Below are 72089 nucleotides of genomic sequence, written 5' to 3'. Positions count from 1 at the left end.
CCCGTGGCAGGATTCGAACCTGCGACCGTAGCAGTCGCGCGGTTCCGGACTGAGCGCCTAGAACCGCTAGACCACCGCGGCCGGCTGATGTCACTCGTTTATGATTAAATTCATATTGCTACCAAACTGTGGACATGTTGACTGCTGCCCTTTATCCACTGCCTCAAAGAGTCTACCAAATTTCCTATGGGATTAAGGGGGGCTGATTTAGCGGACTAGTAGACTTTCGGCAGGGGACCCGCGTGTTTGAAAAGGTAGGAACTTATGGACGCATCCTGGTGAACCTGGCTATCCTGGAAGACGGAAGTGTCCACAGAGTACTGATCATGAAGATGTAGAAGGAAGGGCAACACTTGGTCACCGAGAGTGCTGAAGCAAACATCCGGATTCACGCGAATCTTCAGGTTCTCCTGGCATATTAGTTGATCGAACTGTCTACGGGTGCACTGCCAGATCATAGTGACCAGCGTGCACAACATTCGGAAGCTCAATTCGTCATTGCACGAGATGAAGGCTGTGGTATCGCAGCCCGTCAGCATCACACAGGCGGCAATCGTTCCGTGTACTATAGGTTCAACTGTTGTCCGACGGCGGTAGTGATAGCGACCGGCGCCGTCCATCCGCTGGCAGTACAACTGCCACCCCCCCCCCCCCCCCCCCCAATCCCTCTCAGCTGAGCGACACTGGCGATACGGATTACGTGGACAAGAGACCGCCAGACTGCAGCTCTAGCCCAATTCTCTCCGAATTCTAGCGAAGTTGTCGAGTACCTCCAGTTATCAGCAGTTGAGGATCGTCATATTTCAGTTGCAACTTTTTCTACGAAAGTAGTGCATCAGATCTGGCCTCCAGACTCATATTTATTTCTGCACTGTGAACTGATAAAGTCTTAATTTATCTCGTCCTTGCCTTGGATTTCGATGAGGACCTCTGTGCCAAAATTGAGTACAATACAATATTTTTCTCAGTGATAGTATTGTCTTATTCTTTTGATTTCTGCCTCATAACCCGCGCACCGTCAGGACGGTACTAGAGTACGTTTGGCGACGATGTTTTACTTGCAAGTCTCATCGCCGAAATATTGTGTCTGCTAGACACTATGAACGGGGAGAAGATGTACCATAAAATGCAGAAATTTGAGAAGCAGCGCTACCGCAGAGGCCGTTGTGCTATTGCGTTTCTGATACGTCGTGCCGAGCATGTTGTGCTGAACTTCGCTAAGGCAACACATCACATCGACTAGGCAGCAGCAAGGCGAATGACAAAGTGAGTCATCCTTGCCCTGTACGTTAGAGCATACGCTTTACCCGCTGTAGCTTGGAGAAACCTTTCTACGAACAATTTAAACTAAATTTACAACTGTCCAATCGTTTTCATTTCTAGTCCTGGGAATATATTTATGATGTTACCTGGGTGGCAGCTGATTCAACACATAGGAAGACGAAAGGCCATCAAACATAAAAATTTGTACGTCTCGCGCAGAAAGCGTCAATGTAGACCGCCTGCAAGACTATCATCAATCTGATGACGCAACTAAACGGCGATGCAGTTTCAATTCTGATCGCGGACATCTTCAGCTTGGTTGACCATATTGCGGCGCGAGCATCGCGTGAAGTAGCTAAAGAAGTATACATCGCAAAACTTGTCTTTCTCTGACGAGAACTAAGCCTATGAAGTCAGACATCACCAGAAGAGAGAGGGCGGCCATTCGGGAACCGAGTGTGTGGCCTGACATTGTTCTTACCTGATGACAAAGGCAACGCAACGGTTGTCCTGACCCACTTGGACTCCTCTGAGAAGATGTACAGACTGATAGATGATGACTGCCACTGGAAGATCAACGATGACCCTACCAAGAAGGACGAGAACGTGATCACGTTACTTCTCAAAGTCTCTATTTTACCTGAAGAGGTATTAAGAAACTGTTTCCACAGTGATACGAAATGCGAAGACTTTTTGACCCCCTACGGTCCACAAAGAGGGAGTGGTGTTGAGACCTATTGCCAGCAACACCGGCGTTCCGACATATTTGCCGGCAAAACACCTAAAAGACTTATGTTGGCAAATGCCCGCATTGCGTCCGCTATTCTGTGAATTTTGGGAAAAACTTCAACAATTTCAGGTTGATGGACGCAACACCACGGTGATAAACCATTCGCGTTTTCCGTTATGCTGACGACAAGTTCGGCATCCTGCCCCATGGAAGACGCCCCCCCCCCCCCCCCCCCCAGTATCCTCGCACATCTGAAGTCCGTACATCTCACTATCAGATTCATTCACTATGGAGACGGAGATAGACGGAAGATTACCACTACTTGGGTCATAGTTAAGAGAAGAGCTGGTGGCACCATGGGCCACACTGTATATCTACATCTACTTCTATGCTACTGCTCGGAGATTTAGACATAAATGCCTAGCAGAGGTTTCATCAAACTATCTTCAGTCTATTTCTCTACCGTTTCTTTCCCGAACAGCGCGAGGGAAGAAAAGAACACTTTAATATTTCCCTGAGACCTCTGATTTCTCTTATTTTATTACAATCATTATTTTTCCCTGCGTATTTGACCGCCAACAAAATATTTTCGCATTCGGAGCAGAAAATTGGTGATTGAAATTTCATAAAAGTTCTCGCTGCAACGAAAAACGCCTTTGTTTAAATAACTACCACCCCAACTCTCGTATCATATCCGTGACAATCTCTGTCCTCTTCCGCGATAACACAAAACGAACTTCCCTTCTTTGAACTTTTTCGATGTCGTCCGTCAGTCCTGTCTGGTAAAGATATTATACCGCTATACCACTATTCTAGCAGAGGACGGACAAGCGTAGTGTACTCAATCTCTTTAGTTGGTCTGTTGCATCTTCTAAGAGTTCTGTCAATAAAATGCACTCTCTTATTCGCATTCCCCACAAAATTTTCTATTTGATCGTTCCAGTTTAACTTGCTCGTAATTGCAATCTCTAGACATTTAGTTCCATTGACAACCTTTATATTTATGTGATTTATCGTGTAAACGAAATTTGATGAATTCCTTTAGGTACTCATGTATTTCACCCCACGCTTTTCATTATTTACATCAACTGTCTCTTTCCGCACCATACAGATATCGTTTTGTAATTGATCTCGATCTTCTGATGATTGTACTAGACGTTAAACGACAGCACCATCGGCAGAGAATCTAAGAGGGCTGCTCAGATTGTCTCCCTAAGACATTTGTGTAGATTGAGTACAGACGAGAACCCGTAACTATTGCTTGGGGAACGCCAGGTATCACCCAACTGAGTTGATACTCCACAGGCACGCAATTTGATTAGAAGTCACATGTGAAGAACGGTGTCAAAAGCCTTCTGGAAATCTAAAATTATGGAATCAATTTGAGATACCCTGTCGATTTCACTCATTACCTCAAGTGACTAATTAGCTAGTTATGTTTCACAAGAACGATGTTTCCTGTATCCGTGCTGAAAATATGTCAATAGATGTTTTCTTTGATAAATGTTGGAGCACATATGTTCCAAAATCTACTGAAAATCGACGTTAGTGATATGGGTCTGTGGTGCAGAGGATTACTTCTATTTCCTTTCTTGAGTACTGGTGTGACCTGTGCAAGTTACCCGTCTTTAGGTTCTGATCTTTCGTCGAACGAGCGGTTGTAAATTATTGCTCATTGTGGAGCTACTACATCAGCACACTCAAGGAGGAACCTAACTGGTACACAATCTGAAACAGAAGCCTTGGCTTTTTAAGTGAGCTGAGCTGCTTCGCTACTCTGAGGATATCTAATTCGTAAGTTTCTCACGTTTGCAGCTGTTCTTGGTTCGTATTCTGGAATTATGCTTCGTCTTCTTTGCTGAAGGAATTTCGGAGAACCTTGACTGGTAACTTCGCTTTTGTATCACATAACCATTGCTATCGCGCAGTGATGGTAGCGATTTTATCTTGTTGTTGGTGTAATTCGAACACGACTAGAATCTCTTTGGATTTTCTGCTAGATTTCGAGACAGTTTCGTTGTGGAATTTTTTAAAAGTATTTCTCATTACAGTCCGCGCCAAATCTCGAGCTTCAGTAAAACTTCGCCAATAGTCGAGATTTTGAGATCTTTTGAATATGGAATGCTTTCTTCGTTACTTCCACAACAGTCTCCTGACCTGCTTTGTGCACCACGGGGGATCAGTTCCGTGTCTTATTAATTTACATCGTATAAATTTCTCCGTTGCTGTCGATGCTATTTGTCTGAATTTAAGCTACATCTGGTTTACAATTTCATAGTAAGTTCGGAAAGACTGGAGATGGTCTGTTATTAAGGTGTCAAGGGAATTTTCAATTTGATTTTTAAACAGATATGTTTTGCACTAATTCTGATGCATTTGGATGTTACGGTGTTCAGTCTCAGTACGACGACCTTGTGGTCCGTCATGATACTCCCTATTTACTCAGGATTATTTGTTGCTAAGAGATAAAGTATATTTCCGCAACCATTTACACTTCGAGTGGACTGCTGAGCTAATGGTTCAAAATAATTCTTGGGCAATGTTTTATCCCTACCACCGACTTAAACGTGTATTTTAGCCAACATATGGAGCGTAGATTGAAGTCACCACCAAATGTAATTGTATTAATGGTATACGTTTTTGACATGATACTCAAGTTTTTCTTTGAGTGTTTCAGCAACTGTATGTTCTGAGTCGAGGGGTCGGTAGAAGGAGCCAGTTATTAATGTATCCAGAATGATATTTTCTCTCTACAGCGGGTGTGCGCTGATAGGAAACTTGCTGACGAATTAAAACTGTGTGAGGGACCGAGACTCGAACTCGGGATCTTTGTCTTTCACAGGAAAGTGTTCTACCATATGAGCTACCCAAGGACGACGCACACCCCGTCCTCACAGCTTTACTTCTGCCAGTACCTTGTCTCCTACTTTCCAAACTTTGCAGAAGCTCTCCTGCGAACCTTGCAGAACTACCACTCTTGAAAGAAAGGATATTACGGAGACATGGCTTAGCCACAGCCTTGGGGATGTTTCCAGAATGAGATTTTCACTCAGCCGGTCACGAGTTCGAGTCTCGGTCCAGCACACAGTTTAAATCTGCCAGGAAGTTTCATATCAGCGCACACTCCGCTGCAGAGTGAAAATACTAAGTGCTGCATCTAACGGGATGAGTACACAAGTAACGAAAATTGGCAAAAAGTAGTATGTAACAAATGCGGGAATCGGTAACTGGAACTGTCTTATATGGATTAATTACCTATTCCAACCATTCCACGGTACGTTATTTAGATCGTTTTAACAACAAGTATGTGCTCTGAAGTGTTACAAGATTGCGACATATGGTATTACTATCTACACTCCTGGAAATTGAAATAAGAACACCGTGAATTCATTGTCCCAGGAAGGGGAAACTTTATTGACACATTCCTGGGGTCAGATACATCACATGATCACACTGACAGAACCACAGGCACATAGACACAGGCAACAGAGCATGCACAATGTCGGCACTAGTACAGTGTATATCCACCTTTCGCAGCAATGCAGGCTGCTATTCTCCCATGGAGACGATCGTAGAGACGCTGGATGTAGTCCTGTGGAACGGCTTGCCATACCATTTCCACCTGGCGCCTCAGTTGGACCAGCGTTCGTGCTGGACGTGTAGACCGCGTGAGACGACGCTTCATCCAGTCCCAAACATGCTCAATGGGGGACAGATCCGGAGCTCTTGCTGGCCAGGGTAGTTGACTTACACCTTCTAGAGCACGTTGGGTGGCACAGGATACATGCGGACGTGCATTGTCCTGTTGGAAAAGCAAGTTCCCTTGCCGGTCTAGGAATGGTAGAACGATGGGTTCGATGACGGTTTGGATGTACCGTGCACTATTCAGTGTCCCCTCGACGATCACCAGTGGTGTACGGCCAGTGTCGGAGATCGCTCCCCACACCATGATGCCGGGTGTTGGCCCTGTGTGCCTCGGTCGTATGCAGTCCTGATTGTGGCGCTCACCTGCACGGCGCCAAACACGCATACGACCATCATTGGCACCAAGGCAGAAGCGACTCTCATCGCTGAAGACGACACGTCTCCATTCGTCCCTCCATTCACGCCTGTCGCGACACCACTGGAGGCGGGCTGCACGATGTTGGGGCGTGAGCGGAAGACGGCCTAACGGTGTGCGGGACCGTAGCCCAGCTTCATGGAGACGGTTGCGAATGGTCCTCGCCGATACTCCAGGAGCAACAGTGTCCCTAATTTGCTGGGAAGTGGCGGTGCGGTCCCCTACGGCACTGCGTAGGATCCTACGGTCTTGGCGTGCATACGTGCGTCGCTACGGTCCGGTCCCAGGTCGACGGGCACGTGCACCTTCCGCCGAACACTGGCGACAACATCGATGTACTGTGGAGACCTCACGCCCCACGTGTTGAGCAATTCGGCGGTACGTCCACCCGGCCTCCCGCATGCCCACTATACGCCCTCGCTCAAAGTCCGTCAACTGCACATACGGTTCACGTCCACGCTGTCGCGGCATGCTACCAGTGTTAAAGACTGCGATGGAGCTCCGTATGCCACGGCAAACTGGCTGACACTGACGGCGGCGGTGCACAAATGCTGCGCAGCTAGCGCCATTCGACGGCCAACACCGCGGTTCCTGGTGTGTCCGCTGTGCCGTGCGTGTGATCATTGCTTGTACAGCCCTCTCGCAGTGTCCGGAGCAAGTATGGTGGGTCTGACACACCGGTGTCAATGTGTTCTTTTTTCCATTTCCAGGAGTGTATATTACTATGAAAAAGAGCAAAAATTGGGAGCTGTACCTACGATATTTATCACCTTTTCATGGTAGTCTGAGATCAACAAGAAATCTACAAAATCTACGAAAACGTAGTCCACAGATTTACTGAAAAAATGTCCAAAATTATGAACTATCGAAAAGTTGGAACCGGTAACTAGAAACAACCTCTTATACAGGGTGAAGAGAAATTAGGGCACTAGGGCTTCGCAGCGCATCTCCTAACATGCCAGCGATAAAAAATGCCTGTCACAAACTTTCGGCCGGCGAGTACATCGGACAGAAAAAGGACGTTAAAGAGTTGCAATCTAACAACACTGAACCCCATGGATGATAACTATCTTTGTCAGCACATCTTAGTCGTGCTGAACAGTTTATGCCGTGTATAGAGTTTTGGGTTAGCAGGTTGAGGAGCATTTTTTTTTATTTGCTATTTTCATTCTGACATTTCATACTGTTATATACACCGTTCCTTAGGTCACATGTATCCTATTTTTACAACATTTTGTAACACTGAACCTAACTAATACGTGGGTAGACAAATAAGAAATAGACAGTTGAAACAAATGACCTGTCATTGGACAGAATAACTACAAAAACAATATCAGTTTCGAGATGCAAAGTAGATAGCACAGTACAATGACAAGTAGTCACATCTACTTGTCATTTATACTACACGTAATATGAGCGCTCAGATGTCGCACATTAGCAGCCAGTGACAATAATAATGTCCATGACCTTCACAACAGAATACGTTGCCCTCAGAGCAACAGATGCTCAAAGCGATCTCCCTGCACGTCCATACATTGCGCATGCCGCCAGATTATACATTTCCAGACCTTTCGCAGCAAAGCTGCGTCCACAGTAACAAGAGCAGCATGAACACACGCCACCAATTCTTCCACATTCGTCAGTCGAGTAGAGTACACGGGCTCCTTCGGTTGTCCCAACGGGTAGAATCCAGGGGATTTAGGTCAGGTGGGAGCGGTGGCCATAGAACTGGACCTCCACATCCAAGCCATTTCCCTGGAAATGTTCTGTCCAAATACTGTAGCACAGCAATTCCAGAGTGTGGAGGTGCAACATCGTGTTGGGACCTTATCCTCTGCCGAACATGTAGTGGAACATCTTCCAATGCATCAGGCAGGTAGTTTGAGAGGACTGCATGATACCTTCAAGCAGTTAACCGGTCAGGCAACATGTAGGGGCCCAAACACCTGTCACCAAATATTCTGGCCCAGACTTTGATACCAAAGCGAACTTGATATCCACAGTTGCGGATGACGTATGGGTTAACCTCACATCAGTGGTGAGGATTGTGCATAGTGAAGACACCCACATTAGTGAAAGCTGCTACATCTGACCATATTACAGTGTTCGCGAAGTCATCGTTGGCTTCCTGTTGTTGGAACCATTCATAGAACTGCATCCGCTGATGGCGATCTGCAGATGCAAGTGTTGCGTGGAGCATAATGTTAGCGATGCAGCCCATGCTCGTGCAGCACGTTGACGACTGTGCAATGCGAGACATGCAGCTGTCTAGCTACGGTACGTGTACTTCGCTGAGGTTCTTGGTGTATGACCTCCAGAATAGCTTCCTCAGTAGCTGGGGTATGGCGAGTCCGTGGACGACCTCTGTCACGCGATGGTGGAAGGAAAGAACCTGAATCCTGAAGGCGCTGCTCCAGATGATGAAACACATTTTTATCTGGATGGCATCGATGAGGGTATGTAGCAACATATTCACGAGCGGCAACACTTGGCCGGTTATCAGATCCGCCAAGGACAAGAAGCATATCCACATATTCATCGTTTGTGTATGCCTTACGTTTGCCACATTGTTTAGAGACATACAATGAGAAAATTCGATACATGTACGCATGTACATTAGACTCTGTCACAGGCGCGTTACTCCACTCGCATCTAGCCCCTGTCTGGTGGACAGCACATACAGTACAAACACGCCGTCAGTCCTGCGCGCTGTTCCACCTAACGCGCATTACCCCTCTGACAGATATTGTTCTGCATGTTTCATACCTACAACGCTAGTTGTGAAATGTTCGGTTTCGAATTACACTGTTTGCCCAGCAGTAACAAATGTGGTGTTTCCACAATTCCATTGATAGAATAATAATAATAATAATAACAATAAAGCATTGAGATATGTACTAAACAGTATGCGGTTACCAGACTAAATGTGGAAATGCATAGTTAGTGGGGCTACAGTGATAACAATTACAAATAGTAATCAAGTTTGGACATTACTCGCAAAGCATGTTGCTAGTCCTCCTGGTAACGTATGTCCCCAACAAAATGTAATGGACCTCGTTCAGGCAAGAATAATAATTGGAAGTAATCTATGGGACCATTGGAGGAGTGTACAAAGGAAACAGGTTCCGCATCTACCAAATGAAGTGGTGCGAATAAATTTAAGCCCACGACGTTGAAAGGGCATCTTTCAAACTTAACCAATCTCCCATTTTTACGATTGTAATACGTAAGTGCAAATGTTTCCTGGATGACCCGTTGCAATCGCTGTTGAAGATTAAGACGCCAGATTCCGTGCCATCTCGACTACACTTACGAAATAAAAAACATATGTCTCAGACAAGAATCGAACCATCCACCTCCTGCACGCTAGCCCAAAACTCCATCCACTGCGCCAACTGTAAGGCACGACCAAACCTAGGTGACAGTGGTGGGGTTACAGTGTTGCCAGATTGCCACTCTTTAACATCGTTTTTCTGCCGGATGTACTTGGCAGACGAAATTTGGTGAGAAACATTCTTTTATCGCTGGCATGTGAGGAGTCGCACTGCGAATCCTGAGTGCGCGAATTTCGTTTCACCCTGTATAGGTCAATTCTAGTTACCCATTATAGGCATTTGATGGTTCATTAATTAGATCGTTCTTTCAGCATGCATGTGCACTAAAATGTAGGCTAATAAGATTTCTGCATTTGTAATTGCTCTTTGAATTACTCAAAAAAAGTTACTAATATTGGAATCGGTACTAGAATTGACCTATAAGGTCAGTTCTAGTTACCGATTCCAATTTTTGTTGTACACTGCAGTAGTTTTAGAGAGGAATTACAAATTTAGAAATCGTATTACGTTTCAGTGCATACAACTGTAAAAATAATTTACATATTACGTCATGGAGAGGTTGAAATCTGTAACTTGGATTTACCTACATAGGTTAATTCTAGTTACCGATTCCAATATTCTTTATGTTTTTGTAGATATGTAAGTAACTGCGTGTTTATGTAATTTTAACGTAAGCACATTCGTTTGTTTGTTTTTATAGACTGCCTATATGTTGCATCTTCGCCTTGTGTGTGACGTCATTGCTCAAAGCTGACAAGTGGAATCAATTTGTGTGAGTACCGTGAAGCGGTGAATTTGAAACTCACCTTATCTTCAAACTTATTTTATATCCAAATGACATATTTCCGGAGTTAGGTTCCTTATCAATACTTTATCTATTAAAGTTTAACTACTAAGTGCCCTCTACAATTCTAAATGTCAACAATTTCAGGGGATATTAAGAACGACAATCAGTTGAAGAATATGACAGTCATCTCGCAAAATCTTATCTAGCTATACAATGTTGTGACGAACATCAAAAAATATCGTTAGTGAACGATTCAGTGGTCTCGGGTATATTTCTTTACGAAACTCTCGCAGTGCGAAAACTGTCCGCTCTTCCACTCTTTACGTAATAAGTACTCTGAATTTGCTTCTTGGTGCTCATATTTTAAAAATATATTGTTTACCCGTTCAGGTCCTCCAAATTAGGTATCATTCTGAACAAACGGTCCCGTAGTGTGGAAAAAAAGAACTCACAGAGTTCATTTTAAAATAAACGAGCTTTAAAATTAGAGGACATTGTAGCCCGTTATAGCATGTGCGGAGAGAGCATCGTTCCTTGCACTGCATGCATTAACAGGATATAAACAAGTAGCATAAACGTAGTAATCTTATCTGTTCCGCACTTTCTGTTACGGATACGGAGACAAGGCGCTAGAGAATATCTTACAGCGTTCAGAGGAAGCGATATCAGGGTTGTAAACTATAAAATCTTATCTTCTTGTGCCCCTTAGTAGGTGTCAGGCTTTCTGTTTGCTGCAACAGGAATAAACTTTTATCAGCCTTGTATTTCGAGGACGATTTGAATGACTTCTGAGTAACTGTTGTGTGGGTCCACAAGCGAGCTGTTTTCAGCAAAAGCATTGTGTAGAGAGACAAACTTACCAAGAGATGACGATAGAGAGAACGAAGCGATCAGGAGGCACTCGAAGTCCAGGACTTTTTTCTTGCAACAGCCCAAGGATGAACCGCCTCATTCGTTACAGGAGATAGATGCATTGTTGTAGCTTGTCTGCAGCGTGCACTCGGTCTGGTTGTTTACTGTAGTAGCGAGGAGGATTTGAGCATTTTTATTTTCGTTTTATCTATGTAGTTAAAAGTAAGTACACGCTCTTGTTGAATTGGTTAGTTCATTTATGTACTGCGATATTTTCTTTATATCTGCTTACATTTTATACCCGATGTTTTTAATAATTTACCTTTTCTACTGTTTACGGCAGTGCTATACAAATTTATCGTCTCGTAGATCACGTACTCTTTTTTTTATTTTGAGTAGACTCTCTGCATTCCACATACCGAATGTTTACAAATTTATCAATTTCAAATGCGTTTATGGCAGCTGATACAGTGCTGTTCACTATCCTATGTTTAAGTGTAGAGTGGAAAACTTAAAAAGATTTTAAGTTTTATACATTTATTACCTTAAACAACACAAAATGCAAATATGATGAAATTAATACGTAAGCAGTTTTAATGGGAGGCATGAGCGTGGCGCTTTATCAGCAAATTTTCAATATTCGGCATCAGTTTATTACGTTTAATCTTAAATTTTATCGCTTAGTGATTTCCAATCGAGACCCTCCATTTCTTATTTTTATTTTATTTTTCTCATCCACGCTGCAACCCCTCTCTACGAGGTATGTGTCTTTGAAAGCATAATTACTAATATCTCTTTCTGAACTGTACCTCAAACTCTTTGTTATTTCTTACTCCGATCAGTTCTTCTCGTAATATGACATCCGTCTTTTCAATACCACCGTATGGACTGATAATCTACTGTAGAATTTTCGTAATTGAAACACCCTCATATTTAGTTTCAAAGTCTACGAGAAGGACATACACTCCTGGAAATGGAAAAAAGAACACATTGACACCGGTGTGTCAGACCCACCATACTTGCTCCGGACACTGCGAGAGGGCTGTACAAGCAATGATCACACGCACGGCACAGCGGACACACCAGGAACCGCGGTGTTGGCCGTCGAATGGCGCTAGCTGCGCAGCATTTGTGCACCGCCGCCGTCAGTGTCAGCCAGTTTGCCGTGGCATACGGAGCTCCATCGCAGTCTTTAACACTGGTAGCATGCCGCGACAGCGTGGACGTGAACCGTATGTGCAGTTGACGGACTTTGAGGCCGGGTGGACGTACCGCCGAATTGCTCAACACGTGGGGCGTGAGGTCTCCACAGTACATCGATGTTGTCGCCAGTGTTCGGCGGAAGGTGCACGTGCCCGTCGACCTGGGACCGGACCGCAGCGACGCACGGATGCACGCCAAGACCGTAGGATCCTACGCAGTGCCGTAGGGGACCGCACTGCCACTTCCCAGCAAATTAGGGACACTGTTGCTCCTGGGGTATCGGCGAGGACCATTCGCAACCGTCTCCATGAAGCTGGGCTACGGTCCCGCACACCGTTAGGCCGTCTTCCGCTCACGCCCCAACATCGTGCAGCCCGCCTCCAGTGGTGTCGCGACAGGGGTGAATGGAGGGACGAATGGAGACGTGTCGTCTTCAGCGATGAGAGTCGCTTCTGCCTTGGTGCCAATGATGGTCGTATGCGTGTTTGGCGCCGTGCAGGTGAGCGCCACAATCAGGACTGCATACGACCGAGGCACACAGGGCCAACACCCGGCATCATGGTGTGGGGAGCGATCTCCTACACTGGCCGTACACCACTGGTGATCGTCGAGGGGACACTGAATAGTGCACGGTACATCCAAACCGTCATCGAACCCATCGTTCTACCATTCCTAGACCGGCAAGGGAACTTGCTGTTCCAACAGGACAATGCACGTCCGCATGTATCCCGTGCCACCCAACGTGCTCTAGAAGGTGTACATCAACTACCCTGGCCAGCAAGATCTCCGGATCTGTCCCCCATTGAGCATGTTTGGGACTGGATGAAGCGTCGTCTCACGCGGTCTACACGTCCAGCACGAACGCTGGTCCAACTGAGGCGCCAGGTGGAAATGGCATGGCAAGCCGTTCCACAGGACTACATCCAGCATCTCTACGATCGTCTCCATGGGAGAATAGCAGCCTGCATTGCTGCGAAAGGTGGATATACACTGTACTAGTGCCGACATTGTGCATGCTCTGTTGCCTGTGTCTATGTGCCTGTGGTTCTGTCAGTGTGATCATGTGATATATCTGACCCCAGGAATGTGTCAATAAAGTTTCCCCTTCCTGGGACAATGAATTCACGGTGTTCTTATTTCAATTTCCAGGAGTGTAGATTGAAATGTCATCATCCCGACAGTGACAAACTAAAAAATTCGCGACGTCTTACGTTTTGCTTACTACTTTAATTCTGAGAAGAAAAGTTGAAATGATGTACTTATTTTTATCAGATTTAGACTGTCACCTTGTAACTGCAAGTTACCTTCATCAAATTTGATGAACCAATCTGTTAAATTAGTAGTGTCGGGTTTCCAATTAAATAAATTTTCTTTTAAAACTGGATCCAAAAACTCTAAATCAGTACCAAAAAGAGAGAAAATAATTTCAAACATTAGCGTTTTGACAGTCAGCATACTTCAGTGTGACGGAGTAATGGATCAAAGTTCTCGTAATTTTCATCACATACCTGCGAAAACAATCTAGAAATCAGGGCCTTGCTTCGAATTTTGTTCACTGTTTTAATGACAAATTGAGAGACTGATACAATCTACCATTAAAATTTTTAACAAATTTTTAGCAGTATCTTGCGAACACTCGGGATACATTTTATTTAAATGGCTTACTAATCCACGATAGCGCCCTGACTTGACAAATCCTCCATCTGCTATCGCTGAAATACTACATCGTTCCTTCTGTGAAATAATATATCAAAAAGTTTAACATTGCCTCACCTTTAGAGTCTGCTTTCATAGTTCTCACATAGAGCAGTTCTTCATGGATTTCTTGACCCCTTACGAAAGGAACGTACTCAAATAATAATGCTTCTTTACTAGGTGAAATTGACTCGTCCAGCTGCTTGAAAAATGGGTCATTTGCAGATAATTGCACTGGATGTTTTCTATACCATAACTAGTTTCATAAATAAGTCTTTGAACTCTCGAAGGAGTACTTTGGAGTAAATAATAATCAGGTTTGAGTAGAACAGTTTTAAAACTTCTTCAGTAGCTGCCAAATTAACTGTTTCCTAATAGTGTGCAGTTTTCCAGATTTCGCTATATACCGAATTTTGTGTGTGTTGAATCTCTGTATCTTGGAAACAGATAAAGATATCAAGAAAATTTTCAGGGTTGTTTGAGACCAGGTCCTTAGGACTATATTGTTAAAATATGGAGCCATTTTCTGTGCATAGCCTTCTTGGAATCCTCCACAATCACCAAAAAACCACAGAAGTGCCCTAGCACAGAGACACCACAACTAAAAGGCCACAAACAGCTCCAGATCCTAGCGAACACATCGACACTGCTGCCCCCCTCCCCCCACTCTGCAGCTTTTCACCTGGCTATTTCTGCTTTCCTTCTCTCTAACCCTGACCACAAATTCCTAAATGTCACATGCCTTACTCTAGAAATACGAAAACACATCCTTCAAATTCCCATAACTCAAATCATCCCCTTCAAATATTCTGTCCTCATTGAATCCACAAATCCCAATTTACGCTCCGACCTCCGCCTCAAAATATCGTGTGTAAATTTTGGTCCTCATACCTCCCCTCACTCCCATCAGCACCACCTCCACATCCAAACAACCCCAGCCTCCTCGCCATCACTCCACCTTCACCGCCATGATAATAAAGGTTGGCCCTGAAGTCATAACAGAGTAGGTGGTTTCTGAACTCAATTTCAATCCTGCTTTAGATATCCAAACAGCCCGCCTTACCTACAATGACTCAGGTCCAACTGACCTCACGTGAGTCTTCGCATATCTGCACGCTCCACAGAGGGAGTCGTGATTTACAACTGCCGTCATAAAGTTCAATCCCTTAAATCCTAAATCCCTAACCCCCGACCCTCAGCCCTACCATTGCCTAAAATGCTTTGTTTACAATGACTGCCTCACTCCCGATTGTAAAAATCCCCCCCCCCCCCCCCTCTGTCGTCAATGTAAAGACTCCCACTTCCTTAAACAGTGTCTCAACATTACCTCACATCCCATATGCAACACATGCAATGTCGCCCATCCTACTTACTCCACCAAGTGTAAAGCTAAACCGCCACCTGTCAAACCAGAATTAACAGTACCTGTGCATCCTATTGATCATCCTGTCCATTTCAGTAACTCATTCTGCCCAGATCCCACTGCCGAAGACTTCATCAGATTCCTCGCCAGTTTCCTCCAAAATATCTACCCCTTCCAACGACTACATACCCTACAATAAATTTCTCTCTTGCCTGTTCTGTTTTCCACCTTAATACTCAGGCCACCTACTCCTGCAACCAAGTACACTTCGTTTCCACCCATTTCAAAACCTTCTTTTCAACCTCTCCATCCCCTCAAGCACACAACCCACTCCCTAAGTTCCTATCACCGTGGGACACCAATACAGCATCATAAAATAGAACATTCGCTCCCAACCCATGAACAAGACCCTTTTCATGTGTACCCTGTCCCAACACAGTGTCGATAGCTTCATCCTTACTGGAACATTCCTCCAACCATATCACACTATCCGATTTTCTCTCTATATTCTCCACTGTACAGATGATCCCCTTCCCCTAGCCAGAGGTGGAGTTGCAATTGCCCACCATAAAACATTCTGGCTCAACCACAGGCCTTACTTAATAATCCCAACAAACACTTTATCCTTAGCCTCTGCTTCAAAACTCTGTTATCCATGCCACTATATACACTGAAGCGCTAAAGACACTAGTATAGGCAAGCGTATTCAAATACAGAGGTATGTAAACAGGCAGAAAACGGCGCTGCATTTGGCAACGCCTATATGAGACAACACGGGTCTGGCGAAGTTGTCAGAACCGTCACTGCTATTAAAATGGCAAGTTATCAAGATTTAAGTGAGTATGAACGTGGCGATATAGTTGGTGCACGAGCGATGGGACACAGCGTCTCTATGATAGCGAGGAAGTGGGGATGTTCCCGTATGACCATTTCACGGATGTACCGTGAATATGAGGAATCCGGTAAAACATCAAATCTCCAACATCGCTGCGGCCGGAGAAAGATGATGCAAGAACGGGCCTAATGACCGACTGAAGAGAATCGTCCAGTGTGACAGAAGTGCACCCCTTTCGCAAATTGCTGCAGATTTCAATGCTGGGCCATCAACAAGTGTCAGCATGCTAATCATTCAACAAAACACAAGTGTCAACATGCTAATCATTCAACAAAACATCATCAATATGGGCTTTCAAATTGTATTGAGTGGATGGACGTGTACGGGTATGGAGACACCTCATGAATCCATCGACCCTGCATGTGAGCAGGGGACTGTTCAACCTGGTGGTGGATCTGTAATGGTGTGGGGCGTGTGCAGTTGTTGTGTTATGGGACCCCTGCTACGTCTAGATACGACTCTGACAGGTGCCACGTATGTAAGCATCCTGTCCCATCACTTGGACCCACTCATGCCCATTGTGCTTTCCGATGGACTGGGGCAATTCCAGCAGTACAATGCATGCGACACCTATCACCACCTTAAAGAACGCCCCCCATCTTTTCTCGTCACCCTTGCAACCCTATCCTCTCCATACGTTACTACCCTGAACTGTGGAAAATCTCCAAGATCCTACTTATCTCTCAACACCTGAACCAAATCACCTCCTTCCCATTAACCAGTGCGGCTCCTGACCCACCTTCGCTTCTATTGACCAGCTCCTGCACCTCACTCATCTCTTCTTCCACCAACTCATGGCCTGTAAATCCGTTTTTTTATCTCCCTCAACTTAGAGAAGCTACGACCATGTATGGCATCCAGTCTCCTTTTCAAACTCCAGACTTATGCACTTCCTCTTAATTATGTCGACTTAATAGCATTATTCTCATCGCCTATCCTTTGTCACCATTAACGATGCCAGCTCCCACACCTTCCAACACACCACCCTCAAACTCGACTCCAATCATCCTATCTTTTCCCCTCTACTTTCCCATCCTCGTATGCTGCAGCGCTTCACCAACATATCCCAACAATACTCCACCTACACACCCTCCACATACTCTCCCAGAGAAGCTTCAACCAACTCCCCCTTCCAGATCATGAACTCCATTTGGACATTTACCCATTCTACCAGCTATAGGTCCACACCACCTGCTCCACCTTAACAGGACTTCTGTTCCACCGCTCCCCACATTTCCTTACCCCATTTTTTCCCTTCTGCATTTCTTTCCCACCCCCTTTTCCCAGTGACTATTAGTGTCACCAGTTCCCCCATCTACTCCACCCCTCTTCTATCCCACAACCCACTCCTGCTCCACCACTGCTGTGCACCAATTCTGAATCCTTATACCACCATATTCGTACCCTCTTCACCAGCCAACCTTTTCTCCTTCAACAACCGACTCCCTGTCCCACAGCAGATCTTTCCAGTTTCTAGTGGCAGGCAGGTACTTCTTTCAAATATCAGTGTTTTGGCAACATGTTTTAAGTGTTTTAAATATTGATTTATTGTCTAATTTTACCTTTTCTATTACTGTTTTTAACTAACAACGCAAACATTCATCTATCATACAGGGTGATTCAAAAAGAATACCACAACTTTAGCAATTTAAAACTCTGCAACGACAAAAGGCAGAGCTAAGCACTATCTGTCGGCGAATTAAGGGAGCTATAAAGTTTCATTTAGTTGTACATTTGTTCGCTTGAGGCGCTGTTGACTAGGCGTCAACGTCAGTTGATGCTAAGATGGCGACCGCTCAACAGAAAGCTTTTTGTGTTATTGAGTACGGCAGAAGTGAATCGACGACAGTTGTTCAGCGTGCATTTCGAACGAAGTATGGTGTTAAACCTCCTGATAGGTGGTGTATTAAACGTTGGTATAAACAGTTTACATAGAATAGGTGTTTGTGCAAAGGGAAAAGTTCTGGACGACCGAGAACGAGTGATGAAAATGTAGCACGCATCCAGCAAGCATTTGTTCGCAGCCCAGGAAAATCGACTCGCAGAGCTAGCAGAGAGCTGCAAATTCCACAATCAACTGTATGGAGAGTCCTACGAAAAAGGTTAGTTATGAAACCTGAACGTCAACTACCCGAGGCGATGGATCGGCCGCCAGGCAGCCCGTGACAGAGCACTTCATCACTGGCCTCCAAGAAGCCCTGATCTTACCCCCTGCGATTTTTTCTTATGGGGGTATGTTAAGGATATGGTGTTTCGGCCACCTCTCCCAGACACCATTGATGATTTGAAACGAGAAATAACAGCAGCTATCCAAACTGTTACGCCTGATATGCTACAGAGAGTGTGGAACGAGTTGGAGTATCGGGTTGATATTGCTCGAGTGTCTGGAGGGGGCCATATTGAACATCTCTGAACTTGTTTTTGAGTGAAAAAAAACCTTTTTAAATACTCTTTGTAATGATGTATAACAGAAGGTTATATTATGTTTCTTTCATTAAATACACATTTTTAAAGTTGTGGTATTCTTTTTGAATCACCCTGTATATCTCAAAACTTCCATTTTATTTTTCACCTTTAAATTTTTTTTAAATTCAATGTCTACATCTACGCTATCGGTGTGTTGTTCCCATATGCGGCGCAGGGAGGGGGGGGGGGGGGGGGGGTAAAATAATAACAAATTAAAAAAATAATGCGTGTGATGAGGCAGTCCTTCAACGATATTTTGAAGTCAGTAGCAGAAATATAATTCACAACATTTTTGTCATTTTACGTAATTCAGATAGTTTTTTTAAGTGTGTAAGGTAACTGTTCGATAAATAACTCAAGCCCTATGAATACTTCTGAGCACAGCCAAAATGGGGCTGCACTGTAATTAGCTGTTTCATTTTAATGGCTACGAAAATACTAAGCACGGGTAGGAAAACAGGGGAGGTTGTAGTACATTATGCAGAGCGTGTTACGCAGTTTTACTTAAATATCACGGAAAGAATGCAATTTAGTATCATTTTTATGGATAATTTTATTACTACGTTATGACTGGCTACAAAGAGGAGGGGGGGGGGGGCAGCATGGGGCGGTATAAAGCACTATTGAGCTAGATCTCAAAGATTAGCTGTTTTGTATATAATACTTCTTTGTGATTGGTTGGAGATACAGGGAGGAGGGGCCTTATAAATTTCCCATTATTAGCGGTTTCGTTTCTGGTACTTTGGCGTGACTACCTGCAGAATTCCTCACTAATGCAGTAGTTCCACCGTCTTGGATTTTTTGATTGGCTCTTTCGTTTTTGACACTACGCCGTGACTGGTTGGAGACATAGGGGATTGGAGAGGGAGGAGGAAGGATCGTTGCTTCCCATTGATAAAGTTGATAACGTTACTGATAAGAGTGATGACGTCACTGCATCTGTCACTGTGTGTAGACAAGCCCAATGCAAAAGTCAGTGTCATACATAACATAACTACTGCTGCACAATTTGGTGATTACGTATTATAGTCTTTATCGTTGTTGTGACGGTATTTGCACTGAAACGAAGATAAATGGGGTAACAAACTAAATAAATCATAATTACGTTATTACTCGATAACGAACCGCTGGAGACTGCGGAGTCTTTATACCAAAATATTCAGAAGATAAATCTGAACAATCTCTGAAACTTTGTTGGTGGAATTCTGGTTCACGCTGTATGTTGTGTGAATGTGTCACGGAACGTATAACGAAGTACGTAAATAAATAAGATATAAATATACACTGCGAAGCGCTGATTCGCAATGTGGACTACATCCACCCCCTAGTCTATGTCATAGAAAAAAAAAAGAAGAAATTAAGGGTGCATTAGGTGTGAATAGGCTTTCACGAGAATGGATCTCATTTAGATAGGTCGCAACCAAAATTCATAATTCTTCTCACAGAGCTCAATCTTGCTCCTTTGCATGTCACTGTTCGTCACTGTTTGCTAAGAGTAACTCTTCATTTTCACCCTTATTAATTATTTTTCTAGCTCCACTCAGTCCTCGGTAAATTACTACCCGACCCGTTCTCCGAAGAGTGGAAACGTCTTCGGCCTGAGATCTCATTCACTGGAGTAGAACTGTCTTCACCGATGAGTCCTGCTTCGAACTGTACACCGATGACGGGGCCGGACGTGTCTGGAGACGCCCTGGAAAGCGGTAGTGTAGCAACCTGACTGTCGCGCGCCATAAGACTCGACGGCGAGGAGCGATAGTCTGAGGTGCCATTTCGTTTCATAGAAGCACCCCTATGGTTCTCATCCGCTGCACCCTTACATCACATCTGTACATCGACAGTATTTCACCTGCCGTTTTGTTACTGCTTCTGGCAAACCATCCTGGGCTTGAATTTCAGAAAGATAATGCCCGTCCGCGCACGGCGTGAGTTTCTACTGCTTGTCTTCGTGTTTGCCAAACCCTACCTTGTCCAGAAAGATCGTCGTATCTCACCCCAACTGAGAACTTTTGGGAGATTACGGGCAGAGTCCTCCACCTGCTCGGGATTTTGGCTACCTACCGCAGCAGTTGGGCTGAATTTGGCACGATATCCCACAGGAAGACATCCAAAACTCTATCAATCAATAACAAGCCGAATAACAAGCCGGGACAGAGATGGACCAACATTTTATTGACTTGCTCGATTTGTGAAGCCCTTTCTCTTGAATAAATAGTCAATTTTTTTTCTGAAATTGTAATCCTTTGTTTGTCTGCACATGTACATCTACCGATTTCCGTCTTATAATTCCCTCATAACGCATCGTTTTTGTATCTCAGAGTGCATAATGAGATTTAATTAAATAGACCTTGACAGTCTTTAAATGACTAATAACTGACAGTAAAGAGTAACTTCCTGTGATATACTGAATAACTTCCTAATCAACAATCAGACGCTACAAAATTCAACTGTCGCGTATTAAATGTGCATGCTGTTAGCGAATACAACTTCTGGGTTATACAAAATATATACAAATGATCACTATTTCCTAATTCTTTCTCAAAAAGTTCGTCTTGACCCTACAGTTCATTCTTACCTGCACAATGGGAAACACTGCTCTATTCTATCTGCTTAAATGACTTAACTAAACCACTGAGCTGCATGTGCCTGAAAGAAATCACTACGCAACTGATAGCCTTAATATTCACTTTTGCTGCTTGCCAATGAGGAGTGATGTATAGCCACAAATTCAGGAAGCTGACCACGCAACAGTGGAAGGCGTCTCAGCAAAGTCATGTCAAAGTTTGCTTTCAAAAAATGAGAGTAAAGCTTAAAGTGCTGATGACAAATAAATCAAAATGTTGTTTCAAATTGAAATGCACTGACGGCAAAAAATCGCAACTCTAAGAAGGAGTTCGCGACATAAACTAAAGATGGTAGGCTGTTTCTACATCTGAAAGTGGTCTCTGTTCAAATTTCGAGCCAGTCACACAAGAGTGACGTTAGTAGCACCACTATGACGATGCAAATCAGATTTACTTTAAATACACACTGTAACGTTCATGAGCGTTATTTACCTGTGAGATTGGACGTGGTGAGTTCATGTTGGTCAAGAATGCCTTTAAGGTGACATAGACGCCATTTTCAACAACTCACTGAGTTTGAACGAGGCCGTGAGACAGGGCTAAGAGGTGTATCTTCTAGTATACTGCAGAAAGACTTGGCAAGAATATAGTCACTTTGCATGATTGCTGCCAGCGGTGGTCACGAGAATGTACTGACGCAAGGAGATCGGGCTGTGGACGGCTACGTAGCACTAGCGGGAGGGAAGATCATCGCGCTCGGCGTATGGATCTGGTGCTTCACTGCATCTGCAGCAGCAATTTGAGCAGCAGTTGTCTCACAATGACGCAACGAACTGTTACAGATCGGTTACTTCAAGGATTACTCCGCGTCAGATATTCTGCAGTGTACATTCCACTGAACCCACACAACGGCCATTTGCGACTTCAGTGGTGTCAAACGAGAGCTCATTGAAGGGCAGGGTAGAAGTCTATTGACATTTCTGATGAAGGCTGGCTCTTCCTCGGTGGCACTAATGGCCATGTGTTTGGTAGAAGGAAGCCAGTTAAGGGCCTGGAACGAATCTGTCTGCGTGCTAGACACGCTGGACATACATCTGGAGTTACGGTCTGGAGTGCGATTTCGTATGACAGCAGGATCTAATCCACGCACCCTTTCGCAAGTTTGTATGTCAATCTGGTTGTTCGACATGTCGTGCTGCCATTCAATAGGTTTACATACCACACATCTTCGGAAAGACGAAAACCGAATTTCGGAAACCGATTTCCCTGTTGTGTTTACGTATTAAAGACTGAAGCGGATTTGCTAGCACAGTTAAATATGGCGCCTGAAAAACAGCTGTTTCACTTTCTGATTTAGTCAGTACAATCGCTATTTCTCTTCAATTAGACGAAGTATAAACATCTTCAGTCTAATATTTCAGCTTATCCTTCGCTGTACAAAAGCCACTCCGTCCATATTAGCCGAAAATTTTAAAAAACAAGACGAAACCTGACAGCCAAAGCACGTTTCAAAACCGGTTGCGTTTACGTAAGAGCGAAAATCGACTGCGGAATTGGAAAAATGGCAACTAGAAGCGGATTTTCAGAATCGATTTTGAAGAGTTTACATGACCATCCAGAAGAGGTATTGGAAAATCGGTTTAGGAAATCCGGTTTCGGGAGACCCATGTAAATGGGGTGTTTCATAAACAGCATTCTAGGTGGTATTTTCCAACCGGACACAGCTCGCCCACGTACTGCTGTTGCATCCAACATGCTCTACAGAGTGTCGACATGTTGCCCTGGCCTGCTCGATCACCTGGTCTTTCTTCAATGGAGCACATATGGGACATCATAGGGCGACAACTCCAGCGTTACCACAAACAGCATTAACTGTCCCTGTGTTGAGCGACCAAGTGCCATAGACATGAAACGCCAACCTACAAATTGACATGTGTGTGATGTTCTTGCGTTAGTTAGGTATAAGAAGTTCTAAGTCTAGGGGACTGATAACCTCAGATGTTAAGCCCCATAGTGCTCAAGGTCATTTGAATCAAACACGCGTTTGAACTTTTGACTACATATAAATGCAATATTATGCAACTTACGTTCAATCTGCTATTCCGGGTCCATAAACTTGTCTTCCTCTTCCTCACAGACGACATTCTGCTCGATCTGGACCATCCTGCGCTGCTCCAGAGCCGCTCGTACGGCCGGTGACAAGCGGTTTTCGGCCGCTTGAATCCGGTGGTCGCAGATTGCTTGGCGAACTGCGTCGAACAGAGTCCCAGCGTGACGTCCATCGTTGTCATGGTCTTCAGAATTGCTGCATACCCTTCGTTGAAGCTGCTCACTGCCAGGAAAGTCGCTATCCCACAGTCTTCGCACCAGAATGCAAGTGCCTGGGGGCTAACTTCCAAACACACTCGTTCATACTTTCATTTAATTTTATGTGATTCCTCCCAAGTACCGGTACAATAACTCGTCCTCCGAAAGAAAAAAAAAATGTTGCGTGAAAAAGGCCGATTTCAGGTAGGTGCATTTTTTTGTTCAACCGCGAATAACAAACGTTTCCGTTCTGTATTCGGAAAAAAACGTTTCAGGGGTGGATTCTAAACATTTTTATGGATCCAAAAATGCAATTAAAAAAATCGATTTTTTGAACCAAAAGATAGTAAACCTCCCCTTAAGAAAGCAGAAAAAAAGTCTATTCATGCCTTTCTAGGAGACAGACAGCCTCCACTCCTTGCAACTAACTATGTAATTGTAGACAAGATGTGGACTGAATCCGGAGATATGGTATTGGTGGCAATTTAGAGATTTATACTGAATAAATTATTAAAAGATGGTGTGGGTGCCCCATGATACGCAAAACACTTCAGAACACTGTTGCAAAAAAAGAAAGGTCACCAAATCTCCTATATTTATGTTGTTTTACCGAAGCTTGGATGTGCAGACTTCAATGGGCAATGCTTTTAATAGCTTCCACAACGAAACTCTATCTCTAAATGTGGCAGAAGTTCCAAAGAGATTCTGGGCATATGTAGATTACGGCAGTGGCATGACACAATCGATACCTTCACTGCATAATAGCAATCGCAATAATCAATGACAGTGCAACTAAAGCGGAATTACTAAACAGAATTTTCAGAAATTCCATCGGCAAACAAGACGAAGTAAATATTCCAGATTTCGAATCAATAACAGCTGCTATCGACAGGGAATCTCAAACTGAATTGCAAAATGATAGATACGATATCTGTATGGGACAACAAGTGGCAACTGACTCTGTACGAGGTCTGTTAAAAAAATTCCGGAACTTTATTCACAAAATTTTTCTACTTCTACCTCTTGCTTTTTGTGCTTGGTCTCTTTCGAAAAACTCTCCCTCACAATTGATATGCCGCTCCCAAAGCCATTTACACTTCTGAAAGCAGTCTTGGTAGGCCCCTTGCTAGATCGAGCGAAGCGTCGTCTGCGAATTTTCTTTTATCTCGTCTATCGTTGCAAATCTTCGTCCTTTCGACGGGATTTTCAACTTTGGAAATAAAGAAAATTCCGCAGGGGCCAGGTCTGGAGAGCACGGAGAATGAGGCAGCACAGTGATTTCGTTTTTTTTTCTTTTTTTTTTTTTTTTTTTTTTTTTTTTTTTTTTTTTTTTTTTTTTTTTTTTGTGCAAAAGTCACGCCCCAACAGGGATGACTGTGCGGGTGCGTCATCGTGATACAAGAGACATGAATTGTCTCGTCACATTTCAGGATGTTTCCTTCTCACATTTTCTCGCAGGTGTCGCAACATGTCCCGATAGTACCATCGATTAAGAGTTTGTCCCTGTGGTGCGAATTTATGATGAACTAATCCTTTAAAGTCAAAAGAAACTATCAGCATGGCTTTGACCTGACCTGACCAGCTTTTCTGGTCTTGGAGAACCTTTCCCGACTCATTGTGAAGATTTAACCCAGATCTCAGTACCATAGCCGTAGACACCTGTCTCATCACCGGTTATGATTCTCTTAAGGAACATCTCGTTCTCATTCCTGTGTTCCAAAAGTACTTCACAGATTGCGAGGCGAATGTCTTTCTCTTCTTGACTCATGAGCCGTGGGACGAGCTTGGTGGCAACACGATGAATTCAAAGAAGCTGTGTCAGGATTTCATAACATGATCCAACTGACATGTTGCATTGTTCTGCAATCAATTCGACTGGCAAGCACAATTTCATTGACGTTCCTGACATGAACGTCGTCGGTACACGTCGAAGGGCGTCCTGAACGAGGGTCTTTTTAAACCATGTGAACCATTCGTAAGACCGAGTACGGCTTAAGCACTCATCACCATAGGCTTCCTGCATCATTTGGTGTGTCTCTGTAAAGGTGTTCTTGAATTTCACGCAAAATTTAGTGTAGACGTGTTCTCCTCTAACTGCGCCACTCGAAATTCGCAAGCTGTGTGACACAACGTTCTACACAATACAGCACCGAACAATGACTAACAGACATACACCAATGAAACTTCCGACAGTTACACATTAAACACAGGCGTGTGCAGAGATGCCAACCACATTTCGGTTCTACACACCGCTGGCGCAAAATTCCGAATTTTCCGGAAATTCTTGAACAGACCTTGTATAATGGAAATTGTGAGGTTATCCACTAAAATAAATCTGTTAAATTTGGGTCACACAATTAATCACACAAATCTGAAGACTGTCAATTCAACTATAAAATGTTCAAATGTGTGTCAATTCCTAAGGGACATAACTGCTGAGGTCATCGGTCCCTAGACTTACACACCACTTAAACTAACTTAACGCTAAGGACAACACACACACCCATGCCCGAGGGAGGACTCGAACCTCCGACGGGACCAGCCGCACGATTAGCGACATGTCGCCTCTAACCGCGCGGCCACTCCGCCTGGCAATTCAACTAAAAACCTAGGAATAACAATTATGAGCAACTTATAGTGGAAGGCTCACATAGATAATGTTATGGGAAAGACGAATCAAAGATTGTATTTTATTGGCAGAACACTTAGAAGATGCAACAGATTCACTAAAGAGACTGCCACCACTACATCTGGTTGTCCTCTAATGGATTATTGCTGTGTGGTATGGAATTCTTACCACCTAGGATAGAGGGAGGACATCGAAAAAATGCAAAGAGGTGCAGCTCGTTTTATATTATCGCTAAATAGAGGAGTGATGATACACAAATTGGGGTGGCAATCTTTAAAACAAAGGCGTTTTTTGTTATGCTGAGATCTTTTCACGAAATTTCAATCACCTACTCATCCGTCACAGAACAATAAAGTCAGCATCTTTCTGTGTTATCATTACTTTATTGTTGTCGTTGTGTGACAACAAATGATAAGCGATATCGACAAACCTCGAGACGGTGAAGCTCATTACTCAGTGAATAAGTCTTACTAATGTTCGAAAATTTGTTCCTTAGTTCACATACTACGTAAGGAAATTGCGGGTTTCAGAATTATTTATGTTGCTTATATCGAAGCTGCATTCGTCCTGAATCTGTTGTTTTACTAGTATTCTACTTTCTGCGTTTAGGGCGTATAACCCTATCTAAAATGCTGGTTTAATCCTCCGTGGCCTGAAATTATGTTTCAGATATTTGCAATGATATTAATTTTTTTATGTGCTAAACGAATAATTATAATTGCCTCATTTGAGTACTTCTTGTGTTATTTTTGATTGTCAGAAATGGTTTGAGTATTTACTGAAAAATGTTTATAGCCCTAAATTTTGAAGTATCCAAACAATTTTGTGAGTAGTTAGCAGTCTACTTATTGTTTGTACGTTAAACAGATATTATGCAACGAATACTATTAAGGTCAATTTTACATAGTTAAAGACAGTTTCTTTACTTATTCGTGATAAAAATATTGAAGAGAAAATGTTAATGCACTGATTAATTATCGGAGAGAACAGTCACACTTATCATAAATATCTCTTTCAAAGATTCGACTAGGGTTGTAGAAAGTTTATCGGCTTCTAATCGGCTGGCATTCATTTATGTCGCAGGCAGACCTGTGTTTACTGTCAATTTCTCGGTTCTACATTACTCGTTGAGTTGTCTGATCGCTGAATGCAGTGGGGTTACTCGAATTGGAAGCTGTTCAGATTATATTTCTTTCATGCGGGAGACACTTTTACACCTGCTCCTTCCTAATTTGCAGCACCGCACGTTCACGATGTCAAAAAATTGCTTTATGGCTTACGTTGCGTCTGCGTTAGATGTACACCTGAGGCAATCAGAAGACATTACCTCGGAAACCGCCATGCATGTGAAGCACTGTTCGCTTCTTCTAAAGAACAATTACTGGGACGAAGATGATGGAATCACACTCATCGACACATTTTGTTGGGACTTAAATCACGCTAACGTTGTTAGCAAATGATTGACTTATAATCTCACACAAGCTATGGGTCAGCCATAAAATCGCGGCTGCGTCAAAATTATTATCTAGCGGACAAGGTGCTCAATTTTAAGTCAGTAATTCTTCTTCCGTAGAATGAAGTTGACCACACATCATATATTAGTTCCGCATTCGTCCATAGTCAGATTTTCCAAATTGCCTTCGTGTGTAGCTACGACAACGAGCTGAAAGTGCAAGAACCAGGAGGCTCTCAAATGTTGTAGAAAGCATAAAAAGCGTGGGGAGGCCAACGGGTGGGGGGAGGGGGGGGATTGATAGATATCGTAGTGAACAGACACTGAACTAGCATTCAAGAGGATCTGGTTTTAGGTCTCCTGTGAGGATAGGTCCTTGTAGCTTAAGTTTTCTTCGATGCAGCCGGAAGGTAGTGAACCATTCCTGTGTACAAACCATACTTTAGGTCAAATTACGTAGAATGGACTCAAGATATCCAAACTCTGTGCAGATTTCTGAAAGTATGAGTGCATTTTATCCAGCTCACCCGCGTCTTGCAATGGAGGTAGCGCCATTGTAGATTTGCAGAGTAAATTTAGCCAGCCTTTCATCTGACCAAATCTGACACTGTGTAATTCCTTCTAATTTAATAGCAGACTCATTTTGGTACGTAACTGTGTTCGGAAATTTCATTTTATAATTTTATGAGAGACTGCGAACTCCATGACACAACTAAATGTCCTGCACAAATTTTCGCTTTTACTGTACGTACGAAATTTTCTTTTCAGTGAAGTAGTGGAGTGAACAGCCTATGAAGGAAACGAGGTACTTACTTCTGACAATGGTAGACAAGATGTTGGCCAAGAGAAATTTTACTGCTTTCAAAACATGCCTTCCATCACATAATTTGTACGAAATTCTAGGAAGGCTGCTCAGGGCAGGTGTCTTCCCTCTTTAACTTTCGATAGTGCACCAATTGTTGATGAAAGTCATAGCCTACACATAAACTGTAAAATTCCACAGAGACTTAGTCTTAAGTCTTTATCTGCAACGATTTTCACGTGAAAAGATGTGTGAGATTTATCTAAGTGCTATAGACCACTTACGTGTTTAAAAATGAACATCTGCCGCTTCTTTCCAAGTGGATTCCAGTTTTTTATTGCATGGCTTCCCACCAAATATTCAACTCTTCTGAGGGAAGAAAGCAGATACAATGAAAGAGAGCCCATAACTGATGAATATTAGTATAACTAATGAGCTGAAATATCAGGCTAATGTAAGAAATATCTCCAACAGATTCAGACGCTTTTCTAAAGTTATGATGAGTCGAATTAATTCGCTATGTGCTTCATGATATTTAATCCAAGAGGAAATGGATTATACTGTACTTCAGGCTTCTTCGATGCAAGTTCGCCATTTTTTAGGTTTTCTACCAGGAAGAGACACTGGTAACTCGCAGGCAGTATGCAAGGCACGGCTGTTCAGTGAGTGACATTTATAGCAAATAGATAATCCAAGGATAAAGTGCATCCTACAGTTTTTTTGTAAAAGATTTAAACATTCTTACAGTCCGATACAGGCAATCCTGTTGTTCCAACGAAGGGACTGAGAATGCTAATGGAAGGATATCATAATGATCTTTACATGGTCGCCGAGACAAAAGTAGTTGTTGGTGGTGTCGACATTACACTGCATTGTAAAACAGTGAAGCACCAAGAAGACACGGTCGGATGTGAATATAGGTTCGTACTCATACTCAGCATCGGCGGGTATGTAAATTATTAGAGTTTCAGTTCCCTCTGGTATGTGATGTTTGTATTTAGTGTTGTTTCCAGGTCCGGTAGGATATGTAAGGGGTCATGACCAGCGTCAGATGTTGATTGATCGCTGTGGAGGACACGGATATGCCGCGTACTCGTGTGATGCAGCGTTGTTAGCACCAGACAGATTTGAAAAGGGCCTCATTGTGGTTTTCAATTTGGCAGGCTAGTCGAATCATGCAATATCAAATGCATGGAGCATTCGAATGTGACAGTGGCCCATTATTTGAGTGCACGGAAACGTGAGGGTTGGTATACTTCTCTTCAAGGTTACAGTCGACCATGTCTAACCACCATGAGAGAGGATCGTCATGTTGTGTACCAAGCACTTGATGTCCCTTTCACAATTGCGCCTGCCATCCGAGAGCAATTAATGTACTCCATGCACTGTTCTATGTCATCCCGTACCATTGATCGGAGAGTAGCACCCACCTCTTGTAGCCCAAAGTCGATTAATTAATTTTGAAGTAAGTTAATAATTTGGGCTGGTCAAATTAACATAGCACTTGGCATTGTGAGTTAGTGACTCACTGCAGGGAGAGGTAGCAACAGTAGAACTTGTATAAACAGTTTTGATAATACTCATCTTTCATTCTTCTTTTTTGTTGTAAGTTGTAGGCTTGTAGTCCATTCTGAAATAATGCAGCTTTGTGTACTGGTCTAAAGGATGCCCTGCTTCATTTTTCTTTATAAATAATAATATGAAAACTGGTGAAGTTTCTGTTGTTGGATGGATACATTTTCAGTCATTTCACTTCACAATGCAAATTACTATGAACCACCGTGCTAACACAACACACATAACTTGTACTCCATCCTCGCACTTCCAAATCGTGCTACGATCTGCCCAAAGACAAAGATTTAGCTCTGACAACATGTAGCAAAGAAAATACTATCACGTATCGATCTATTTGTGCAAATCATCTTTGAAACATATGTTTCAAAAATAAAGTACAAATAATTGTTTATCACTGCTTATCTTTTTAAGAAGGCTATAATCATCATCTAATTACATAAGTGTTTATATATTTTGACGTTTATACATTTTCGTACAGCTACATGATACTGAATTTCTGGGTTCTGAGTCTTCAACTTGGGTATCGGTCATTTCGTATGATCCAAGTTCGGTTAGAACATTTATCTCACCACAACCAGTTTTATTACACCATCCCATAGGCTGCCGTTAAAACCACAACACAAACGGCTGCGTTTGGAGTGGTGCTGTGACCAGGGAGCATGGACTGTTGATGAATGGTGTCGCATTGCATTCTGCGATGAATTATGGTTCTACATTACGCAGGATGATCATCATTGGCGAGTATGGCGGTGACCTGGAGAAAGGTCCCATTCTTGTAACGTTTTGGAGAGGCCCAACTGTGTTACTGATGACGTCATTGTGTGGGGAGTCATCGGGTACGACTTCAGATCACGGCTGATAACGATTCAGGGAACTCTGAAGGAAAAACGTTACATCACGGACATCCTGTGTCCTCTTGTCTTATTTCTCATGTGACAGAATCGTAGTATCATTTTTCAACAGGACGGTGCAAGTCCACAAATGACACGTGTCCCTATAAACCGTGATGTTGAACTGATCTCTTGACCAGCAAGATCCTCAGATACGTCCCCCGACAGAACATGTTGGAAATCAGCTCGGACAACTTGCGTCCCAGTTTCAGTATTTTAGCACATAGAGGAGCAGTTGTAACAGGTTGTGGGTCATCTTGTCTGAAGAGAGGGTACAAGGGCTTTATGACAACCTTCCCAACAGAATCACTGCGTGATGACAGGCTACACGGGGTGCAACGTCATACTAGTAAGTGGGCTTATACTGTCAAGTGCTTTGTATTTTCTAATCACTGAAATAACATCACATGGCCCGACAAAACACGAAGTTTCTTTTCGTTTCCTCTTCTCTTTCTGAATGCTTCACTTTTTTGACCCGTAGTTTACTCTGATCTGCCAGAACATTATGACCGCCGACCTACCATCGATATAAACCCGACCAGGAGATAGCAGCGTCATCTGGCGAGCAATGTCTTCTAGTTAGAAACACGCACGGTGCATGTACTATCAGTGAACGTGCTGTCGGTGTGAGGATTGGGCGCGCGATCTATCTGAATTAGACCAAAGGCAGATTGTGATGGCCCGGAGGCTCGGGACGAGTATTTCGGAAGGTGCATGACTTGCCGGGTATTCGAGGAGTGCTGCTGTGGTGAGTGTCTTCAACACGTGGCGAAACCTACATGAAGCCACGTCCAGACGTCGATGGGTTGGGCGGCTATCCCTCGTTACAGATGTCGGACGTTGTAGGCTGGGTAGACCACGTACGCCCCTTCGTGATGATCAAGTTTTCTGCGGCAGTGGCATATTTCAGCGAGATATGTGCCACGTCATAAGGCCAGGAGTGTGATGCACTGGTTCGAGGAACGTAGTGGCGAGTTGGAATTGTACTGGCTCCCTAACTCGCCAGATCTGAGCCTAATGGTACACACCTAGCATGTGATCGAACGTGGCGTCAGAATTCATTGCACCACTCCACGGAATTTACGGGACTTAGGCGACTTGTTTATGCAGATGTGGTGCCAACTCCCTCCAGCGACCTCCCAAGGCCTCACTGCTTCCGTGCCACGACCCGTCGCCACTGTGTCCGTGCCACAGGTGGAAAATCTTTAAATGTGTGTGAATTCCTAAGGGACCAAACTGCTGAGGTCGTCGGTCCCTAGACTGACACACTACTTAAACTAACTTAGGCTAAGGACAACACACACACCCGTGCCCGCGGGAGGACTCGAACATCCGGCCGGAGGTGCCGTGCAGTCCGTGACATGACGCCTCTAGCCGTGCGGCGCCACAGGTGGATATACCGGTTATTACGACTAGATAGGTTACAAATACTGTAACTATAATTAGACCTTTGTCGAACTTCGATTTGCATCCGTAACAACATCAGTTCAGCACACTACTGCTGTTACTAATAAATAAATGTTTGGAGAGACAGCAAACGTGTGTAATATTACACTTCCATTCTTAGCAAAAAATGTGAACAACACGTCAGTGTCAAGTCACGTGACTATTTAGATTTGATGTTGCCGACAGGCTATGCTTACCGCATAGACATTCCGATTGTATGTGTAGAATACCAGAAATGGACAAGTGTCTCATTCTTCGTTTTCCGCTCTGGGATCGTCCAACATATCTTGCAGTTATGTATGTTTCCTATAAGGAAGATAACTGCGGAAAATACCACTTATTTCTTGTTTACAGGGTGTTTCGGGGGGAATAGTAAATACAAGTATCTTACGACTAGCTATATGGACTAATTCGAGAGAAACATTCCATATAACATGTGTCCAATTTCTATTGGTTAATGAGGTAGAGCTGTCAGAATGTAACCGAAACAAATAATCACACACGGCGTTAAGCAAAGGCAAATGATTAAGTTCAAAGCTGATTTTCAAAAATTCCATCTCTCACTTCAGTTCACTGTCTAATTCTCTTGACAACTCTCCGTGTAGCTCTTCTAAGCTCATCCTAGCATTCGTTTATGGGGGCAGTACTATTCACAATCAGAACAATCCGAACGATCAGTCCATGTCTTGTGTTTAGTTTTTCTATGTAGACTTCGCCTTTCAGCCATCCTCATAGGCAAAAACGTAAGAAGGTAACGACCGAGACCTTGTTGCTGACCATTTCTGATGACGCATCAATCGGAGAATGTTAGGTGTGGATGATGACGTCTCACCTGGCAACTAGAATATGGAAGGGTCTCGTCGCACATGATGAACAGTCGCATCGTCGCAGCCAAATGAATCTCTTCCAGCAATGGCGGAAGTTTGTTTTCAGTTGAGTCTAGGTAATGGGATCCTGCAAGACGATGCGGTAACGCAACAGGTCCAGACAATTGGCCTTATATCACACCACAGATTTAAAAAGGAGAGTTCAAAAGTGTGTGGATTTTCGTCGGACCACCAATGTCAGTTATGAGAGTGGTTTCGTCAGTAAACACTATCGATAGGATTACAAAGCGATTATCAATTGGCTAACTAAAAAATTCCACTATTTTTCCTTCATTTCCTTCTGGAGGGTGTTGATTCTGCTGTAAATGATAAGGTTAGAGACCTAACATGTCTAATGCGAGCCACATTCTTATGTGTGTGGAATATCGATACGGATAGATATCTGCGCATGCTTGGTGAACGACTACCTTCCATTGAAAGACTCTCTGGGTTTGCTGCCGTATCCTAAAATCAACTCGATTCAATATTTCGGCGATGCAACTGTTCACCATCTTCGGGATAACGATGCTTCCGCTGTTGAATCCCGCTGAGAGCTGATGCCAAGGCTGCAAACCGACGCCCTGTATAGGCCTCCGTATCGTGCACGGCGCGTGCGCCGCCCGTCACAGTTGCAGCCCTCCTAGACGGGGCAGATGGCGCCACCCCTAGTAGAACTCCGGCGGCAACGATACATCGCACTCACCGTCAGAGATTATCTTCGAACACCCGGACTGGCCGCAGCGAAGAACGTTCTGTTTTAATGCGGGGTAGTACAGGGTTCCATGTCCTGCTGAAAGGAAACCTATTTTCTCTGTTAATCAAATTATCTAATTTCAATCGGCTTTTTATAAACACTGTTCCAAAAATCTGAAGTGTTGGCAACTATCACAGTTTCGTCAAATTTCATACCGTGTCCCTCGTTTAACCAGTATTCTGGTACCGTCGAGATTTCCGGTTGTTGTAGCCTCGTATCCCGGCGATGTTCCTCGCACCTAACCTGAACTGTGCGAATCGAATGGCCGATGTAAACCTCCACACACTGACACAGAATGTTATATATGCCTGGTTTCCTAAGCCCAAAATCGTCTGTTACGGAGCCGAGTAGTGCCCTAATATTGGAAGTAGTACGGAACACACTCTTAATGTTGAAACTCCTTAAAATTATTCCAGTCTTAAATGATATGCCCCCAGCATAAGGAATAAAGGGCAACGATCTATGCTCGTCTTCATGTACCTTCGGGAATGGTCCGAACTCCATAGAGCGACGAATATGCTTCTCAGAGTATCCTGCCGCGCGGAGTAGCCGCGCTGTTTAAGGGTGTCTTGTCGCGGTTCGCGCGGCTCCCCCCGTCGGAGGTTCGAGTCCTCCCTCGGGCATGGGTGTGTGTGTTGTCCTTAGCGTAAGTTAGGTTAAGTTAGATTAAGTAGTGAATAAGTCTAGACACCGATGACCTCAGCTGTTTGGTCCCATAGTCCTTACCACAAATTTCAGAGTATCCGTTTTCCTTAAAAACAGTCATCAGGTGTGCAAGTTCTTGGATTAAACTTTCCGCGTCGGAAATGACATATGCTCTGCGTACCAGAGATCTAAGGACACCACTGTGTTTGTTTGGTGGATTATAGCTCTTAGCATCCATATACCGATCAGGGTGCGTCGCCTTTTGGTGAACACTATATCCCAGAGTACCAGATCGGTGGCTTTTATTCCTTTTTACTTTATTTTATACTTTATTCAACTCCGAACATTTGCACACCGTCAGTTGCATTGAGTCGAGAAAAATGTACAGTTTTTAACTGTAACGCTTGTCTTATCGTGTTAACCTTTTAGCGTAAGATTATACCTCTTAATGAGCAGGTTATGACAGCATTTTATATTTTGAAATTCGGTGAATAACTAAGCGGAATACTGAAAGTCAAATCTCTTTGCAGCAGAAAGGGGTCAGGACCAGATGAGGTACCCATAAGATTCTACAGGGAATGTGTGAAAGGAGCTGTTTATCGAAGATCGCTGGAGCAACGAAGAGTACCTTGCGACTGGAAAAAAGTACAGATCTTTTCCGATTTCAAGAAGCGTCGTAGGAGAGATGCGCGTAATTATAGAAACGTATCATTGATGCCAAACTGTCGTAGAATTACGAAACATGTTTTATGCTTTTGTGTTATGATGTTTTTGTAGAACGAAAACCACCTCTGTAAAAATCAAAATGGATTCAGCAAACAGAGATCTTGCAAAACTAATTTCGCTATGTTTCTCTGAGATCCATAGCACTGTAAACATCGATGTTCAAGTTGATGCCGTGTTCCTCGACTTGAGAAAAACGTGAAGAAATACGAGCTTACCGAGTATCGCACCATATCTGTGACTGGATTTAAGATTTCCTTACAGATAGAAATTAACACGTTGGTCGTAATGAAACGAGATAATAGATATAAAAGTTAATTTCAGGCACCTCAAGGAAGTGTGGTAGAAGATTTCAGAAAAACTAGATAATTTATTTGAGGGAAAGAGCTTCACAAATTGAACTAATGAATAGCGCATTGGTCCAGCTCTGGCCCTTATGCAGGCAGTTATTCGCCTTGGCATCGTTTGATAGAATTGTCCTCCTCACGGATGTCGTCCCAAATTCTGTCCAATTGGTGCATTAGATCGTCAAGATCCAGACCTCGTCGGAATGATCTGTCCATAATGCTACAAACGTTGTCGATTGGGGAGACATCTGGCAATCTTCCTGGCCAAGGTAGTTTCGAAAGCACGAAGACAAGCAGTAGAAACTCTCGCCATTGCTGAAATGCACAACCAGTATGATTTGCCATGAAAGGCAGCAAAACAGGACGTAGAATACCGGCGACTTACCGCTGTGCTGTAAGTGTGCCGCAGATAACAATCAAAGGGATTCTGCTATGAAGTGAAATGGCATCCCAGACCATCACTCCTGGTTGTCGGGCGACAGTGAGGTTGGTATCCCAATATTGTGCAGGATGTCTCCAGAAACGTCTTCGCTGTCGTACCTATTGGACAGGAAACGGCTGGAAGGCATAACTTGATTTTATTATGAAGTGCCACTTACACAGTTTGTTCAGCATGAGCACTGGAGACATCGATGAGGTGCTGCATCCGTAAAACAACGCGATCAACTGTTGCTCGCAGCAGTTCTGGTGGAATATGAGCAGCGTGTTCCTGTATCCTGGCCTTCAGATCGGGGAGAGACTGAAAGTGTTCCAGGTAAACGCGTTCTTTTAGGTACTCCAGGCGAAAAGTCATATGGATTAAGATCAGGTGATCTTGCAGGTCATGTATCTGGAAAACCTTTGGAGATAACGCGTTCGTTGAAGGTTGCATTAAGAAAATCTTTCTCTGGCGAGCGGTTTCCACACGGCTGCAGTCTTCCAATGTAGAATCACATGCTGAACAGGGAGGTCTCCATGTCATGCAGATGTCACGCTATACTTGACGGGCCCTCTGGCTGTATTCTCTTCTAAGAAGAAAGGAGCGAGGATAATTATGCTTTGGAGTCCACGCCTCACAGTCACATGCAGCGAGTGCAATGGTTCTTCGCGCACAATACGTAGTTTAACAGGACCCCAAATTCGGTAGTTCTGTGTGTTCACTGCACCGTGTATGGTAAAATGTGTCTCGTCATTTCATAGTGTATTGCTCACCCAGATATTATCAACTTCGATCCGTACCAGAAATCGTGGAGCGAATTCAGGACGTTGCTGCGGATCATGCGGTTTCAGTTGCTGTACAGTCTGGATTTTGTTCGGGTAGCCATGTTAAATAGACCGCAAAACTCTCTGAACTGTTGATCATGGTCTGAACCACTTTCGCTACACAGCACGAGCGTTAGCACTACCCGAGCACGCGCTGCATGGTCAGTTACAGCAACAGCAACCTTGTCAATAACTTCCACCGAGATAGAATGCCCTGCTGCACCATGCGGCCGGCCGGAGTGGCCGAGCGGTTAAAGGCGCTACAGTCTGGAACCGCACGACCGCTACAGTCGCAGGTTCGAATCCTGCCTCGGGCATGGATGTGTGTGATGTCCTTAGGTTAGTTAGGTTTAAGTAGTTCTAAGTTCTAGGGGACTTATGACCACAGCAGTTGAGTCCCATAGTGCTCAGAGCCATTTTTTGCACCATGCGCCACAGCAAGCTCACCTGTGTTTTCGGATTTAATTATCATCTACTTTAAGTAAATTAATGATGTCGAGCCTCTCCTCGGAAGTTCCAGTGGGCGACACACTGTCAATGGAACATTGCAATCGCTGCCATTCGCATAAAACAGTTTCACTAACAGCGCACTGTCTCTCTTTTCCATAACCATATTGTTCACTCAGGTTATGGGTTGTTCTATGAAACAGAAACAGCGTACAGCGCCAGATATGCACCTGGTGGCCAAAATTAGGACTGGTTGCCGGCCGGTGTGGCCGAGCGGCTTTAGGTGCTACAGTCAGGAACCGCGCTGCTGCTGCGGGCGCAGGTTCGAATCCTGCCTCGAGCATGGATGTGTGATGTCCTTAGGTTAGTTAGGCTTGAGTAGTTCTAAGTTCTAGGGGACTGATGACCTTAGATGTTAAGTCCCGTAGTGCTCAGAGCCATTTTTTAGGACTGGTTGTTTTTCAGCGTATAAAGGCACATTTCCATGCCGTGCGTGAGTTTCCTCAGAAACGCGAAATCTTAATGAAATAATTAATCTCTGACAAATAAATAAAGCCTATGGCACAGAACTGCAGCGCTATGTCGCTGATAAAACAAAATACAATTAGGACACTTATGTTTGATGAAGAAGGGAGGAAATTAAGTACATAAAAGGTAAGGACAACACCATTGCCGACGCTTTGTCTAGACTTCCACAAGGTATGAATGAAACTAACAGTGACTTAGAAAATATAAATGACTACAGGATTCTCTTAATGCAAGACAAGCAGTATCACCAATATTATATTGATATGTGCAGAAACATGGCTAAATTACAAAAATTTGATCCTCACTGGTATAAGATAATAACATTACTGGTAGAAAAACACAATCATCCTTTGACTAAGTATTGCAAGTTACACAATGATGTGTTATTTTATCGCCGACATCCAAATGCTACTAACTGGTGTGTATGCATTCCCAAAGAGTCTGAACGTAATTTGATTTAGCACACACACTTAGTTTGGGGTCATTATGGGACGAAAAAGTGTTTGGCAAAGCTCAGCACATACTGTTATTTTAGCAATATGAGAAGAAAAATTTACAGGGAACTGAAAACATGTGTCATATGTCAAAAATCAAAACCTCAGAATTTATCCACAAAAACAGATTTACATTCTATTTTACCGAGTAAACCCCTGGAAATTCTGTGTACTGACATCAGTGGACCGCATCCAGCAAGCTCTGGAGGCGTCAAATATATCTTAGCTTTTTACGATATATTTTCTAAACATGTAAAACCTTATGCTTTAAAATCCGCCACTGCAAATGGTATAATACGAAGATTCTCAAGTGATTACTTGACGCACGTGGGAAAACCTAAAGCAATTCTGTCAGATAATGCAGCATACTACTCTGGGCACAAATGGAGAAATTTCTTGAAGGACAATAACATTAAAAGTATATTTATTTCAAGGTTTAGTCCACAATGTAACGCGACTGAGAGACTTTTCCGAGAACAAAACCGATTCATGAGGATCTATATTTCATCAAAACATACTATTTGGGTGTCCTACCTAAGTCTTTTCGAAGACGTACACAATAACTTAAATATTTACAGTACAAATTACACACCTAACGAGATCATGTTAATTGCAAACAGAACGATCAATGGATAGAACCATTACCTAAGTTGTCAGACAAGGAAATCACACCTGAACAGAAAATAAAAGAAGTATTGACTACACTGACACATCACGCACAGATACGAAACAAACATCACACAAACATAATAAAAAGAAAACAAAAATTCAAGGTAGGAATGCTTGTACTACTTCGTACTCATCATAAATCTGTAGCACTCAAACGACGCAATGCTAAGTGGCGTCTGCTATATGAAGGACCTTATATAATTGTTAACATATCGCATCCTGGTGCGTATCTGTTACAACATCCTAGAACTAACAAAATTATTGGGCTATACGCACACCGAGATCTTGGAGCATTTCATGCTAAATAATGTCAAAGTCATACCCATGAAAACATTGCTAAGCAACTCGCAAAACTCTGTTTGCTACAACACAGATAATAAGTAGTATAGAAATTTTCATTTCAGCTGTACCAGTGACGCAGTTGAAGACAGAAGAGCTTTTCTTTCAACGCCGCGGCACTACCAAGAAGACTGAATATTAAGGTAAAATTTATGATTACGTAGCAGTGAATGATATATTAATTTTTCACGGAACATATGTGACTGTAGGTATCACTGACTTGGTATGACACCTGACGAACCGACAGACGTCATCTGTGAAGCGATCTTTTACTTCGAGAAATATAGATTAGACGCACATCTCTCAGCAAGAAAAGCATCTACCAGTAGCCAAGGCCACACAGACACTATAAACACACTCACAAAACGCGAGGAATCTAACAGTTTTCCTTCTCTTATTATTCTGAATATTTATTGAGTAGTGAAAACGCCTGGTCTTGCCTACTGATGTAATGAATGTTGTGTCTAACCTATCTTAATTTCAGATGACATCACAAAAAACATCGATAAAATCCCAGCAAAAACGTTAAAGAGAACGTAAATATCTGCAATTCATGTAATCAAATGTGACACAATGTAATAATATATAGCTATGTAATGATGATGTAAAAATGTTTATGTATAACTGTATTATGTTTATGCTAAGAAAATATGTGACGTGTATATGTATGATTACTTATGTTTTTTAAAAAAATGATGTATAATGTAACTGTTACTATGTGAAAATTTGAACGATAACGAGTGCCAAAATGTGAAAAACTTAAAAAAAAATTGCGTAGTGAACCACTGTTCACGGACATTAACGTATACCACTAAGTCCGCAACTACGCAGAAACCTATGTGAAAGAAACTGTTAATGCCATTCATCATGCATCGTACCTTTGTAAACGCGATGAACGATTTCTTTGATAAGTAACTACGAACATTTAGGTGAGCTATATTCAGCAAAAAACTGAAAATGTGATGTGCGTAATTGGTGCATCGTCTAGTGACATTACTACAGTACCTAACTTCAAGATGTTAACTGGATTAAATGGTCACAACGTGCCTGTCCAGAAAACAACACGACGAGTGGAAGAATTTTGGTTGGAACTTCAGGGAATGGAATGTTCTCGAAATGTGACGGACACACTTACCTGGACTGTCCAAGGATCGACGCCAGCTATGTGCCGTCCGAGCTTCTGCAACCAAGCTTCCACTGAATATTGAAAACGAACTGCATATGGACCAATTACTCGACGGGTCACGTCTGATCTGTAATAAACAATGCTTTTTGTCACAACGAACTGCATCACAACGACTCTAATGGAAATAGGAAATGGACATGCTTATGTATCAATTACGTTGTTATACAGCGATGTTACTGTGATCAAAAAACTTTACCACGACGACACTAACCTGTGAAAAATTATTGTGCAGCAGATGAATATGAACTGTAATAACGACACGATGTGTATAGGTCAACGCACCTGAAACAAAAATACATTTTTCTTTGAAGCATTTCAATGCAATACTATGTAACTAAGAACATTCAACAATCTAAAGTTGTATTGTATTATAACAAATATTGTAATTTTAAAACTAAGTTACCTGTCATAGAATGTACTCTTCATATGTAATCTTGGTGGAATATTTCCTTTATGCAACGACTAAGAAACGCGCGCGCACACGAACAATATGAACTGCAATACTGTGCCGCGTGATCTAAATTTACGATATAACGGCAGTGCCGGAGTCACACAGACGCTTCTGCGCATGCGCGCACTCTATTTTGCCAACATAAGAACTTTTACGGCGCACGCGCGTCATTCAAATTTTGTATATAATATACTGTATAATGTATGTCATGTAAATAGTTGTAGATAACTTAGATTTTCTTTTGCCTTTAGGTGAATTGCTCGCCTGCAGGTGTGTCCTTTCGCCTCGCAATTCAGGGGGCAATATAAAGGCACATTTGCATGCCGTGCGTGAGTTTCCTCGGAAACGCGAAATCTTAATTAAATAATTAATCTCTGACAAATAAATAAAGCCTATGGCACAGAACTGCAGCGCTATGTCGCTGATAAAACAAAATACAATTAGGACACTCTTATGTTTGATGAAGAAGGGAGAGGTCTTGCAGAAGAACTGGTGCGGGAAGCACGTATATTTTATTAACTGGCACACCGCCATATTTGAAGTTATATAAGAACTCTGCGAGTTGCAATCTTACTAGGCACTCGATTCTGTAAAGAATTTATATTTATGAAAGTAAGTAGAATTATTTAACTGCCGGCTTATTCGTTGAATATATCTGATTTAACTAACTGTGTAAACTTTTTTATGTTTAGTAGACAGTCACCTCTGTACGACGTATTGACATGGCTGGCAAATTATTCTAATATTGAGATGTAGATTTTGAGTCCGCACCTACCGCAGCAGTCTTTGGAAACGATTTAAATACGAAGTCCGATTATTTGAATCACATTTCACGGTCAACTACGAATAACATTGCATTTACGAAAAAGCCATTGTCAAGCGTCTGATACCAAATAATTAAACTCCACGTTCCAGACAAGCAAATATTAATTACAACCAATCACTATCATACATATACAATAATTAATATTTATTTATTTTATAAGCGTAAATCGGGTCCGCAGTAATGCATTAGCGTATCTACGAAGTTTCGTTACCATACGATAATTACAGCCTACAACGAACCTCAGAGAGTCGCTGAACTTTAATTATAACCATGTGGTACATTCTGTGTGTGTTCTATTCATGAATCAGAATTTACCGTATAGTGTTATATCGCTTACGGTAAGTACATGCAACAGGCAGTTAACACCTGAGAGCCACCTTTTTTATGTGAGTATTTCTGTGTACTAATTCCTTTGATGTAGAACCAGGATGACTTACAACAGCAGCAATAAAGGCGAGAGGCCGGCTGTCACTGGAAGCGGGCGGTACCCCCCTGAGGAATTGATCAAGAACACGCTCGCTGGCAGCGTCGGCGCGGCGCGCCTGCATTCATTGAATTGAGGACGGACACACGAAAGTAAACGGCTTGTTGCCGTAGATCGTGTCGTGAAGTTTCAAGATAATTGCCTCGAGACATGAAACGCATAGTTTTATAAATGCTTACATTAACTGATTCTTCCGTTGCTACTTTGCACAAGGACATAATTATGGATCTTGTAATAGTGTCTTCTACTAAGGCGGACTGAATATCCTCCTTCACTACATGTAGATGGCTTCCTGACGGAGGATAGGGAAGAGGATATCTGATTTGAACTTTTTTGAGTTCATTTAGTTCATTTGTAAAAAGGACTATGTGAGACAGGTTAATGACACTTTGCGAAAACCTTTGTTTGCAACTTAAGGAGAAGAGTGCTCTAATATTGCTTATCGTGATTACTTTACTCTCCTGTCGCAACAGGATATCGCGAACAGCGGCACGTAAGTACTGGCAAACTTCACTATCGAGAAAATCATGTTCCCATTTTGCGATTTTCATTTATAATTGTCTATATAAGCTAACAAGTAGACGGAGAACTCTGTATCCATGCTAGTCACCTCAGTATTATAGAACATATATATATGCATGAAGAGAGTCCACTAACTTGTACAACAAACCAAGATTTACGGCAATTTCCTCGGTCAGCCGAAGGTTGCGATTCCACCTTTTTCCGATAGCGTTCATTGTGATTTTCCACTGTACAATATGATATTCATGTTTATCACATAATTACACAATACAATGGTGCATTTAAGAAATTTGATACCTTTTCAAATCCGTCCATAAAGCCATAACGTAATAACTTCTTGTCTGTTTCTGAGTGATTACGTGCTACGAAAATTAGTTATCCTATATACTTTGCTTTACAATAACCTAGGCTGAAAATAGAGTATGTAGCTATTTAAAACATAACCTGATTTTTATTTTTTTCCCATATCATACATAACTAATGCCACGTGGACTTTATTACTTTCCAAATTTAAATTATATAGTGGCAACGAAACTTTATTTTTTATCAAGCTAAGAACGATCATTTTATTTCAAAAATACACTGTACTTCTTCAGAAATAACTTATCTTGATGTAAAAGCTGAAAATATTCAATTTTTTACACGTGGTGTTTTCGAAAAAGTTAAATTTATTTTCGCAATGAAATAAAATAAGAAGAAAGGAAAATCCAGGATGGCAGGGTGGTTTCAGTTGCCTGAGACTGCATTTGTGTGTGTGTTACGTTTGTGTGCTTGTGTGTGTGTGTGTGTGTGTGTGTGTGTGTGTGTGTGTGTGTGTGTGTGTGTATGTAGCAATTTTCCTTCTCATAATATTGTTGACCAAATAGCTTAAATAGCTTGGTAATTTCAAAGAATGTTTGCCTATCGAAGCCGCGGGCTCCAAACGATAGATATCGAGCGTGCGATTGTAAATCGATCACGTGACTGTGTTGGCGGGCGTTATTAGCATGTTAATAGTGGTGACTACAGCAACGGAAAAAAAGAGCGTTACTAAAATACTTGTAATTACAAACGAAAGGACTTACCTTACTCGTTGTCGATGTTGTCGTCATGCGAAATTCCATCTGATGTTTATGCTACGGGAAGCATTCCCTTTTTGCCGTAGCCGAGGTAAACTCTGCCAATGTCACACAAAAATATGGGTAGAGTGTCACATGCGTTAACTTTTCCTTGCAAACGCAAGCTATGAAAATAGGGGTACTGAAACAAGTAGAGTTCGTCTCTTTCTCCTGGACGCCCTTCTCTTTCAATGGAAGACTTCACAGATTTCCACAACCGCTCGATGTTCTGCGTATGCACACTGGGGTCATCCGAAGACACGAACTCTACAGTTTGGTTGACGAACACGTGGTGGCGTCCTTCTGCTTTCAGTGTCTCGTAGGACTGAAAGCCGTCTGTAATGACTTTACTACCGGGCAGTATAAAGTGCTTCATCAAACCGACTAATGTTACCTTGACTCTGGACAACTCTCTCACAACAAAACACTTTCGGGACTCTCATTCTATGCCACCAAATACCCAAATATGTTTGATTTCATTTTTTGAAGGTCGTCCTCCCTGGTTCTTACTTCTTCCTACGTGTTATTCGTCCACTTCGACAACTTTACGCGGTCCAACAATCGGTACACTGTCGTTCATCACTATTATATAACACACTTCTCTGCAAAATCCGAAATAGTCGCACATGGTATTAGTAGGTAAGTCAGTTTCCGATGGTGTTGCTTGCGGGGTGTAGTCTCGAATCCAACAAGATTGAAGAATTACGCTGGTGTGGATGTGTAATTTGGAATAGTCAAAACATGTATTCTTCCTGATAATCGTTCGTTTTACACACTTTCCGCAATGAAACTGCAACGGTATTTCAGTATCAGAACTCTTCTAACGAAATTTTATACATTTCGCCACAGCGCAGTCCCTACAGTCCCTGCTTTCCTCATCCGGTATTAGTCCATATTTGCGACAAAAAGTCAAACAATTTTCTACATTGCATAAGCATGGAATTAGATTCTTCCACGTGAGGCAATCGGCCGAAGAAACGTCAACAACACCAGACATCCCACTCACTACTAACGTAAACCTTCTGGGTTTCCCTAGCAACTCACAAATAATTTATCATAACGCCCGCCACGACAGTCTCGTGATCGGTTTACAATCGCACGTTCGATATCTATCGTTTGGAGCCTGCGGCCCCGATAGGCAAGCATTCTTGGAAATTACCTATAGTTTATTGAAATACTGAAAACAAATCTGTGATCAGGCTGTTGTCAGTCGTCAACGTATGATCTGCATTGTGCGTATAGAATGTCATTTGCTTGAAGAAAGGTGTGCTTAAATTGGCCTCTTGTGTGTAAAAACATGTATGAATTAATATTTATTTTTGTGACTTGATAAAAATGTGAAGAAATTGTTTGAAATAGTGTTTACACTAGGTAATTAATACCTGTGGGCGAAAATCGTCCCTTACTAAAACGACGAGCACCGTAAGTTTACAGCGAAAAGATGAGTATAAATCATATGAATATAATAACCATGAAATTTTAATATTGAATCCTCTGACTTTCCATTTTATCCGTATGTACCATATTAGCAACAAGGAGAGCTTGAAAAAAGTACGTAGTTTTTGCGGAGTACTGCTTAATCATATGGTTCAAGAGGTATGGGGCGACAGGGCTAATATATCTCGGATGGACCATTTTACTGTCCACCATGTTTACCCTCTGCACATTTACAAAAACGGGTCAGCGATAAAACACGTATTTTTCTACTCTTTAAGCGAAAAGACACGGATCTTACTGATAAGATAATTATTAAATACTGACATAGAGTGGCAAAAAAAATATTAAATAATTAATTTATCTGATCGGATATACAGTCACAAGTATACAACTGGAAGTAGGAATGAAACTTAGATCGTAGCGTCCGTCGGAGACCATTTCATTGGAAACATAGCTCTAGCTCAGTGAGACAATATTTCGGAAGGAAATCAGCTGTTTACTTCTCAAAGGAACCATCCCGACATTCACTTTAACTGACACCACTGAAAACAGAAATTAGTATTTTCGGAAGGGGACTTAAACTTCTTTCTTCTGGAATAGTAGTCTAACGCTTTCATCACAGGTTCACTTGAATAAGTCCGCACACACGTTTGAGCAACTTGTTTACCATTTAAAACCTCATACAGTAGGAACACCTTGGAACAAAACAATATGGTACTCACTGAGCTCTTCGTCACACTAGGCTTGATTTTGCAAATAATTTTTCTACATTTTAAACTGATGTGCATTCAGATATTCAGGGCCATTCAGCTGTTAAGAGCATTCACACAAGGTTGGCGCCGGTGGCGACACGTACAATGTGCTGACATGAGGAAAGTTTCCGACAGATTTCTCATACACAAACAGCAGTTGACCGGCGTTGCCTGGTGAAACGTTTTTGTGACGCCTCGTGTAAGGAGGAGAAATGCGTACCATCACTTTTCCGACTTTGATAAAGGTCTGATTGTAGCCTATCACGATTGCGGTTTATCGTATCGCGACATCGCTGCTCGCGTTGGTCGAGATCCGATGACTGTTAGCAGAATATGGAATCGGTGGGTTCAGAAGGGTAATACGGAACGCCGTGCTGGATCCCAAGAGCCTCGTATCACTAGCACTCAAGATGACATGCATCTTATCCACATGGCTGTAACGTATCGTGCAGCCACGTCTCGATCTATGAGTCAACAGATGGGGACGTCTGCAAGACAACAACCATCTGCACGAACAGTTCGAAGACGTTTGTAGCAGCATTGACTATCAGCTCGGAGACCATGGCTGCGGTTACCCTTGACGCTGCATCACAGGCAGGAGCGCTTGCGATGGTGTACGCAACGACGAACCTGGGTGCACGAATGGCAAAACGTCATTTTTTCGGATGAATCTTGGTTCTGTTTACAGCATCACGATGGTCGCATCCGTGTTTGGCGACATCGCGGTGAACGCACATTGGAAGCGTGTATTCGTCATCGCCATACTGGCTTATCACCCGGCGTGATGGTATGGTGTGCCATTGGTTACACGTCTCGGTCGCCTCTTTTTTGCATTGACGACACTTTGAACAGTGGACGTTACATTTAAGATGTGTTACGACCCGTGGCTCTACCCTTCATTCGATCCCTGCGAAACCCTACATTTCAGCAGGATAATGCATGACCGCATGTTGCAGGTCCTGTACGGGCCTTTCTGGATACAGAAAATGTTGGACTGCTGGCCTGGCCAGCATATTCTCCAGATCTCTCACCAACTGAAAACGTCTGGTCAATGATGGCCGAGCAACTGGCTCGTCACAATACGCCAGTCACTACTCTTGATGAGCTGTGGCATCGTGTTGAAGCTGCATGGGCAGTTGTACCTGTACACGCCATCCAAGCTCTGATTGACTCAATGCCCAGGTGTATCAAGGCCGTTTATACGGCCAGAGGTGGTTGTTCTGGGTACTGATTTCTCAGGATCTATGCACCCAAATTGCGTTAAAATGTAATCACAAGTCATTTCTAGTATGTTATATTTGACCAATGAATACTCGTTTATCATTTGCATTTCTACTGGGTGTAGTAATTTTAATGGTCAGTAGTGTATTAATGGACATTTACCAGAAGTGTGTTTATCCTTAGCTTTTATCACAGCTTGACCTCTGCTGGGGACACTTTCAGTGACGTGTCTGAATGCCTGTGGAGGAATCGCAGTCCATTATTCCTCCAGAGGCAAAACCAGATAAAGCAGTGGCGTTGGATGCTGGGATCTGGAGCCAAGTCGACTTTGTAAATCATCCCGAAAGTGCTCCACTGCGTTCAGATTGGTTTTCTGGTCAGACCAGTACATTTCACGAATGTTATTGTACATAAACCATTGCGTCATAGAGGCTGCTTTATGACAGGGTGCATAGTCTTATTGATATAAACTATCGTTGTTTTTGAAATGTTCGCTTACTGAAAGATGTAAAATGTGTTCCTTTCACGCTTAAGACGATGTTTACTTACGATATTGCATAGCCTGTATTATTCCGAATTACGATGCAAAGTTTCTTCGGACATGCACACATGTCCAAAGGAACAGGCAGTGCGACGACTACAGCCATGATGAAATTAATGAAATGTATTCGCAGTTGCGAATATGGACTACTATCAGCTGTATAATGGAATGATGGCAGTGAAAATTTTCCGATAAAGGTAAGTCCGGAAAACAATACGCTTAAAGGTACATCTGCATGAATACTGTGTAATTCACACGTCACGACCTGTGCTAGTCTGGGTCTGGCCGTGAGTCACGCTCGGATAGTCATATAGTAAGAGGATCACTCGCGATAAGCAGGATATCCAGGTTCGAGTCCCGGTCGGCCACAAATTACCATTGTTGCCATTGGATTATATAGCTGATGGTAGTCTGTATTCGCAATTGTGAATAAATTTCATTTATTTCGTATTTAACGTTTTCTTAGGCGCAGTAAGGGGGACTACACCCTAACTACTAAAAACGACCTCATAGCAAAACACACCTCCTCTGAATTTCCCTCTTGGCACTATACACTGTGGCCGGTAACGTTCTCCACACATTCTCTAAACAAATCTCTTCCACCGTATTATCACAACATACAGCGTGATTTATCACTATAAATCACTAGTTTACAGCCATCCACTGTCCAGTAGGGTCGCTGTTTACAGCATTTCAAGCGTCACTTAGCATTGACTAGAGAAATGCGACGCTTAAGAGGAGCTGTTCGATCGTTCTATTGCTATGCACATACAGTGTGCCAGGTGAACTGCTGGTAGCATCTTAGAACTCACGAGCGGTTACTTTCGCTCATTTCATGCGATTTTTTACGACCTCGCTCCGCAGTGCCCGACAGTCTCTGCCTGTCAGCGCATGAAGTGTGCCTTCTCTTGGCTTACCTGTGGCTTTTCCTTTGCGTTTCCACTCGACTATCATATCACCAACAGTCGACTTGCGCAGGTTTAGGAGGGTGGAAATGTTGCTGAAAGATTTGTACCTCCGGTGACATCCAATGAATAGTGAACATTCTAAGCCACTGCGCTCTCCTAAACGACACATTTTGCTTCTCTGCTGACGATTGTATTTTATTGCATTGTGTGTTAACCGGGGGCCTAGAAACGACGGAGAGACTCCGTCCCCGCTGCAGCCGCAGTGGTTCACAACCCGACGACGACTTCCGCTGTCCACTTCACCCCTCCGCCGCCTCACACCGAACCCAGGGTTATTGTGCGGTTCGGCCCCCGGTGGACCACCCCCCCCCCCCCCCTCTCATGGAACGTCTTACACCAGACGATTGTAACCCCAATGTTTGCGTGGTAGAGTATTGGTGGAGCACACGTACGTGGAGAATTTGTTTGCGAAGCAATCGCCGACATAGTGTAGCTGAGGCAGAGCAAGGGGAACCAGCCCGCTTTCGCCGAGGCAGATGGAAAACCGCCTAAAAACCATCCACAGACTGGCCGGCTCACAGGACCTCGACACAAGTCCGCCGGGCGAATTCGTGCCGGGGACCAGGCGCTCCTTCCCGCCCGGAAAGCCGTGCGTTAGACCGCACTGCTGACCCCGCGGGCCCTGCTGACGATACAGTACTTCCATTTTCTTTTTATATTGCCAGATCCTCCTGCCGTGATATCTAATGGTCAATTCTGCAGTATACGGGATGCTTTTCATCAGATAGTGTATGTCTGTTCTTTTCGGTGCTTGTTGCTAGAGCCTAAGAGATCCTGTATGGCACTGTGTGTGACCCTGTTGAACTCACGGGTTCCGTATTCAGAAGACTGCTGTACGGTCCCAACTAACACGAGCAGCAATGACACAGAACGATAGACCATAGTCTCGTTAGGCTATGATACTGCCGCTCTCGTTTTCCGACATGTGTGGGCAAACTTTTCTCCTTTTTACACGAGGCCTAACACCATCTTCTCACAAACAAGAAACATTCAAATGTGATTTCTAAATGATAAATTTACTTTATACAGTGTGTTACGGGTATAAGTGCAGATACTTTTATTGGTACTGAAAAACATTATATGAATATTTACTTTATTTGGTGACTAGCAATTATAGCTATTAGTAGAATGTTTTTAGGATGGTTAGTAACTCCAAGTATTGTGACAAGAGTAAGCAATTAATGCTTCATTTCCCCTAGGCAGCAAATCAGGTATTGTGCGTGAACGCACAACGACTAATACTGTAAGGCATTGCCCAGTTAGTGGTGCAGTTACGACTGAGCAGAAAAGATCAGGCAGTGTAAATAATGTGACGTGTTTGTGGGAAGACTGTGAGACGTATAGAATAAACAACTAACACACTGACGTGGGTACATATTAAGGTACCGGTGATCACAATATCTGCACTTATACCCCTAACACCCTGAATATAAAATTTAGATGGTATTTCTTCTACCTAGCTAATGAAGTTGCGCTGAAATGCTAAACATTTACATATCCATGCAAGCTAAATTCTCATTTGTTGCACAACATCTTCATGAGGTTGCAATTTTAATGGACAACAGTGTACTTACGGATAGTGTGTAATATCACTGAGATACGTATGTCGGTTTCTTCCTGACCTTGTTGTTAGCCGGCCGAAGTGGCCGTGCGGTTAAAGGCGCTGCAGTCTGGAACCGCAAGACCGCTACGGTCGCAGGTTTGAATCCTGCCTCGGGCATGGATGTTTGTGATGTCCTTAGGTTAGTCAGGTTTAACTAGTTCTAAGTTCTAGGGGACTAATGACCTCAGCAGTTGAGTCCCATAGTGCTCAGAGCCATTTGAACCATTTGAACCTTGTTGTTATAATCGATAGTATGTAACACATACCATACCATACGGAGACAAATTGAGGGTGTTGCTAAAAAGAAAAAGAAGTCACATGCACCTATAAAAGGTACCACTGGGCAAAACCAGGTAAAAAGTTCCGATAATGGTCTGTCTGGAAACCAATACATCTAAAGTTACATCTGCAGGAATGCTGTGCAATTCGCACTTAAATGCCTGGCAGAGGGTTCATCGAAACATTTTCACACTTTTTCTCTGCCGTTTCAGTCTCTAACAGCGTGCAGGGAAAATGAACACTTAAATCTTTACATTGACACAGAAGCCGTTGCAGTTTCCGCCAGATCTTGCATTTTATTTACAAATGAGCAAGAGACGCCATCGTCAAATACCACAATACTCACAAGTGGGCAGAAGAAATCCTCCTGTTATCATGCAGGTGAGACAGCATGACAGGCTCAGTATCAGTGTATGGGTAGGAATTATCGGTGTTAGAATCACAGGACCGTACTCTTCATCAAACAGTTAAAAGGTACTGTGTATCAATTTCTGAGTGACTGATTACCAGAGCTATTATAGAATGCTACCGTTGCAGGAGGACGCTGACTGCGGTTTATACACGATGCCATACTACCCCAGTTTCTACGGACGCCGCAACAATATATCACCGCAACGTTGCATCGGCGATGGACTGGTCGAGGAAGTCCGGCAACATGGCATCCTCGACACCAGACCTGGATCTGTTGAATTTATGGCTGTGGGAACATTTAAGGGCAATGGTGTACGTCCAAGCCATCGACAACCTGCAAACGTTACAGGAGTGTGTGACCAAGTCATGTGACGCAATACGAAAGGAGCCAGGAGTATCTGAAAGAGTGCGTCATTCTCTGTGAAGGAGGTTTAAGGGATGTGTCAGGATGCGTGGCAATCACATGCTGCACTACCTGTAGTAACTGCTTCCACGTAATATACACACATCAAAAATAGTTTTGCATCACCTCGGTTCCGAGAGTTCCGGAACCTGTACAGACAATTGGAATAGAGATCAACATAAACACCATTTTCGCCCTTTTTATTGCTCGTGAAAAGCGCACCACCATACAGCGAGACCTTCAGAGGCGGTGGTCCAGATTGTTGTACACACCGGTACCTCTAATACCCGGTAGCACGTCCTCTTGCACTGATGCATGCCTGTATTCCTCATGGTATATTATCCACAAGTTCACCAACGCACTGTTGGTTCAGATTGTGCCACTCCTCAACGGCGATTAGGCGTAGATCCCTCAGAGTAGCTGGTGGGACACGTCGTCCATAAACAACCCTTTTCAATCCATCCCAGGCATGTTCGATAGGGTTCATGTCCAGAGAACAGTCTGGCCGCTCTAGTCCAGCGATGTCTTTATCATGAAGGAAGTCATTCACAAGATGGACCCGACAGGGGTGCGAATTGTCGTCCATGAAGACGAATGCCTTTTCAATATGCTGCCGATATGGTTGCACTATTGGTCAGAGGATGACATTCACGTATTGTACAGCCGTTACGGCGCCTTCCATGACCACAAGCTGCCTACGTCAGCGCCACATAATGCCACCCCGAAAGAGCGGGGAACTTCCACCTTGCTGCCCTCACTGGACAGTGTGTCTAAGGCGTTCAGCCTGACCGGGTTGCCTCCAAACATATCTCCGACGATTGTCCGGTTGAAGACATGCGACACTCATCGGTGAAGAGAACTTGATGTTGATGTCAACCTTAAGCGGTCCATTCGGCATATTGTTGGGTCCATCTGTAACGCGCTGCAAGGTGTCGTGGTTGCAAAGATGGACCTCGCCATGGACGTCGGAAGTGAAGTTGGGCGTCATGCAACCTATTGCGCACAGTTTGAGTCGTAACACGACGTCCTACGGCTGCACGAAAAGCATTATTCGACATGCTGGCGTTGCTGTCAGGTTTCCTCCGAGCCATACTCCGCAGGTAGCGCTCATCCTCTGCAGTATTAGACCTTGGGCGGCCTGAGCGAGGCATGTCATCGACATCCTGTCTCTCTGTATCTTCTCCATGTCCGAACAACGTCGCTTTGGTTCACTCCGAGACGCCTGGACGCTTCCCTTGTTGAGAGCCCTTCCTGGCACAAAGTAACAATGCGGACGCGATCGAACTGCGGAATTGGCCGTCGAGGCTTGGTTGAACTACAGACAACACGAGCCGTGTGCCTCCTTCCTGGTGGAATGACTGGAACTGATCAGCAGTCAGAACCCCTCCATCTAATAGTTGGTGCTCATGCATGGATGTTTACATCTTTGGGCGGGTTTATTTACATCTCTGAACAGTCAAAGGGACAGCGTCTGTGATACAATATCCACAGTCAACGTCTATCTTCAGGAGTTCTGGGGACCGGAGTGATGCAAAACTTTTTTTGATGTGTGTACAATTGGGCATGAGAGAACAAATTGGCCCCTACCTCGACGGGCATTGGTTTCCAGACATATTAGGTAGGAATTTTTGTTCTATTTTTGACCAGTACTAACTCTGTAGAAATGTGGCACTGACGTTTTTAAACAGTCTGCAGTGTATGAATATAGGGTGAAAAATTCGTTTTTTATGAGACTATGTAACACGTCATGTAACTTGCAGATGTTTGTTTTCTACGAATAATGTCATCGAACGAATCCCATTCGAAAAGGATATGTTAGAAAGCATGAAGTTCTGCCACACATACACACACACAAACACATACGCGAACACACACACACACACACACACACACACACACACACACACATACTTTTTATTTTTATCGGGAGTAATGAGCAACATTGCTTCAGAAACAAATTACGAAGAAATAGCAGAAATATCTCCGAGTTCCAGGCAAAGTTTACGGCAAATTTTGCTTGGTTATCGGGCGATTATCGGAACTGGAAATTATCTCATAAATATCACTGATCGGAAATCGTTTTGACTCTCTATCAGTTTTCCGAGATTTGGTTCAAAAGAGTTCTTACGTTATCCACCTCATGATTAAAGGACATAAAATCTACCCTTCCTCAATGTCGCTTATCTGCTTTTAGATATGTACTTCGAAAGCCACCGTATGATGGGTGACGGAGGGCAACTTGTACCGCTAAAAATAATTTTCTTTCCTGTTCGACTCTCAAACAGAGCGACGGAAAAACGACTGTCTGTATACCCCCATAAGAGCCCTAACTTCTCTGGCCTTGTCTTCGTGGCCCTCACGCGAAATGCACGTTGGCGGCAACAGAAGCTTTCTACAGTCAGCTTCTAATCCCAGTTCTCAAAATATTCTCAGTATTGTTTCGTGAAAAGAATGTATTGTTTCCATGAATTCCTATTCGAGTTCACGTAGCATCTACGTAATACTCGCTTGTTATCTAAACCATGGGCAACAAATCTAACAGCCCGCCTGTGAACTGCTTCGACGTCTTCTTTTAATCGTGCGTGGCAGGGATCATAAAGAGTCTAGCAGTGCTCAAGAATGGGTCGCACTAGTGTTCCATAAGCGGTATCATTTATAGATGTGCTACGCTTTCCTAAAATTCTCCCAGTAAACCCAAGTTGATCATTCGCCTTCCTTACTATCGTATTTACGTGCTTATTCCCATCACATCGCTACGCAACGTTTGGCCTAAATACAATCTAACACTCAAAAAATCTACACACCACTAAGGAATTATTGGAATGGGATGGTACATGTACAGACAAACAAATGACAACAATTTCAGAAAAAATTGGACGATATATTTGAGGGAAAGAGCTTCACGAAATGAATAAGTCAATAACACAGTAGGTCCACTTCTGGTGCTTATGCAAGCAGTTATTCGGCTTGTCATTTAACAGAGTTGTTGGATGTCCTTCTGAGGGATATCGTGCCAACACCTGTCCAATTGGCGCGGATCGTTAAAATGCAGTGATGGTTGGAGAGTCCCGCCCATAATGCTCGAAACATTCTCAGTTGGGGAAAGATCCGCCCATTTTCTGGCCAAAGTAACGTTTGACAAGCCTGAAGGCAAGCAGTAGAAACGCTCACCATGTGTAGAACGGCATTATCCTGCTAAAATGTAAGCGCAATATGACTTGCCATGAAGGCAACAAAACGTGGCGTAGAATATCGTCGACGTACCGCTGTGCTGTAAGGGCGCTGCGGATGACAACCAAGGGTCCTGCTATGAACAGAAGTGGAATCCCGGAACATCACTCCTGGTTGACAGACCGTATGATGGGTGACACTCGGGTTGTTATCCCACCACTGCCCTGGGAGTCTCCAGACATGTCTCAGGCCTGGAATTTCATTGACTGGAGTAGAACTGTCTTCAGTGATGAGTTCCGCTTCGATTTGAGCCCCGATGACTAGTACTTCTCTTGGATAAATCATCATTTTTTTAAAGTTGTAATAATTTGTTTGTCTGTACATGTATATCACATCTACCGATTTCCGTCCCATGCAGTACCTCTTCGTGCGTGGTAGTTTTTTTTATTTTTTCTCATCAAATTGAGATGTTATTTATAGAGGAGGAAAACGGTATTTTTTAAACTTTTATGTACATTTAATGTGCTTCAATGAATAAAAGGTCAGTGAATAAAAGGTGTGTAAACTTTCCAATCCGTTATGCAATAAAGTTCCTGTGAATTATCCACCCACTAAAGGCTTTTCTTAATAAAGAAATCATGCATTCGACACACCTATATAATACTTTGAAATTTGTGATGACTGGACTGTGAATCAGACCGTGAGGAAAATTCGCGGAAGTATTTGTTGAGCGCAAAAATTGTGAGAAACTCAATTTTCAGGCGTCGAACCCACATCTCGAAAAGGGAGTACACATTTTGACTTCAGAGTACAACAGGAATCAAAAACCGATAAGGATGGCGAGAGAGGAGTTGGGTTTCCCACTGAGGACAACTGAACTACAACCTGTAATTTCTACATACCACTAACTTCGCATCCACTTTAAACATTATTTTTTATTCTTCTTTTATATACATTAAATAAAACGCAAGTGAAAATGTTTACGATTACGAATGTGATGAGAACATTTTAAGTGATTTCATTGGGAACAGAAGACAAAAATGAGGACTACCGTACGCTCTACAGGGATCATAGCTCCGTCCGAATAAGCCTTGAAGGGCCAACGGTACCGACAGACCGCCATGTCATCCTCAGCCCCCAGGCGTCACTGGATGCGTATATAGAGGGGCATGTGGTCAACAGACCGCTCTCCCGGCCGTTGTCAGCTTTTGTGACCGGAGCCACTACTTCCCACTCAAGTAGCTCCTCAATTGGCCTCACAGGATCTGAGTGCACCCCTGCATGCCAACAGCGTTCGACAGACCGAACGGTCACCCATCCAAGTCCTAGTGAAGCCCCACGGCGCTTAACTTCGGTGATCTGACGGCAGCCGGTGTTACGACTGCGGCAAGGCCGTTGGCTGGGCTCAGAGCTATCTTTGTACTAATCATACATTATACGTGACAGCTGTATGATGATGATGACAGTGGTGTGGTAACAACAATAATAGCTGTTAAAGATGACTAGTATTTAAAAATGATTGAATATTCATCATTTAAGAATGAGGCTGCGTAATAACAGGAAATAATTATGTATGGTTATGGAGTTAAGAGGCAACGACCTTGTCGCAGTGGATACACCGGTTCCCGTTAGATCACCGAAGTTAAGCGCTATCGGGCGTTGCTGGCACTTAGATGGGTGACCACACAGGCCGCCATGCGCTGTTGCCATTTTTCGGGGTGCACTCAGCCTCGCGATGCCAATTGAGGAGCTACTCGAGCGCATAGTAGGGGCTCCGGTGAAAGAAAAGTATCATAACGCCCGGGAGAGCGGTGTGCTGACAACACGCCCCTCCTATCCGCATCCTAAACTGAGGATGACACGGCAGTAGGATGGTCCCGATGGGGCACTTGTGGCCTGAAGACGGAGTTCTTTATGGAGTTAAGAACCTACTGCGCTCTTCACGAGAGCGGCTTAGCTTATACGTCATACGTTGTGACCTGTTGCAGAACTGTGTGAAAAAAGAAAAGGAAACAGTATTTGTCGCACACAGCAGCACTTGATATGTTACTGACCCCTCAGTCTTTATCATTTACTGTGTATTATGCGAATGTAACGCCCTATAGATTGTCAGAAATGCTATAAACTGGTCATGGTTTGAAGATTAAGAAACCTTATGGGACATATCTGTTATCTCCTCATTTCATCATGAGTATGTAGGCTAGGAAGCTCAAGGAAATGAGAGAAACATAATTTTTGTTAGTGGTAAAGGAACTGAGTAGGAAAAGAAGGGAGATGAAGCCTGATACTACGATACAGCTGACTTCTTACGAATAGCGTGGAGATCGCCACTGAGACTAAGAACTTCATTTGAAGAGAAATGATGATCATCAACAGAAGCGCGTGACCTCATCTCAGGAGATATTCCCGTTTTGGGAATCACCCCAGAACAGTGACGCGAAGTCCGCTGACTTTACACCACCACGTACGCTCGCCTTGCCGTCGAGCTGCTGGTGACGAAAAGTTCTTCAGGTACCGGAATGGAACGGGCTACCTCCGGTTAAAGCTCCAGCGCACTCGACTGCGCAGGCGACGTACCGCAGTAGCGACGCATCGGACGCCAGCTGCAGAGCACAGGAGGTGCAGCCGCTACACGTGGCGCGGCACTGCGCAGCAGGAACCGTACCGTGGTGGGGGCGTGCCGGGCCGCAGCCCGGGCCGCCCACGCGCCGCCTCCGCCGCCGGCCGCCGGCCCCGTCCCTCAGGCCGTGACGCCGCTCGTTCCCATTCCCGTTCCCACCGCCGCTGGCTGGCCCCCTGCTGGCCCTGCCGCTCCTGGACATACTGTCTGCCACAGGCCGCTGCGGGGCGCCGCGCCGCGCCGCTCCCTTACAGGTGGACAGTCAGGATTCTTCTCTTACGGCTTTCCTTGTCGATGAAATTGAAACCCACACGACACGTCAAAAGCACCCTCAGACACCTGTTTAACGCAAAATTGCTCACTACGTGTCACGAGAGAGGGGCCCTCCAGTGTTAAAGGATGCGGGGAGTAATGTGCAGTAAAGAAGCAGTTAACACCAGAGCGGGATGGTCAGTAAGAAATACATCATCGACATTTCGACCCTTCTAAAGTCGCCCACGTCGACTGTCCGTGATGTGACAGCGAGGCTGAAACATCAGGGTACAACCACAGTTAAACTAAGAGCGATCAGACCTCTTTTACTGACGGTCAGGGAGCGTTTTGTATTGCGTAGGATTGTTGTAAACGAGTGCACAAAATCAGCGGAAGGAATCACTCGTGATCTCAAAGTGCTGCCATAAATCCAGCTAACACAAAGACTGTGCGTAGAGATTTAAAAAGAGTGGGGTACACGATCGAGCAGCTAATCATAAGCCACACACTTCTGCAGCCGGTACTAAGCGATGACCGCCCGCGGTGGCCGAGCGGTTCTAGGCGCTTCAGTCCGGAACCGTGGGACTGCTACGGTCGCAGGTTCGAATCCTGCCTCGGGCATGGATGTGTGTGATGTCCTTACGTTCGTTAGGTTTAAGTAGTTCTAAGTTCTAGGGGACTGATGACCTAAGATGTTAAGTCCCATAGTGCTCAGAGCCATTTGAACCATATGAACTAAGCGATGCTTGACAATGGTGGAAATAGCGACGCACTTTGGGAAAGGAAGACTGTAAACTAATGATTTGGAGTGATGAATTACCTTACAGTCTGTGGAAATCCAGTGAAAGAATTTGTGTTAGGCGAATGCTTGAAGAACGTTACCTGTCACCATGTGTAGCTCCAAACAGTGAAGTACGGAGAAAGTGGTGTTACGTTATGGCTGTATTTTTCGTCGTTAGGGGGGGGGGGGGGGAGGGGAGAGACCAGGGACCAAACCGCTAGGTCATCGGTCCCTCAGCTTCATGTAACTGAAGTTCAATATTACCCTTGTTTAATCGTTAACCTTCCTGTTAAGTGCTTTATAGTGATACACTACCGTCTTCTTCTTCCTTTCGTGTACTATAAGGTAACACTTATTGGTAAGCTGTCTGTGTATTTTTAATGTGGTACCGCACAATATATATTCTACGTATTGTTAACTAGCACTGCATTCATTAGACTTTTTTGGGACTAAATTTTCTGCTGATTTTACGAGATATAGTCTTATTAAATTTACTTATGGTAATAGTCGATTGAAAAATTTTGATACTTAAGATAAAACAGTAATGATACAGTCCATCCTAACGCACTTCGACCACAATTATATCGCTGAGTATTGTAAACGACTCAATCAGGTAATGATTAATCTTTCTCTACAGATATGAAATCTAGCAACCGTCTATATCAAATAAGATTAATTCAGGGTAAATGTACCACCGAATTTGCTTTACCTATAGTCTTCTACAACATGTAATAGTAAAGCTTCTCCTCATTAACGTCGACCATTTTATGAAACAGCTGATTTAACACCGAGTCAGCCATAAATTGTAGTCGACACAGTTTTATCACTGTTTTGTCTCAGGATAATATAAAAGTCTTTTGTATTCTTTCTCAAAATTTTTCTATGGAATATTTATGTAAAAAAAGGCATATTTCCTTCTGTATCCACTTTTAATTCATCAAATTAGACCCAAATAACATAGTCAAGCAAGACATATTACTAATAATTGCATCTCTGAACTTTTTTCCTTCATTCAAATAACTAACACAGTGATGTCTACTAACTAGATGTAGAGCTCTGGTCTGAGAGCGTGGAACTTCGGCGTGCCTGCAGATTTTCATCTGCATAGTCCGTCATGTTATAGTTCGGCATGTAAATTTCCATCGTTCTGTACGTGGTAAAGATATCTTTACTTATTTCTGCCTTTGAGCCCTATAGCTTTAGGCTGATGTGGAAGATGAATAGAAAAGTATTTTCACTTTCCACTCTCGTGACAGTTCGTGGCAGCCATGCTATAATTAGTCAAGCAACGAAATACGTACTTGATTGAATGGTCGCTCAGACAGCTGCAGTTCGACGTCCAAATTATATAGAAGTCACTGAACCAGCAGGAAACTTGTAATATCTTCTCATCTGTAACCTTTCGTTTCCGAACTTTTCAGAGTTTCGTCTTCTTAATTTAATGTTATTATTTCTTTTCCTTTGGGACAATTCTATTTTCCCTCAAACACAATTCGAGGGCTCTTTTTTTTTTACGCATTGAAGTTTTATTGGCTTTTTACGTTTACATCAGAAGATGACGTTAGTCGACGAATGCCAGCAATTCTATGTCCCCAAGTACAGCGATGTAAAATCCACAAAAAAGCAAACAAATAACCCGAGTGCACCAATTCGGGCCTGAAGCTATACAATTCAAACAAAATTAAGCCTCTCCAGGTATTAACAAATCGCGTCCCACTATCGCTTCCTAATTGAATGCTCATTCGTCACTTCAAAGTAGAAAGTAATGATAATACTTTGATGTGCTTGTACAGATGGTTCCAATGGTTTATTACTAACCGTTAAGGGAAATATCTTGACAGTTTACGAGCAATCCACATTATACGAGCAAAATATAGTTTCGTTCCGAAATTCACTAGTGCCTGTCCAACCAAATAGGTTGCCAATTGAGTCGCTAGCGCTCAATGCAAACTACTAATAAATCCTCAATACAAACAATGCAGCATGCTATTCTCTTAGTGTGTGTAAATCATCCAAATTAATGCAGCGAACACTCGAATCTCTCAGTGTGTGCTAATCACATATACAAAAACACAGCAGACAATTACAGAGTTTGCTGAACAGTAACAACAGCCCAAAATGTACGAAACAGTTCTGAGCAGTATTTGACCACAACTCAATGAAACATTTCTATTACCCAACGAATTATTTAAGCCTGCTCTTTACAACATTACATAGCAAGATCTCCCTTACTAGCAGTTCAGTAATTAATAGTGGCAACTACTAGATAGTAATTCACCGAAAGAAAATCACAAAGTTAAGCAGAACAACTATATCGGACCAGTAATTACTTTGACCTAGATTCTACTATTACTGCAAGTCCCACCAGTCCGCTTCTGTCATCCGTCCGACAGATACCTACATTAGCGGAAATCAGTATGAAGGCAGGGTTCCTACGAAATTAATAATTCATGTATGTAAGAAATGTATCGAATTTATTAGGAAAACAGGAGACACGTTCGAGACATAATCAATCACGACGGAATTAAACAGTTTCCTTCATGAAACGAGTAAGAAAATAATACGTTTGCTTTACCTGGATGGAAATTGGTGTAGAGGCACTCACTGTCCTGTTGTGTTATTGCATTATTAGTACTTTGTCCAATCTCTGATCCTTCTAGTCACCTAAAAAGTTCTCTTCGGTATTTATTTTGTTAGGCTAAATAGTTACTAAAGTGAAATTGTAACTTACTCTTCCTGTATCGCTCTTTTCATCTCACATACTGCCTCAAATTGCTTTCGCTTGCGATAAACACACCTTACAAGTATCCCGAAATGTTTCCTGTGGGGTTCAAATCCACACTGCGTGCAGGTCAGGGCAAGGCATCGATATCTTTACTGTATCTTCAGACCACTTTTTGGTTCTAGCAGAAACACGCACAGGTGCCTTATCCTGCTGAAACATTAGACTTTCGTCCTCCAGGTCCTCATACATTCTAATCAGTTCTGTCTCTAGCATCTCAGTATACATGCTAGAGTTCATTTTAGCGTTTTGCCAAGCAATGCGTGATTTATCAATAGCGCAGGAACTACCCAAATCATAACACTTCCACCTCCAATATTTCTGCTCATTCTTACCTGCTGTTCTGTTCTCAGATCATGCCAATAATACTGAAATCTATACGGCCCAACTAAATTAAACTTCTTCATATGACTGATGATTACTTTATCCCATTTTGAAGCCCTTAACATACTTTTTTTTCAGCTACCTCCAATCTAACGTGTTTATGTTTGGGTATTATAGCAGGTTTTCGTAGTAGTTTCTTAGATGCAAGATGATTGTCATGCGACTAAATTTGTCCTACATGTCTGAGAGTTACTGGCAACTGTAAATCAGAAACAAGTTGAGAATAATAACAATTTGTAGTCCTCGCTTTGTGCAAAAGTAAGCGTCTAGATGCCCCAGACAATTTTCTACGTAGCCCGTATTTGCCGTTCTGTTGATATTGTGCGCTGAATCTTACGAAATTATCAATTACTGTACTTGAACGGTTCAACTTATTGGAGATTTGACAATCAGAGGGTCCCATTTGCTGTAACGCACCTAGTTTTGATTTTTCGTCGCATGATAACTGTTTTTCGCTAGATACTGTCGCAATCGTGGTTTATTTACACAACACGCACTGTCACTAATGGTTTCTGTTTCCTATCTGCAGTAAAGGCACATACGCACAGACTCACAGACGAGCACCACACAGAGCTGCTACATTATACGAGTTCTACCCTCTACCACCCGAGTCGTTGATGTCTTGCTATAATATACCGCATTACTGACATCACATGCGATACCACTATTCCAACCGACAACGTTAAATTTCCTAAAAATATCCATGCCTTCATCCTGAGTTCCACTACTGTGTAACTGTCAGGACGTGATCTTCACAAAGAACTCTCCAGTGTGAACTTGAGTGTCCAGCACTGCTCCTCCACTGCAACTGACCAAAGACCCATTTTAAACCATTTTGGAACTACTTATGCTAACAGAGGTACAGCGCTTCCAATACTTTCAACAATTAAATCATTATTCCATATGGCCGTCTATCTTCTTGTGGCCAGCCTCCATTCCTGTAGCATCTATGGCGTTCGAACTGTTGCTGCTGTCGGCCACCGATTCTGGTCCGACATAGTTCCTTTGAAAGAGCACGGCCGGTTTCCTTCTCCATCCTTGACACAATCTGTGCTTGTGTTCCGTAATGACCTCGATGTGGAACGGGACGTTAAGACCAGTCTTCCTTCCTTCCGAATATGGTATCATCTGATAATGCAGGTCATCGCTTCTGCATTGATACTCTACAACAATCACATGTAAGCAAGCACTTATAATAACAGACGATGACTGCTCAAATGATGTTATGGTAAATCCAGCTGCTGCGTCAGTTAAGATGACAAAACATACCAAATCTTCCTTTATCCCGTCAAACCATCTGCCCCCCCCCCCCCCCACACACACACAGACACACACACTCACTCACACACGTCATCGTAACAACCTCTACGGCCGAGCCGTCGTCCAGCCAGAAGTTGGAGTCTTCTTGTAATTGAGGTAGAATGCACAAAGGAAACGACTCGAGGCAGCAAATGCCTGTGAACGTTTTGTCCATGAAAAAAGAAAGGGCTGTAAATCTCCTCCCTCGACATTGCGCAAAACACCTTGTCCTTCGTCGAATCTCGTTCATGTTCGACGAAACCTGAGGGTTTTGTTTTCGCAAGAAACAAACAGTGTGCCCATAAAACCTTGCTTCAACACTTAAAATTAAACTCTATGAAGTATCGTTGTCACTATCCATCCTTGCCAACGGTTCGGTGCAGAAATCAGATCTGTAGTGAGTCCCTGGACTAATGCAACTGAACGGTTTCAGGCGTAAGTGTTTACGCAGGATTTCGGAAATAGCTGTTTGTGGGATCTGAAGCTCTTGACTTGATTTCTGTGAGCTTCACTGGAATACTGCTCGAACGCGGTCAAGTTATTTGTACCTGGCGTATATGGAAACTCGTTCAACAGCAGTTACCGACTTCCTTTTGGCAAACAAAGGCCACTCTAGCTTTTATGTTGGAGTGTAGTTGCCAAGTTCTACAATAGCACTCTGACGGTGACAGCCTGAGGCAAAAGAACTGCACCCATACGTAAAACAACTTGAACAGAAACTCTCTTAACAGGTTAAGGTTTGAAAGGAGTAAGTTGCTGCCTTTCGTTTGTGTGAATTTTTGAAAGTGTAAAGTTCTTTTGTAGAGACCCTTTATATTATAAAATTTTCTTTAATTTCTTCTACACACAATGACAGTAACATGTGTAAGTGATCCGGCAGTAAATTATACGGTTTTTACGTGTGGGTATACACTATCAGGAATGCAGTTGGCCTTCGCCTGAAATGTCCACGTACCTCCTTCTGCTGTGGAAAGTTCAGCCAAGTGATCCTGTTCCATCGACAGTATGCTTTCCTGTAATTAATCAGTACTTATAGTGTTGGGAAATAGGCACACTTTGATTTAATTCAGACGAAGATCTGATAAGAAGTTCATCTGGAGAGACCAGAAAGGAACATAGATAAATGGAGGCTAACTCCCCACAGTCTAAAGTTATTCGGAAGCCAAGTGATATTTCACAAGAAAGCATCAGGTCCACACGTGCTCACCTCTACCGAAAATCGTCCCGGCTACGGTGACTTTTGAAGATCCACGACACGAAACGCATGCTTGAAAGTCAACAATATTTATAAAACTATTCTTTCACATATCCCAGATGGAGGCTATGGTTCCTGAATATCTCCAAAGTAAGACGAAAAACGGTCATGATTAGGAGCTGTTATTATGTACAGAGGAAGTAAATAATTTGTTAATAAAATCAATGAGAAAATATTTCTTCTGTAAGTCAATACGTTACGTGAGGCACTGTGTTGTACGGACATAGGGGAAGGATACTCTGCGTACAAAGTGCATTTTCTAATGCTCTAGTTGTTACTATTATTATTCTGACTGTTCAGAAGTTGTCCCACCTTGTGGCAGGGTCTGCTAAAGATGACCAATCGTCTATCGCCAGTCTGTCAACTGGAGTTTTGTTTTCTTCTTATATTTTTCTGTGGCCAACTTTCATTTCTTTCACCGCATTCCTTGTTTCTCTACGCGGCTTTCCTCGTGTGCCCAACTCGTCTGATTGTGAGAGTCATGCAGACTTTTCCCGTGTATCCTCTAGTTTTAACCGTTTGTGTATTTTTATTTTTGAGGCGTAGACGGGAGAATAGCTCGGTATCTTCCTTTGTCATTATGTGGCAGACCTATTGCCCTAAAGACAGAGTAGATCATTATATACCTGATTTCCATATCTCCATAGTCAGCACGGTGAGGGAAGGCACTATGTCTGAAATAATACAGACAAAAAAGTATCGTCTGATCATAACGCCATTAGTTATGAAGCATATTTTGTAAGTTATGTGAAGTGGAAAGAGAAACAATTTATGCTATTAAAAACAATATTAACAGTTTTGTGATTTTTAGGGATTTATGTATTTTGAAAACCCTTCTCACAAACAAAATTGTTTTAAATTGTCTTGATGTTGTATACTTTTGAACAGTATGTGGTAGCAAGCAAATAAATAAATGTGTGGAACAGAAGTTGTATCTTTCACTTTTTTAACATTTCTATTTATTTTCCATAGTAAAATGTTCTGTACAACTAGCAAACATTGTTGTGATACGTTATTAATTTAGAAGAAATTTGTGCCACACGGATGACAGTCAAACATTTTAAAAGTCTTTACTCTTTCAAAATCACCATCATTGTGTACCAGATATCTATCATAAGCAGCAATTTCTACGTGATCAGAAGCACACCGATGTTCTGATCATAAATTTTCAGATTATGTTCTTGTAGCTTTTTTCTTGAGTTCGGCATCTATGTTACATAGTACACAAGGGGGAAAGTTTAGAGCTCTTGTCAAGGCCTCTCAGACACTGTCGCTGAAGTATTTCATACCTGTCATCGCCATCATCAACACCATCAGCTGTTTGACAACCCTATTCTTGCATGTTTTTATTGTTTATCATGCTGTCTTCTATTAGGTCGCAGCATCAGTCTTTACCTACCTCTTGGAATCCTTCTCTGGTCCATCTGCAGACCATTCTCCTGCATACATATCATACACATCTTCATTTAATTTTTTTAAAGCCGACCTCTTAGCCATAAATAATTCCGAGCAAAAAGGAAGAATTGTGACGGATACAAGGATTAGTGACCACAAGCCATTTTCAACGAGACTGAATATCGTAACATCTATCCCACCAAAAATAAACACAAAATAAATCTACTTAATAAAGCCGACAAAAATTCGCTTAACGCCTTTGTAAGAGACAGCCATTCCTTCCGAACTAACTATGATACTATAGCTCAGATGTGACTTAAACTTAAAAAAATAGTATCTATGGAAATTTAGATACTTATACTAAATAAATTAAGAGATGGAACTGATCCCCTATGGCACACAAAACGGGCCAAAGCACTGTTGCAGAAGCAACGAAAAATGCGTCCCAAATTTAAGGTAACGAAAAATTCCCGAGACTGATGAAGTTTTAGAAAAGCTCGAAATTTAACGTGAACTTCAGTCTAGATGCTTTTAATAATTTTTACAATGAAACTCTGTCTCGAAAACTGGCAGACAACCTAAAGAGGTTTTGGCCGTATGTCAAGTACACCAGTGGAAAGGCATAATCAACACCTCCACTGCGAAGCAGGGATGGTAGTGTTGAGGATGAGAGTGCCAATGAAGCGGTGTAACTAAATAGGGTTTTCCGAAAATCCTTTTGTAAAGAAGACGAAGTAAATATTCCAGAATTTAAATCAAGAATGCTATCAACGTCAGTAACTTAGAAGTAGATATCGTCAGTGTAGCAAAGCAGCTTAAATCACTTAATAAAGGGAGGTCCTCTGGTCCAGACCGTATACGAGATAGATCCTCTTCGGAGTAAACTGATATAATAGCTCCGTACTTAACAGTCATATACAACCTCTCGTGCAACAGAAGATCCGTACCTAAAGACTAAAAAGTTGCACAAGTCACACCAATACTCAAGAAATGAAGTAAGAGGAATCCGTTGAGTTACAGACCCATGTCATTGACGTCGATTTGCAGTAGGATCCTGGAATGTATACTGTGTTCGAGCACTATGAAACTAGGAAACGATCTGCTGACACGCAGTCAGCACGGATTCAGAAAATATCGTTATTGTGAAACTCAACTAGCTCTTCATTCTCATGAAGATTGCTACACGCATGTCGTTTCAAACTCTTTCCTAATTTTTATATTTCCGGAGGGTTTCTGATGCCGCTCCTGACAAGCGACTTCTAATCAAATTACTAGCTTATGGAATGTCTTCTCAATTGTGCCACTTGATTCGTGATCTCCCGCCAAAAAGCTCACAGGGCGTAGCAGTTGACGGAAAGCCATCGATTAAAGCATAAGTGATACCTGGCGTTCCCCAAAGAAGCGTTACAGGCCCTCTGCTGTTTCTAATCTGTATAACTGATTTAGGAGACAATCGGATCAGCCCCGTTAGACAATTTGCAAATGATGCTTTCGTTTACCGTCTGGTAATCAAAAGATCAAATTATTAACACAAAATTAAAAGCGGCAATTGACCCTGAATAATGAAAGGTATGAAGTCAACCACACGAGTTCTAAAAGGAATCCGTTATATGCGTATTTCGGTTACAAATCTAAAACCTGTCAATTCAGCTCAACAGCTAGGAATCATAATTACGAAAACTTAAACTGGAACGATCACATAGACATTCCTGATCAGAAAGCAAATCAAAGACTACGTTTTATTGACACAACACTTAGAAGATGCAAAAGGTCTATAAAAGAGACTACCTGCACTACGCTTGTCCGTCCTCTGTTTGAGTACTGCACTGCGATATGGGATCCTTAGCAGATAAGATTGACGGAGAACATCGAAAGGATTCAACAAAGGGCAGCTCGTTTAGTATTACCGCAAAATAGGGGAGAGAGTGAGGATATGATTCGCGAGTTGGGGTGCAATCATTAACATAAAGGCTTCTTTCGTTGCTGCGAGATCTTTTCACAAAATTTCAATCTCGAACGTTCTTCTCCGAATACAAAAATATTTTTTTTTACTCCCACTTACGTAGGGAGCAATGATCTTTGCAATAAAATAAGAGAAATCAGAGTTCACATAGAAAAATTTAAGCGTTCGTCTTTCTCGTGCGCTGTTAGAAATTGGAACGATAGAGAAATAGTGTGAAAGTGCTTCTACAAATATGAACCCTCTGCCGGGCACTTAAATGTGGACTGAAGAATAGTCATTTTGCTGAAGATGTAGTTATGTTCCCCACTGCAGTCTGTCCCTGATAAAGTTGTTTATTATCCTCTCCCCAGTAATTCCTTACCCGCACCTGTCCTCTATTAGATGACCGACTCATACATTGCGAAAGGCCACATCGAACTGTCGTTACACAAAACTGGTAAAATACACAGACTGTATACTTTCCGTTTCAGATACATCAGAAGCTTGATTTTGAGAACTCTATTTAGTTTGCCAAAAGCACTGCAAGCTGTTCTCACATGTGTATTCTTCTTACAGTTCACATCTTTACAAGTAACGTTTTTATGTATAGACACCAGAAATCTGTAATAATATTTATTATTCTGTATCTACTTCCGACAGTATGTCATCATCTGGCAGACTTCAGAATTTTAAAATGGATATGTAGTGTATATTGTTTTAAAATTCTGCAATCTGCCAGATTATGGCGTAGTGTCGAAAATAGTTGCAAATAAAAAAGATTTTAGCAGCTTTGTGGTTGTCGTCTTTATGGTTGTTGTGCACAAAAACGTCAATTCCTTCTTTGTTTCTCCTGTCTTTTATGTCTTTAGGCGCCGCAGAGAGTATGAAACTGTTACCCATCGCTCCTCGCTGGAACTCAAGAATTAAAGTCTAAATCGCACATTAAGACTTCGATGTAGCCACTATAACGAATTATGATGATGATATGATGAGGACAACACAAACACCCAGTCCCCTGGCAGAGAAAATCCCCTACCCGGCCGGGAATCGAACCCGGGACCCCGTGAACCAGAGGCAGCAACGGTAGCTACTAGACCACGGAAATGTAGGGGAAAATGACGCCGTGTGACACCATAGCAGATTATCATCAATGATAAGAATGCGATTGGAAGTACTGTGCATACTCAGATGAGAAAAGTCACGATATAGCTCTTAGTATTTGCCCGGCATTCTGCAGCAGTTCGACGTGGCGTTGACTCAACAAGTCGCTGGAAGTTCCCTGGAGGAATGTTGAGTCATGGTGCATCTATAGCCATACATAATTGCGAAAGTGTTTCCGGTGCACAACTTCGTGCACGAACTGAGCTCTCGATTATATCCCATAAATGTTCGGTGGAATTCACGTCAGGCAATCTGAGCGGCCAAATCATTCGCTCGAACCGTCCAGAATGTTTTCAATGGCGCGGTTATCTATGTTTCATCCAACATAAAACACTTCTAGTCATCTTTCGGTGATTTCTTCTCTTTTAGTATGTCCACACGCCTTCCCTGTTAGAAAAATGTGTAATGTTCGTCAGCTAGAAAAAGCTGTAGCGGAAACTAGTCGCACTACACATCTCTACTGGTCGCATAAAAATCTTTAATTTTCAGTATCAGGTTAGCTGAGCTCGTAACTGAAAGTTAGTTTGCGAGTAAAACCTTCAATATATTGTGACTTGTTTGATAAAAAATACCGCCAAGCCTGCGCTATTATAAGTTACAGTTTCGTCATTGACACGCAGGCACACTCACTCGTAATAGCCAGCTTACTGTAACTAACCAAACCAAACGTATTAACAAACGTATTGTTTGTGACAGTATGCTGGCTTAAGTATTACACAGTTTGACCACTACGAATGTTCAGTTTGCGGTCACGCCTTGTATAACAGGCCATGTGAATTTTGGTTATTAAAAAGTTACAATTTACAAATTGAAATCGGAACTACACGTGTTCGTTTTATTCAAACCTTCGCGTCCACTTTGCAACACTTACGGTGAAGTTTTAACCATTATTCCGTAAAATTTTCACATCTATTCAGAGTTCCTTATATCCACGTCCGAAAATAATCACGGCTCAGATCTGAAAAAAATGGTTCAAATGGTTCTGAGCACTATGCGACTTAACTTCTGATGTCATCAGTCGCCTAGAACTTAGAACTAATTAAACCTAACTAACCTAAGGACATCACACACATCCATGCCCGAGGCAGCAGTTCGACGTGGCGTTGACTCAACAAGTCGCTGGAAGTTCCCTGGAGGAATGTCCAGCGGTCGCTCGGCTCCAGACTGTAGCGCCCAGAGCCGGCCGAAGTGGCCGTGCGGTTAAAGGCGCTGCAGTCTGGAACCGCAAGACCGCTACGGTCGCAGGTTCGAATCCTGCCTCGGGCATGGATGTTTGTGATGTCCTTAGGTTAGTTAGGTTTAACTAGTTCTAAGTTCTAGGGGACTAATGACCTCAGCAGTTGAGTCCCATAGTGCTCAGAGCCATTTGAACCATTTGTAGCGCCCAGAACCGCACGGCCACTCCGGCCGGCGCTCAGATCCGAACTGCACTTAGACTTCACAGAGTAGTTTTCTTAGCCCACAAAACACGCACGACGTACTGTCCTCTGATTGGCTGATATACATCGTAACAAACCAATATTAGTATTAAACCACACAATCTCGCGTATTTTGCTTTAGACCAATCACAGATTAATGGCTCTTATGTATAATTTACCAAAGGAAAAATTTATAATACCAGAAATATGAAAATATCTCCTTCTTTAAATAGCAAAATTATCGTAAAATGTATCTTGTGTTTTCAATCCCGTAAAGTTCCGGTAACCACTTCGTAAGTTCCCCTGAGTATGATTCGCTGTCTCAGTACACAGTTCTTATGCTAATGTATACTCAATTCATACCCATAACAATACTGATTTATTTAATACTTGGCATTCCCACCATAATTCACACTAATAATTAAGCAAATTAGCAATAATTGATGAATGTCGCAATAAATACAGTTTTGTTTCCCAAAAATACAGTTTTAACTGCTTGATAATTTTATAGTCCGTAAGATGTTGACACCTTTCGGCCGCAACCGACACTATTTGAAGCTAGCTATTGGATCCGAGCGCATCTGTCATGCGAGTAATGACTCATGTATGAAGCTGTCTGCTGATACAGACTTTTACTTATATAAGAATCCACAAAAATTCTGTCGTTGTTTGAGAACACGATGTCCATGAATGGCTGCAGATGGTCTCTTTGTAACCGAACGTAACCATTTCCAGGCAATGATCTGTTCAATTGGACCAGAGGCCCCAGCCCGTTCCATGTAAACACAGCCCACAGCATTACGGAGCTACCTTGCACGATGCCTTGTTGACAAGTTGGGTCCATCGCTTCGTGAGGTCTGCGCCACCCTCGAACCTTACCATCAGCTCTTACCAACTGAATTTTCCAGTAATATACGGTGCAAACGATAAGATCACGGGCCCAGGAGAGGTGCTGCAGGCGATGTCGTGCTGTTAGCACAGGCACCTGCGTCGGTCGTTTGCTGTCATAACCCACTAACGCCAAATTTCGCCGCACTGTCTAACGGATATATTCGTCCCACATTGATTTCTAGGGTTGTTTTATGCAGTGATTCTTGTCTATTACCACTGACAGCTCGACGCAAACGCCGCTGCTCTCGATTGTCAAGTGAAGGCCATCGGCCACTGCTTTCTCCGTGGTGAGAGTATCTGTTATTCTCAGCACACTCTTGACACTGTGGATCTTGGGATATTGAATCCCCTAACGATTTGCGAAATGGAATGTCCTATGCTTCTCGCTCCAGCTACCTTTCCACATTCACGGTCTTAATTCCCATCGTTCGGCCATAATAACGTCGGGCACCTTTACACATGAATCACCTGAGTACAAATGACAGCTCCTGCAACGCACAGCCCTTTTATACCTTGTGTACGCGATACTACCGCCACATGTAATGTGTGCATATCGCTATACGATGATTTTTATCACCTCAGTGTATATGACAATGAAACATTACCATTGGCAAGTAAATGTTGTGAACCATTGCAAATAAACACAAACGGCTTGACAAAACTTTTCTACCAAGAATGTGTTTGTAAGGAAGGGGGAGAGTGAAGGGGGGCGGGGGAATTCACCAGGTACCCAGAGAGCTGAACTCTAGCAGGTTTTTCCGGGTGAATAAAAGTAAAGACATGTTTTGTATAGGAGTACAAGTTTTGTACAGCGGGTTGAAGTTTAACAAAGGCAGAGGACTCGTCGGCACGCTGGCAGAGCAGGGAATGCGGAGGTCTGAGGCAGCTGGTTCATCCACGGCAGCCGATGTGCCTCGGCTACGCACGGTGACTGGGGCAGGAACAACAGCGATGCCGTCGCAGTAGTGTGGACAAGGTCCCTATGGCAGGCGTTGGCAAAGCTGCCATCTCAAAACAGCAGCGGCTCTGCCAACAGTCTGTGTTTCTCCAGCACTCCTGCACAGCAGCACTCTTGTCCCACATGCTCATCTCGAGCGCTTCACCTAAACGTAACTTTTTAGCAAAATGTTTCCCCACCTGGCTCTTCTTTGTCCCACGGATTTCTGTGATTGTTTAATCCATGATATG

The sequence above is a fragment of the Schistocerca serialis genome, chromosome 2, assembly GCF_023864345.2.
Source record: "Schistocerca serialis cubense isolate TAMUIC-IGC-003099 chromosome 2, iqSchSeri2.2, whole genome shotgun sequence".
NCBI classification, from domain to species: Eukaryota; Metazoa; Arthropoda; class Insecta; order Orthoptera; family Acrididae; genus Schistocerca; species Schistocerca serialis.
This window is presented reverse-complemented; position numbering follows the sequence as displayed.